The 72,089-nt window shown below is 38.7% G+C and overlaps 1 protein-coding gene and 1 non-coding gene across 2 annotated transcripts; one reads left to right on the plus strand and one right to left on the minus strand.

Annotated features, from left to right (window-relative positions):
- Positions 1 to 24,985: 24,985 nt before the first annotated feature.
- Positions 24,986 to 25,093, minus strand: LOC112704448 (small nucleolar RNA R71). The gene has a single exon (XR_003155073.1). It is a non-coding gene; the product is annotated as a small nucleolar RNA R71 (small nucleolar RNA).
- Positions 25,094 to 38,719: 13,626 nt separating this feature from the next.
- Positions 38,720 to 44,568, plus strand: LOC112702830 (cell division control protein 6 homolog B). The gene is made up of 17 exons (XM_025754020.2): positions 38,720 to 39,179; positions 39,262 to 39,340; positions 39,487 to 39,707; positions 40,209 to 40,283; positions 40,358 to 40,458; positions 40,613 to 40,719; positions 40,822 to 40,881; positions 41,057 to 41,130; positions 41,345 to 41,395; positions 41,915 to 41,964; positions 42,405 to 42,540; positions 42,811 to 42,900; positions 43,451 to 43,513; positions 43,606 to 43,701; positions 43,830 to 43,919; positions 44,011 to 44,127; positions 44,236 to 44,568. The coding sequence occupies exons 1-16, from the start codon at positions 39,027 to 39,029 to the stop codon at positions 44,041 to 44,043; spliced, it is 1,479 nt and encodes a 492-aa protein (XP_025609805.1). The 5' UTR covers positions 38,720 to 39,026; the 3' UTR covers positions 44,044 to 44,127; positions 44,236 to 44,568.
- The last annotated feature ends 27,521 nt before the right edge of the window (positions 44,569 to 72,089 follow it).

Raw genomic sequence — 72,089 nt, forward strand, 5'->3', positions numbered from 1 at the left:
TGGCATAGGCAATAGAACTTTCTCAATATGATTTGCAATACGAGCCCAGGCAGGCAATCAAAGCCCAAGCCATGGCAGATTTCCTCGTGGAAGTCACAAGAGAGACACCCGACACACCGAACACATGGTGGAAACTCTACGTTGATGGAGCATCCAACCATGCGTCCGGAGGGGCCGGGATCATCCTCGAAAACTCGGCAGGAGTAGCCTATGAACAATTCATAATGTTTGACTTCCCGGTCTCCAACAACCAAGCCGAATATAAGGCCCTGATAGGGGGACTGGTACTAGCCAAAGAAGTCGGGGCATCAAGGGTGGAGGTCAGTAGTGACTCCCAGATCGTCACCTCCCAGGTAAACGGCAGCTACCAAGCCAGGGACGCGATACTACAAAAATACATGGAAAAAGTTAAAGAGCTATGCAAAAGCTTCGAAGAAATCACAATCCAGCACGTCCCCAGAGAAAGAAACGCCTGAGCCGACCTCCTTTCTAAGCTAGCAAGCACCAAATCCGGGACAGAGAACAGATCCCTAATCCAAGGGCTAGCAACTGAACCTGCAATCGTCATGTGAACAACCCAAACGCCGAACCTCCCCTCATGGATAGACCCTATTTTCTGATATCTAGAGCATGCAGAAACACCCCAGATGAGAAGGAGGCACAAGCTATTAAGAGAAGCTCCCAAATACACAATCATACAGGGGCAGTTATACAAGCAAGGTCTCAACCAGCTCCTACTCAAATGCCTGCACCCCGACCAGACGGACTACATCCCCAAAGAAGTCCACGAAGGAAGTTGTGGTCACCACATTGGGGGAAGATCCCTAGCAAGAAAGATCATCTGGGAAGGGTATTACTGGCCTACAATGATCTCTGACGCCCAGGAGTTCGTGAAAAAATGCAAAAAAATGCCAAAAAAATGCCAACTTCCACAAAGCACCGCCTGAAGAGCTCAGCTTAATGATGGCCCCCCGACCTTTCGCCCAATGGGGAGTCGATCTCTTAGGACCATTCCCACCTGGACCTGGACAAGTGAAATACTTGATAGTGGCCATAGATTATTATACCAAATGGGTGAAAGCAGAACCACTAGCTAGCATATCCTCAGCAAATTGCCAAAAGTTCATATGGAGGCAAGTGGTCACTAGGTTTAGAATCCTGAAAACCGTCATATCGGACAACAGGACACAGTTCACCGACAAAAGGTTGAAAGGGTTCCTAGAAGGACTAAAGATCAAACCGAGGTTCTCCTCAGTCGAGCACCCCCAAACCAACGGCCAAGTAGTGGCAGCCAACAAAGTTATCCTAAAAGGATTGAAGAAACGACTTGAAGGAAAGAAGGACTCATGGGCAGACGAGCTAGCCTCGGTCTTATGGTCCTACAAGACCACCCCCCAGTCATCCACCGGCGAAACCCCCTTTCGACTCACATACAGGGTCGACGCAGTCATCCTAGTCAAGGTCGGGGAACCAAGCCCAAGGTTACTCCTTGGAGGAAGAAGTGAAGTAGTCGAAAAGGACCTGGTCAACGAAACAAGGCAAATGGCACACCTAGACGAAGCGGCAATAAAACAAAGGATAACCCTAAGGTACATTGGCAAAGTGCTAAAAATAAGTCTAGGAGAAGGCGACTTGGTCCTACGACGCAACGACATAGGGCTGCCAACCCCAGGGGAAGGCAAGCTAGCCGTAAACTGGAAAAGTCCTTACAGGGTAAGACAAGTCCTCGGCAAAGGAGGCTACAAGCTAGAAAAATTGGATGGAAGCGAGGTGCTGAGAACATGGAACATGACAAACCTAAAGAGGTTCTACTCATAAGAAGAAGCAACCACACGACTTGACGGCCCCAGTTTCCCCTTATGTTCCCATTTTTACATCCCTCTTATATCCCTCTTTTACTATATTTATTTAAATACACATTGCATTATTTCCTTGTTTCGGTTCTAACAAATATGATAAGTCTACCTTTTGCAAGATTCACATCGAAATAACAAAGCAACAAAAATAGCGAACGGTCGACCTACGGAAACCCGGGACTGATCACCCCGGGAACCATAGGGACCAAAAAACGACCGAGACAAGCAATAAAACCGATAAATACCACAAAAACGGTAAACCAAAAGGCCGCGACGGCCCAAGCAAAAAATAGTAAAAAGCAAAGCCACGACGGCCCGAGTAAACAAGCAATAAACAAGATAACAGCAGTTGAAATAAAAACAAAAAGTGTTCGATACAACCAAAGGGCGCCTTATAATAGGCCCCGAAATAAAAGCAAGATTACAAAAAAAGCCAAGGGACATAAAAGCCAAGAAGTATCCATTTAACGCTTGAGGATGTCAACAATCTTCCCGCCTTCCACCGTCTTCATAGCACCAACTTGGGAGAGGTCAAGGTCGGGAGCAAGCACGGCCACTTGGAGCTTAATTCCTTCTTCGGTCAGCTTAACGGCCTCCCGAGCCCCCTTTGCAAGCTTTTTGTTCTTCTTCTTCAAAACGGCCATCTTCTGAGAAGCGGCCTCTGCCGAGCTCTCAGCTAACTTTAATTTTTCCTCCAACTCCTTAACCCTCTTCTTGGCAGCAGCAGCCTCACCACGGGAAGCGTTCAAGTCTTTCAACAAGGCCAGGTCCTGATCCACCAGCCTATTAATCTCCTTGGCATCCTCCTCAGCCTTCTTCTTCTGCTCGAACAATTTGGTCTTCAGGGACTCCTCCCGAAATTGTGAATCCGTCAGATCTTTCTGGGAGTCCCGAAGCTTTACCTCTAGAGCATGATAATTGCCCAAGTCAGGCTCCACCTTATTGGCAATAGCAGTAGCACAGAGAAGACTGCGGTAGATCCACCTAGCCTGACTGGAAAGGTCGGCCTTGTGAAAAACCCCTCGGTACCAGGGAGCAATTGGGACTCAATGAAACCCCCAGCATCGAAGTTTTTTTCCATGACCAAGAGCGCCTTTCGGTATCCCGTTTCCTCTTCTTTGGATTTCCCGCAGCTTTCAACTCCTCGCCACCAAAACCAAAATCCTCTAAAATCTCTGGCTCCACACCCTAGGACCCCGCAGAATTCTCGGGAGGAACAACCTTCTCTGGCTGAACCTGGTCAGCCCCGCCCACCTGACCACTGGCCTCCCCAACTTCCCCCTACTCCAGACTCACCAAAGGAGTCACCGAGGAGTCGTCCTCACCCTCATCATCCTCCTTGATGAGGCTCATCAAATCAGCCAAAGTCTTCTTCCCGCCAACCATGGAAACTACGAGCAAAGAAAAAGAAAGCAAATGTGTGAATAATAGAGGAATAAAGCTTAAAAAAGTACGAAGAAAAGAAACTCACCAACATACGACTGACCGGCCTCCCGATCCCCCATGACCATACGAAGATTAAGGTTCCTTTCACCAAAAATGGCCAGCAGAATATCAGCAATATTGCGATCTTTTGGACTAAGCCAATCGTAAGAGACCTTTATCAGATAGTCGGATCCTGCCCCAAAGCACCAGTAGGTCGGGATCCGCCTAGCTCCTTCGGTCGTAAGCCAGAAAGGTTGGTGACCTTCAACTAGCCTAACTTTAAAAAAGGTATACTTAAAGCCATGATAAGAGTCCTAAAAAAAGCCAAAGATTCTGCGGCCTTGTTGGGTCCTAAAAGATATATATCCCTTCTTAGCTTTCCCCTGGCTAGAAGGGTTCGTGAGCAGGAAGAGGTAGAGAAAGACATTCACTGAAGACGGCAGCTCTAGATACTCGCAAACCATCTCGAAGCATCGGATGGAAGCCCAACTGTTCGGGTGAAGCTGCGACGGAGCAACATCACAACGATTTATCAAAGCCATAACGAAGGGGGAGAAAGGCAGACGAAGCCCCAAGGTCGTGAACATGGGCTCGTAAACCCATAACCAATCAACAACTCGTAGGGAAGCCAAGTTTTTTTGGCATATGCGCTCCCAACCAGCAGGAACATAAACTTGATAAAGCGCCTCCTCGAGACCCCCTCTACACAAGAGCCCTGACTGGCGTAGTTGCTGGAGTCCCTCCTTTGTCATTCTAGAAGGGGTATCCTTCACATCGGAGGAAACCCATGCATAGTGGTCGACAAAATCGGCTAAAGGGTACTGAGCCTGACTCGAAGAAGCAAGGCACTCGGCCATACCTACAGCGGGGGCACCACTTAAGTCAAGACGGAAAGTCGAAAACCCTTAAAACAGAAAGTAAAAAGGAAAACTACGAATCACCCTCTAGGCCCCCTATACTAACCCAGAATGCAAGAAAAAAACCCATGTGAAACCCAATGGCACCCCCTTTAAGAAGAAAAAGCAACAAGGAAAACATAAAAACCCAGGTATACACAAACAAGAATGCACGAAAACTAAAAGGAAGAAGCAACTAAAAAAGAAAGCCATGAAAAACTTACTAGGGAATCAGAGTCCGCAAGAAGCGGATAAGAACGAGGAACCCAGAAAGGAAGATGGGCACTAGAAGCAAGAATATTTGAGCACAGCAAGAAGACGAACCAGGAGTGGTAGCAATAAGAAAGAACAAAGAGGATGAGGAAAAAGAAAAGTAGGAAGAGGGTGTTACGAAATAAAAATAAGGGGAGAAAAGCGTAACCGCCGAGGAAGAGCGCCAAAAGGCAGGGGCACATTCGCCAATTCACCCAAAATTTTAAATCATTGAAATGATGGACATTTAATGCACAGCATAAAAGCCAAGAAAGCAGCACAAGGATCGAAGCGACCACGCGTGAGGGACACGAAGTGCCATCAACGAGTTCCCGAAAAAGAAGAAAGTTTGCCGCCTTGGCGAATAGGACAAACGTGCCCAACCACGAGTGCCAAACCTCAAGGCTGGCGTGTTGGGAGCACTGTTACGGGCTGACAACTCCAACCTAAGTAGTCGCCGAGTCGGGGCACCGCACCACCTAGGCCCAAACCTCCCGCAAAGGGGTTCAGCGGGTCGGTCCCTAACACCCGACCCAAAACCCGACCAACCTACCACCCAAAGCGTACTATCTCTCGGGTCGATGTCCTCGGGGCAGTGCCTGGCTTCTCGTCCCAAAGTCCGGGACAACCTGCCCACGTGGAATATGATAGCTCACCTCCTCTACCAATAGGCTGGACCATCACTAGGCCCACCCACAACATAGTATATAAGGGGGAGGACAGCTCTTCCCCCAAGTTACGTCACATCCTTACCTAATTCGGCCATCCTTTGGTATGGATTCTGACTTGATCGTCGGAGTGTCGTTGCAGGTGGCCACTTCCCCCTCCCGCGCGTTCCGTCCAACCTCCGGCGTCGCTAGTACACTTCAGCCTTCGCTCCATGACCGTCCGGGATCTTCCCTTCTTCCCTACTCATTTCCATCCGACCTGACAAGAACACAATTCAAAAAGTTATGTGAAAGAGTTTTCAAACATAATTCGAAGATCAGTTCTGTCGAAGTAATAAACAAATTCAAAATAGGATTAGTATACCTTTCGATACTACTAATCCTTTAGGTAGCATTTATTTTGAGGTACTGAGACGGAGACTGAGAGACTGAGACTCAGTATCATGTTTGTTGGCCCAGAAACTAATACTAAAATTTCAGTCTTTGTCTCCTAAATTTCAGTATTTCAATACTTCCAAAAAGGGAGAACACAAGAGACTGAAATTTTTGGAGACGGAGACTGAAACTTTAATAATATTTTATAACTAAAATACTCTCATTTCAATTAATTAATTTCAACTTTACCGTTTGAGCAAATTAAGTTAGAACTTCATCCTTATTTTAGTCTCTGTCTCCCACTTTACACCAAACACAATACTGAGACTTATTTTAATCTCTGTCTTTCAGCCTCTGTCTCTCGGTCTTAGTATCTGTCTCTTTTCCAAACGCTATCTTAAGGATGAAGAATGAATAACTTAATCATTAAACAAAACAATACAACACTTTAAAATAAAAGAATTTAGATTAATAATCCATAGAAACATAAACAGAGCTCCCAATCTTTTAATAGAAAGATTAGTTACTCATGGAGAATTCAAAAACAAAACCATAGAAAGTGTGTGGAGGAAACTGAATAGCCTCTTTGTGAATATCATTCACTTATTTAAACCTAGGATTTTTTCTCATTCAATTTCCAAAAACTAAATTTTATCTAAATCAAAATAAGATAACTTCTAATAATTCAAATCCTAGAATTAAAATAGAATTAAATCAAATTCAAATCTAATTAAAATAGAATCTTCTTTAATCATCAAATAAGAATCATATCTCTGAGGCTGAGCATGTTGAAATCATTATTGGCATTGCACGTGGACTCACTGACGTGTAATTGGGCTTAGCTTTTTGGGCTTAGGCATGTAACGCCAAGCAGTAGCGTTATACGCCTCTACTTGGGCTGCTCCCAAGGCTTGGTTGCCCTCCAAGACGTGGCATACCTTCTTTATAATATGGCATTCCAGCTCCTTGCTTTCTTCAATACGATATTCTCACCCCTTACAGACTTCTCTTTTCAGGATAGACGAGAAAGTTGATGAAGTTTTTGCTAAGTCCTTAGCTGTGTTGTTTCTATTTGTATATATTAGTCATAGTTTTTTCCTCTCTTTTGTCATTATAATTATGTAAGAGGGATAGGAGTTATATATTTTTTATGCATATATTTATAAGTTACTTATATAAGAATTTTTGTATATATGTATATGCATGTTTATTTTCAAGTAAAAAGAACTTTTGGTTTCTCAAAGAAATAGTGATCCGGTATTTGAGTTAAAGGCTCTTGTTTTATTATTAAGTATAGAAGAAGTCGTAACAACCTAACTATCAGAGTGGCATAGACAAAAGCGTGATATTCTGGTGTATCAGAGTTGTCTTTCCTATAGAGCCTGAGAAATGGACTGACTATGCTTCAGTTGCATACTCTGAGTGTTTGTCATGTAGTAGTTCTTGTTCGCGTTACAAGAGTTAGAGCATTATGCACATGACTATCTACGGATTAATGCTGTTAGTTTATTATTGCATACTTCATGGTATCAAGTTTGGCCAGCTTAAGATTAATGGTTTATGTATATGAGAGCACTATCGGGTTATCATAGGCAAAATAGAACTAATAGGTAACGCATATCGTGGGGTTTGGGGAACGTTAGATGTTGCTTCTCGAGGTTACTCGATTACGTTAGTTCCCTAGGACACGATAGGTGGACACAAAAGGTGAAGTTTGTAAGTGTATAATGTCACGGGAAGTTGTTATCACGCGAACGGGATTTTGTTAAAGTTTGGGAAGTTGAAACTTTGAAGTTAGTATGAGATCAGTATGCAGACGTTAAGCACGTCGTTTTAACCTCAACCTATTTTATAACCTTTTGCCGCCTTGTTTTATCATTGCATATTTAAATCATGTCATCTTTTGTGTCAAGCTTGCCTTGTAACTTTTGCTTTGCAATCGCACTTCTTCCCTTATATCTTTATGTCATATAAAAATCCAAGTATTTAAAACTGTATATGTATACACATGAGCTGACTTTTTGCTTTTTCCATAAGATGTCTAAAAGTAAAGTGTTGAGACTATGTAATGTTTTGTGTATTACATTAATTTTCGAGGACGAAAACTTTTATAAGTGGGGAAGGATGTACGACCCTAAATTTTTGAAAATTAGATAATAAATTTTCAAAGTTTTTTATATTAATTGACTACTTTCTTATTATTGATTTAAAAGCTTTAATAATAAAAAAATAATGAGGATTTTATATACTTTAATTTGAATAATTACACTTTGAAATTTATTTTATGATTTTAAGAAAATTAATTTGATTATCTCTAATTACTGAATTAGAGTATTTAGTTGAAAATAATTTGCAAGTTGACAATCAAATATTATTTTTATAAATATTAGTATTGGATAAAAATTGGTTTTCAATTACTACTTTACCCCTATTTTTTTTTATTAAAAATACCTAATTTTATCCTAACCCTAGAAACTAAACACTCACCTCACCATCACTCACCCTCAGCCATCAACCCCACCCTTTCACCCACGTAAACATGAGAATAAGAAAAACAAAGAATAGAAAGGAAAGAAGAGAAGGGAGCTGCGAACCAGAACGAAGAGAAGGAACGAGAGAGTCGCATCGCCACCGCGCCATCATCACGCGTCAGGAGAGAGAGAAAGCGCCGTCGTGTCCTGCGTGAGAGGGAGACCATCGCTATCGAGGTCTTCATCGTCGCCGTCAATGAAGGTTCACGAATAGAGGGAAGACGCATGAGAGGGAGCCATCGCGGAGCTACTGTTGCCACTGCCAAAGGCTCTGTCATTGCTGCTGCCGGAGAAGAATTCACCCGTCACTGCCAGATCTGTCACTGCTGTTGGATCTATCACTGTCACCATGCACACCATCGTCGGGGGAGGACCAGAACTCGATGGAGGGGGAGGAAGCTGTACTGTCATCGTTGCTGGGTTCACCGTCATTACCATAGTGTTCTATCACTGGTGCCGCCATTTTGGCTGCCAAAAACCGCCGCTGGAGCCCCTGTCTTCTTGGGTCTCATTATGGGTCTTGCGTGTTGAGTTTAGTGGTTGTTGCATGTGACATCAAGCTGTTGCGTTGTCCCCAGAGCTGCCGCTACTCCATTTTCTCGGTTATTCATGAGTCCTGATAGACTCTCGGTTATTACATGTTAGTGAATTAAAGTTGCTGCTATGGCTACGGATATAGTGGAGCTGTGGCTGCAGCTGCCACTGGTTGTGGGCTGAGAGAAATTGTTACTAGTCAAGGTAGGGGCACTTTTTCTTAAACTTATTTTACTTTCAAGAATTGTTACTAGTCGATATTAATGCGAAAAATATATTTTTTTGATTTTGTAAGTCTTATGGATTGAACTAAGTTGCCTTGAATGAATGTAATTGCTTGCTTGATTGGTTTATTAATTGATTAAAGATGTTTAGTTGGGTTTTAGACTTGGTTTAAGATTATTATGATGAGGATTGGATTGTGGCTGTTTCTAATTATTGAGTCGGTATTGTGGTAGTGAATGAAAGACTAATTTGAAAATCTGATTCATATGCTTTATTGAGAAGTGATTTGAGATTTGGAAATGGTTTGATACTAGAATCGGTTTGATTTTGGAAATGGTTTAATATTAGATTTGGTTTATGAAATGATTTGTTATTATAATTGGTCTGATTTTGAAAATGATGTGAAAAGATTCTGAGAAATGATTTGGTTGGGACCCGAGAAAGGTGGCAAAAGTCTGAGTTTTAGAGGAGATGCTACCAGAATTTTATGAGAAATTGGAAGTTTTGTTTCTGTTAAAATTGATTAAAGAACTATTTTATTCAATTTTGGTTTTACTAAGGAAGGAATATGTTTTAGCAAATTTTTAAGAATTATTAAAGTCTGTTAAATGAGTTTTGAATATTTTGAAAGGAATTTAAATTTTAAATGGTTTTAAAGGAAAAAGGATTTAAGAAAAAGGTTTTGAATGGAGTGTTGTAAGAAAAGTGGGAATGTTTTGAAACTAAAAATGAAATGGATAAAAAGACAATGATTGTGATAAATTTGGGAAGGACGGTGGTCGATCCTGCTTGTCTATGATTTCTCACTTGTTGCATGTAATAGGGCACATATTCTGCCTAATGGTGACAGGGACCCTCTAATGGCCAGCTGATGTGCTGAGATGTTAGTGCGCAACCTAGAAATAATGTCCAAGTTAGCTACCGGATGTGTCGAGTTCTAGCAGTTTAACCAACATGTGAGCTCACGGCTAGTAGGACAATCATGCATCATACTGCATTTGTTTGCTATTTGTTTGGGTGTGCTTAAGTGTTTTGGTTGCCTATCTGATGAATTCTATCTAACTGTTAATTGTGGTACTTGTTGTAACTGTTCTCTAATTGTGTTTGCCTTGTATTGTTTGTACATGTGATTAATTCTGTCTTGAGAATGAGTATTGGTGAATGAATTGATGCTTTTGATGATAGTGTGGTCATTATATGTTGGGGCGGCGGCCGAGATTTGTTTATATGTTGGGCTAGAGGTTGAGAGTTGTTATATGTTGGGCCAGAGGCTGCACTTGATTATGTCATAGGATATTATTTGAGCTTTGAAACTTCTTATAATTAAAAAAGATAACTTTGAATTTTGGATAAGTAAATGTCACATTTAAAAAAAAGATTCATAAGATGAACGAAGATTTCTGTTTCCAAAATTCCATTCTTCTTTTTTTTTACGTATCCTTTTATAACAATTCTCAAACCCTCTACTGAGAACCTATAAGAACGATGTTCTCACCCTTACAGACTTTTCTTTTCAGGACGGACGAGGAAGCTGATGAAGTTATTGCTAAGTCCTTAGTTGTGCTATTTCTGTTTATATATATATATATATATTAGTCATAGTTTTTTCCTCGCCTTTGTCATTATAATTGTGTAAGAGGGATAGGAGTTGTATGTTTTGTATGTATATAATATTTATAAGTTACTTATATAATAATTTTTGTATATATGTATATGCATGTTTGTTTTCAAGTAAAAAAAAGGATCAAGTACGATTTTGGTCTCTAAGGTATAGGCCGAGAATCTTTTTCGTCTCCAACCTTTTTTTGTATACAAAATCGTCCCTAAAGTTTAAAATCGAAACTTAAAATCGTCCTTTTTACTTAAATTTTAAAATTTTGTACCAAATTACCTATGACAAAAAAATTATAAAATAAAAAAAAGAAAAATAAGAGAAGGAGAGTATTTTTGCTCCTGCAAAAGGGGAAAGGAAGAAGAAGAACGGGTAAGGGAAGAAGAAGAAAAAGTTGTCCACGATCCACCTTTGCCTTCGCTTCCGTCGACAAAAATTTAAAACCAAATTAAACCTTAGGGATGATTTTAAAACAAGTTAAACCTTATGAACCATTTTAAATTCAAAAAAAAGGTTCGGAATAAAAAAAATACAAGAAAGAAGAAGAAATATACATACAATTTAAATATCATTAGAGATATTGTGGAGTTAGCATCATAATTTCAACAATTCACTTGTAATTAACAGTAATGGTTATGGTTAGAGAGAGCGTGCATGAGGTGGGAAAACACGAGAAAGGATACGGAGTGAGTATTGCATTAACATCAAGGAGATTGATGAGCGGATAATTTATACGCTTTTTGGCATTGTTTTTAGGTAGTTTTTAGTAAGTTCAAGCTACTTTTAGGGATATTTTCATTAGTTTTTATGTTAAATTCACATTTCTCGACTTTACTATGAGTTTGTGTGTTTTTCTGTGATTTCAGGTAATTTCTGGCTGAAATTGAGGGACTTGAGCAAAACTCTGAAAAAGGCTGACAAAAGGACTGCTGATGCTGTTGGAATCTGACCTCCCTGCACTCAAAATGAATTTTCTGGAGCTACAGAACTCCAAATGGCGCGCTCTCAACAGCGTTAGAAAGTAGACATCCAGAGCTTTCCAGCAATATATAATAGTCTATACTTTATTCGGAAATTAACGACGTAAATTGGCGTTGAACGCCAAGTACATGCTGTTGTCTGGAGTTAAACGCCAGAAACACGTCATGATCCGGAGTTGAACGCCCAAAACACGTTATAACTTGGAGTTCAACTCCAAGAAAAGCCTCAGCTCGTGGATAGATCAAGCTCAGCCCAAGCATACACCAAGTGGGCCCCGGAAGTGGATTTATGCATCAATTACTTACTCATGTAAACCCTAGTAGCTAGTTTAGTATAAATAAGACTTTTTACTAGTGTATTAGAATCTTTTGACAGTTTAATCTTTGACTATTTTAGTCTTTGATCATTCGGTCTTTTGATCATTCAGGGGGCTGGCCATTCGGCCATGCCTGAACCTTTCCCTTATGTATTTTCAACGGTGGAGTTTCTGCACACCATAGATTAAGGGTGTGGAGCTCTGCTGTACCTCAAGTTTCAATGCAATTACTATTACTTTCTATTCAATTCTCTTTATTCTTATTCCAAGATATACGTTGCACTTCAACTTGATGAATGTGATGATCCGTGACACTCATCATCATTCTCACCTATGAATGCGCGTGACTGACAACCACTTCCGTTCTACCTTAGGCCGGGCGCATATCTCTTAGATTCCCCAACAGAATCTTCGTGGTATAAGCTAGATAGATGGCGGCATTCATGGGAATCCGGAAAGTCTAACCTTGTCTGTGGTATTCCGAGTAGGATTCCGGGAATCCGGAAAGTCTAACCTTGTCCGTGGTATTCCGAGTAGGATTCCGGTATTGAATGACTACGACGAGCTTCAAACTCCTGAAGGCTAGGCATTAGTGACAGACGCAAAAGGATCAAGGGATTCTATTCCAACCTGATTGAGAACCGACAGATGATTAGCCGTGCTGTGACAGAGCATTTGGACCATTTTCACTGAGAGGATTGAAAGTAGCCATTGATGATGGTGATGCCCTACATACAGCTTGCCATGGAAAGGAGTAAGAAGGATTGGATGAATGTAATAAGAAAGTAGAGATTCGAAAGGATTCTAGCATCTCCACACGCCTATCTGAAATCTCCACTATTGATTTACATAAGTATTTCTATCCCTTTTTATTTTATTTATCTTTTAATTATCTAATCCAATTACATTTGACCCTATGAATCCACTTAACTGAGATTTACAAGGTGACTATAGCTTGCTTCATACCAACAATCTCTGTGGGATCGACCCTTACTCACGTAAGGTATTACTTGGATGACCCAGTACACTTGCTGGTTAAGTTGAACGGAGTTGTGTCCACATATGCCAAAGAGCCCTAATAATGATTCCATACAACAACAAAGAATACTACATTGATGTGATCACAATTTCGTCCACCAAGTTTTTGGCGCCGTTGCCGGGGATTGTTCGAGTTTGGACAACTGACGGTTCATCTTGTTACTCAGATTAGGTAATATTCTTTTCCAAAACTTTTTCAAAATTTTTCTTTTCTTTTTTCCGTTTTTCCAAAAATATTTTCGAAAAAAAATTAATAAAAATCCAAAAAAAATTAGAAAATCATAAAAATCAAAAATATTTTGTGTTTCTTGTTTGAGTCTTGAGTCAATTTTTAAGTTTGGTGTCAATTGCATGCATTACAATTTTTTTCTTGCATTTTTCGAAAATTCCATGCATTCATAGTGTTCTTCATGATCTTCAAGTTGTTCTTGATAAGTCCTCTTGTTTGATCTTGATATTTTCTTGTTTTGTGTTGTTTGTTGTTTTTCATATGCATTTTTTGTTTGTTAGAGTCCATGCATTAAAGATTTCTAAGTTTGGTGTCTTGCATGCTTTCTTTGCATCAAAATTTTTTCAAAATTATGTTCTTGATGTTCATCATGATCTTCAAAGTGTTCTTGGTGTTTTCAACGGTAGAGTTTCTACACACCATAGATTAAGGTGTGGAGCTCTGCTTTACCTCGAGTATTAATGCAATTACTATTGTTCTTCTATTCAATTCAGCTTATTCTTATTCTAAGATATCACTTGTTCCTCAACTTGATGAATATGATGATCCGTGACACTCATCATCATTCTCACCTATGAACGTGTACCTGACAACCACCTCCATTCTACCTTAGATTGAGTGGATGTCTCTTGGATTCCTTAATCAGAATCTTCGTGGTATAAGCTAGAATCCATTGGCGGTCATTCTTGAGAATCCGAAAGGTCTAAACCTTGTCTGTGGTATTCTGAGTAGGATTCATGGATTGAATGACTGTGACAAGCTTCAAACTCGCGATTGTGGGGCGTTAGTGACAGACGCAAAAGAATCACTAGATTCTATTCCGACATGATCGAGAACCGACAGATGAATAGACGTGCTGTGACAGAGCGCGTTGAAGATTTTCACTGAGAGGACGGGACTGTAGCCATTGACAATGGTGATGCCCAACATACAGCTTGCCATGGAAAGGAGTAAGAAGGATTGGATGAAGATAGTAGAAAAGCAGAGAGACGGAAGGGACAAAGCATCTCCATACGCTTATCTGAAATTCTCACCAATGAATTACATAAGTATCTCTATCTTTATTTTATGTTTTATTCATCTTTTAATCATTAATCCTCCATAACCATTTGAATCCACCTGACTAAGATTTACAAGATGACCATAGCTTGCTTCATACCAACAATCTCCGTGGGATCGACCCTTACTCGCGTAAGGTTTATTACTTAGGTGACCCAGTGCACCAGCCACCACGATAAACATAGTAGGTCGCTTAACACTTCTGACTTTAACCCTGAGTGGGATCATTCCAAGTGTTGTTGTCGACTTGCCACTAAACCCAATGACAGCTAAGTTAGTTTAGATTAAATCATCAATTGTCTTCTGAAACAATGGGAACATGCTTTCTAGCAACAAGTTGATTGCAGCTTTGTCATCGATCAGGATCCTATTGATGACTGGGCCTTCTACCTTGGCTTTGATATGCAAGGGTCAAAGATGTTCTTTGGTGATCTCATCTGGTCTCTCAAACAAACCTTCCTTGATGAGCCCATTTTCAACAAACCTGCACTCAGCTCCTGGAATAATATCATTATAATCTCATTCGAAACATCCCCAAGAGCTGTCAGGATATCCTTGGAAATCGAAAGGGAGAATTGACACAGTTACCATGTATCCAAAGCCAATTTCTCAAAACATGATATCTAAGTTATCTTCAAATCCATAATTGAATGCCTCAATTAACCCCTCATCATCCTCATTTGCCTTAGTTGTGGGTGGTGCGCGAAATTGTGAACAATACTTTTCACAACTCTCATAATCCCCGGTCATGAACCCCAAAAACTTGGTGTTCAATACCATGGCATTACACAATTTCGCACAACTAACCAGCAAGTGCACTGGGTCATCCAAGTAATAAACCTTACGCGAGTAAGGGTCGATCCCACGGAGATTGTTAGTATGAAGCAAGCTATGGTCATCTTGTAAATCTTAGTCAGGCAGACTCAAATGGATATGGTGATGAACGCATAAAAACATAAAGATAAAGATAGAGATACTTATGTAATTCATTGGTAGGAACTTCAGATAAGCGCATGAAGATGCCTTCCCTTCCGTCTCTCTGCTTTCCTACTGTCTTCATCCAATCCTTCTTACTCCTTTCCATGGCAAGCTTATGTAGGGTTTCACCGTTGTCAGTGGCTACCTCCCATCCTCTCAGTGAAAATGTTCCTATGCTCTGTCACAGCATGGCTAATCATCTGTCGGTTCTCGGTCAGGCCGGAATAGAATCCAGCGATTCTTTTGCGTCTGTCACTAACGCCCCGCCTGCTAGGAGTTTGAAGCACGTCACAGTCATTCAATCATTGAATCCTACTCAGAATACCACAGACAAGGTTAGACCTTCCGGATTCTCTTGAATGCCGCCATCAGTTCTAGCCTATACCACGAAGACTCTGATCTCACGGAATGGTTGGCTCGTTTGTCAGGCGAGCACTCGGTTGTCAGGCGATCAACCATGCATCGTGCAATCAGGAATCCAAGAGATATTCACCCAATCGAAGGTAGAACGGAGGTGGTTGTCAGTCACACGTTCATGGGTGAGAATGATGATGAGTGTCACGGATCATCACATTCATCAAGTTGAAGAACAAGTGATATCTTAGAACAAGAACAAGCGGAATTGAATGGAAGAACAATAGTAATTGCATTAATACTCGAGGTACAGCAGAGCTCCACACCTTAATCTATGGTGTGTAGAAACTCCACCGTTGAAAATACATAAGAACAAGGTCTAGGCATGGCCAAATGGCCAGCCTCCCAAAGTGATCAAAAGATCTAAAGAAAAAGGTTCCAAAGATCCCCAGATTCTCAAATACAATAGTAAAAGGTCCTACTTATAGAAAACTAGTAGCTTAAGGTTTACAGAAATGAGTAAATGACATAAAAATCCACTTCCGGGCCCACTTGGTGTGTGCTTGGGCTGAGCAATGAAGAATTTTCGTGTAGAGACTCCTCTTGGAGTTAAACGCCAGCTTTTATGCCAGTTTGGGCGTTTAACTCCCATTTGGGTGCCAGTTCCAGCGTTTAACGCTGGGATTTCTGAGGGTGACTTTGAACGCCAGTTTGGGCCATCAAATCTTGGGCAAAGTATGGACTATCATATATTGCTGGAAAGCCCAGGATGTCTACTTTCCAACGCCGTTAAGAGCGCGCCAATTGGGCTTCTGTAGCTCCAGAAAATCCACTTCGAGTGCAGGGAGGTCAGAATCCAACAGCATCTGCAGTCCTTTTTAGTCTCTGAATCAGATTTTTGCTCAGGTCCCTCAATTTCAGCCAGAAATACCTAAAATCACAGAAAAACACACAAACTCATAGTAAAGTCCAGAAAAGTGAATTTTAACTAAAAACTAATAAAAATATACTAAAAACTAACTAGATCATACTAAAAACATACTAAAAACAATGCCAAAAAGCGTACAAATTATCCGCTCATCACAACACCAAACTTAAATTGTTGCTTGTCCCCAAGCAACTGAAAATCAAATAAGATAAAAAGAAGAGAATATGCAATGAATTCCAAAAATATCTATGAAGATCAGTATTAATTAGATGAGCGGGGCTTTTAGCTTTTTGCCTTTGAATAGTTTTGGCATCTCACTCTATCCTTTGAAATTCAGAATGATTGGCTTCTTTAGGAACTTAGAATCCAGATAGTGTTATTGATTCTCTTAGTAGAGTATGATGATTCTTGAACATAGCTACTTATTGAGTCTTGGCTGTGGCCCAAAGCACTCTGTCTTCCAGTATTACCACCGGATACATACATGCCACAAACACATAATTGGGTGAACCTTTTCAGATTGTGACTCAGCTTTGCTAAAGTCCCCAATTAGAGGTGTCCAGGGTTCTTAAGCACACTCTTTTTACCTTGGATCACAACTTTATTATTTTTTTTTTCGTTTTTCTTTTTCTTTTTCTCTTTTTTTCGATTTTTTTTTTTGAATAGAAATGCTTTTTCTTGTTTCAAGAATCATTTTGATGATTTTTCAGATCCTCAGTAACATGTCTCCTTTTTCACCATTCTTTCAAGATCCAACATTCATGAACCACAAATTCAAGATACATATGCACTGTTTAAGCATACATTCAGAAAACAAGAGTATTGCCACCACATCAAAATAATTAAACTGTTATAAAATTCAAAATTCATGCAATTCTTTCCTTTTCAATTAAGCACGTTTTTATTCAAGAAAGGTGATGGATTCATAGGACATTCATAACTTTTAGGCATAGACACTAAGACACTAATGATCACAAGACACAAACATGGATAAACATAAGCATTAAAATTCGAAAAACAGAAGAATAAAGAACAAGGAAATCAAGGAACGGGTCCACCTTAGTGATGGCGGCTTTTTCTTCCTCTTGAAGATCCTATGGAGTGCTTGAGCTCCTCAATGTCTCTTCCTTGTCTTTGTTGCTCCTCCCTCATGATTCTTTGATCTTCTCTAATTTCATGGAGGATGATGGAGTGTTCTTGATGCTCCATCCTTAGTTGTCCCATGTTGGAACTCAATTCTCCTAGGGAGGTGTTTAGTTGCTCCCAATAGTTTTGTGGAGGAAAGTGCATCCCTTGAGGAATTTCAGGGATCTCATGATGAGTGGGGTCTCTTGTGTGCTCCATCCTCTTCTTAGTGATGGGCTTGTCCTCATCAATGGGGATGTCTCCCTCTATGTCAACTCCAACTGAATAACAGAGGTGACAGATGAGATGAGGAAAGGCTAACCTTGCCAAGGTAGAGGACTTGTCCGCCACCTTATAGAGTTCTTGGGCTATAACCTCATGAACTTCTATTTCTTCTCCAATCATGATGCTATGGATCATGATAGCCCGGTCTATGGTAACTTCGGACCGGTTGCTAGTGGGAATGATTGAGCGTTGTATAAACTCCAACCATCCTCTAGCCACGGGTTTGAGGTCATGCCTTCTCAATTGAACTGGCTTTCCTCTTGAATCTCTCTTCCATTGGGCGCCCTCTTCACATATGACTGTGAGGACTTGGTCCAACCTTTGATCAAAGTTGACCCTTCTAGTGTAAGGATGTTCATCTCCTTGCATCATAGGCAAGTTGAATGCCAACCTTACACTTTCCGGACTAAAATCCAAGTATTTCCCCCGAACCATAGTAAGATAATTCTTTGGATTCGGGTTCACACTTTGGTCATGGTTCTTGGTGATCCATGCATTGGCATAGAACTCTTGAACCATCAAGATTCCGACTTGTTGAATGGGGTTGGTAAGAACTTCCCAACCTCTTCTTCGGATCTCATGTCGGATCTCTGGATATTCACCCTTTTTGAGTGAAAAAGGGACCTCGAGGATCACCTTCTTCAAGGCCACAACTTCATAGAAATGGTCTTGATGCACCCTTGAGATGAATCTTTCCATCTCCCATGACTCGGAGGTGGAAGCTTTTGCCTTCCCTTTCCTCTTTCTAGAGGTTTCTCCGGCCTTGGATGCCATAAATGGTTATGGAAAAACAAAAAGCAATGCTTTTACCACACCAAACTTAAAATGTTTGCTCGTCCTCGAGCAAAAGAAGAAAGAAGAGAGTAGAAGAAGAAGAAATGAGGAGGAAGGGAATGGCTTTGTGTTCGGCCATTTGAGGGTGGGTTTGGGTGGGAAAGTGGTTTGAATTTGAATGGTGAGGTAGGTGGGGTTTTATGAAAGATGGATGTGAGTGGTGAAGAAAAAGAAGGGATTTGATAGGTGAGGGGTTTTTGAGGAAGAGGTGTTGAGGTGATTGGTGAATGGGTGAAGATGAGAGAGAGAGTGGTGGGGTAGGCGGGGATCCTGTGGGGTCCACAGATCCTGAGGTGTCAAGGAAAAGTCATCCCTGCACCAAATGGCAAGAAAAAACACGTTTTTAGCCATTTCTGGCGTTAAACGCCGGGCTGGTGCCCATTTCTGGCGTTTAACGCCAGCTTCTTGCCCTTCTCTGGCGTTTAACGCCAGTCTGGTGCCCCTTTCTGGCGTTAAACGCCCAGAATGGTGCCAGACTGGGCGTTAAACGCCCAGCAGCTAACCTCACTGGCGTTTAAACGCCAGTAGGTGCGTCCTCCAGGGTGTGCTATTTTTCTTCCTGTTTTTCATTCTGTTTTTGCTTTTTTCATTGATTTTGTGACTTCTTATGATCATTAACCTACAAAAGACATAAAATAACAAAAGAAAATAGTTAATTATAAAACATTGGGTTGCCTCCCAACAAGCACTTTTTTAATGTCATTAGCTTGACAGAGGACTCTCATGGAGCCTCACAGATACTCAGAGCAATGTTGGAACCTCCCAACACCAAACTTAGAGTTTGACTGTGGGGGCTCTGTTTGGCTCTGTTTTGAGAGGAGCTCTTCATGCTTCCTCTCCATGGTGACAGAGGGATATCCTTGGGCCTTAAACACCAAGGATTCTTCATTCACTTGAATGATCAACTCTCCTCTATCAATATCAATCACAGCCTTTGCTGTGGCTAGGAAGGGTCTGCTAAGGATGATGGATTCATCCATGCACTTCCCAGTCTCTAGGATTATGAAATCAGTAGGGATGTAGTGGTTTTCAACTTTAACCAGAACATCCTCTACAAGTCCATAGGCTTGTTTTCTTGAATTGTCTGCCATCTCTAGTGAGATTTTTGCAGCTTGCACCTCAAAGATCCCTAGCTTCTCCATTACAGAGAGAGGCATGAGGTTTACACTTGACCCTAAGTCACACAAGGCCTTCTTGAAGGTCATGGTGCCTATGGTACAAGGTATTGAAAACTTCCCAGGATCCTGTCTCTTTTGAGGCAGTTTCTGCCTAGACAAGTCATCCAGTTCCTTGGTGAGCAAAGGGGGTTCATCTTTCCAAGTCTCATTTCCAAATAACTTGTCATTTAGCTTCATGATTGCTCCAAGGTATTTAGCAACTTGTTCTTCAGTGACATACTCGTCCTCTTCAGAGGAGGAGTACTCATCAGAGCTCATGAATGGCAGAATTAAGTCCAATGGAATCTCTATGGTCTCATTTTGAGCCTCAGATTCCCATGGTTCCTCATTGGGGAACTCATTGGAGGCCAGTGGATGTCCAGTGAGGCCTTCCTCAGTGGCGTTCACTGCCTCTTCTCCCTCCCAAAATTCGGCCATGTTGATGGCCTTGCACTCTCCTTTTGGATTTTCTTCTGTATTGCTTGGGAGAGTACTAGGAGGGAGTTCAGTAATTTTCTTGCTCAGCTGACCCACTTGTCCTTCCAAATTTCTAATAGAGGACCTTGTTTCAGTCATGAAACTTTGAGTGGTTTTGATTAGATCAGAGACCATGGTTGCTAAGTCAGAGGTATTCTGCTTAGAACTCTCTGTCTGTTGCTGTGAAGATGATGGAAAAGGCTTGCTATTGCTAAACCTGTTTCTTCCACCATTATTGTTATTGAAACCTTGTTGAGGTCTCTGTTGATCCTTCCATGAAATATTTGGATGATTCCTCCATGAAGGATTATAGGTGTTTCCACAGGGTTCTCCCATGTAATTCACCTCTTCTATTGAAGGGTTCTCAGGATCATAAGCTTCTTCCTCAGATGAAGCTTCCTTAGTACTGCTTGGTGCATTTTGCATTCCAGACAGACTTTGAGAAATCATATTGACTTGTTGAGTCAATATTTTGTTCTGAGCCAATATGGCATTCAGAGTGTCAATCTCAAGAACTCCTTTCTTCTGACTAGTCCCATTGTTCACAGAATTCCTTTCAGAAGTGTACATGAATTGGTTATTTGCAACCATTTCAATCAGTTCTTGAGCTTCTGCAGGCGTCTTCTTCAGATGAAGAGATCCTCCAGCAGAGCTATCCAAAGACATCTTGGATAGTTCAGAGAGACCATCATAGAAAATACCTATGATGCTCCATTCAGAAAGCATGTCAGAGGGACACTTTCTGATTAATTGTTTGTATCTTTCCCAAGCTTCATAGAGGGATTCTCCTTCCTTCTGTCTGAAGGTTTGGACTTCCACTCTAAGCTTACTCAATTTTTGAGGTGGAAAGAACTTTGCCAAGAAGGCATTGACTAGCTTTTCCCAAGAGTCCAGGCTTTCTTTAGGTTGAGAATCCAACCATGTTCTAGCTCTGTCTCTTACAGCAAAAGGGAATAGCATGAGTCTGTAGACCTCAGGGTCAACCCCATTAGTCTTAACAGTGTCAAAGATTTGCAAGAACTCAGCTAAAAACTGATGAGGATCTTCCAATGGAAGTCCATGAAACTTGCAATTCTGTTGCATTAGAGAAACTAATTGAGGCTTAAGCTCAAAGTTGTTTGCTCCAATGGCAGGGATAGAGATGCTTCTCCCATAAAAGTCGGGAGTAGGTGCAGTAAAGTCACCCAGCACCTTCCTTGCATTGTTGGCATTGTTGTTTTCGGCTGCCATGTGTTCTTCTTCTTTGAAGAATTCGGTCAGGTCCTCTAAAGAGAGTTGTGCTTTGGCTTCTCTTAGCTTTCTCTTCAAGGTTCTTTCAGGTTCGGGATCAGCCTCAACAAGAATGCTTTTGTCTTTGCTCCTGCTCATAAGAAAGAGAAGGGAACAAGAAAATGTGGAATCCTCTATGTCACAGTATAGAGATTCCTTTAGGTGTCAGAGGAAAAGAAGAGTAGAAGACAGAAGTAGAAAATTCGAACTTATCAAGGAAGATGGAGTTCGAATTTTACATTAAGGGATAGTGTTAGTCCATAAATAGAAGGATGTGAGAAGGAGGGAAGTAATTTTCGAAAATTAAGTAAAAGATTTTGAAAACATTTTTGAAAACATTACTTGATTTTCGAAAATGAAAGTGGAAAAGAAATCAAGTGATTTTTGAAAAAGATTTTGAAATTAGAAATCAAAAAGATTTGATTGAAAACTATTTTGAAAAAGATGTGGTTAAGAAGATATGATTGGTTTTAAAAAAAATGTGATTGAGAAGATATGATTTGAAAAACATTTTAAAAAGATTTGATTTTGAAAATTAAAAACTTGACTAACAAGAAAAGATATGATTCAAACATTAAACCTTTCTCAACAGAAAAGGCAACATACTTGAAATGTTGAATCAAATCATTAGTTGGTAGCAAGTATCTTTGAAAATGGAAAGAAATTGATTTTGAAAAAGATTTGATTGAAAAATTGATTTGAAAAAGATTTGATTTTGAAAAGATTTTGAAAACTAAAAAAAATTTGATATGAAAACAAAATCTTCCCCCTTTAGCCATCCTGGCGTTAAACGCCCAGAATGGTGCACATTCTAGCGTTTAACGCCCAAAATGCACATCCTGGCATTAGTGACAGACGCAAAAGAATCGATGGATTCTATTCCGGCCTGACCGAGAACCGACAGATGATTACCCATGCTGTGACAGAGCATAGGCGACGTTTTCACTGAGAGGATGGGAGGTAGCCATTGACAACGGTGAAACCCTACATGAGCTTGCCATGGAAAGGAATAAGAAGGATTGGATGAAGACAGTAGGAAAGCAGAGAGACGGAAGGGAAGGCATCTTCATGCGCTTATCTGAAGCTCCTACCAATGAATTACATAAGTATCTCTATCTTTACCTTTGTGTTATTTTCGTTCATCACCATATCCATTTGAGTTTGCCTAACTAAGATTTACAAGATGACCATAGCTTGCTTCATACTAACAATCTCCGTGGGATCGACCCTTACTCACGTAAGGTTTATTACTTGGACGACCCAGTGCACTTGCTGGTTAGTTGTGTGAAGTTGTGTAATGCCATGGTATTGAACACCAAGTTTTTGGGGTTCATGACCGGGGATTATGAGAGTTGTGAAAAGTATTGTTCACAATTTCGCGCACCAAGTTTTTGGCGCTGTTGCCGGGGATTGTTAAGTTTGGACAACTGACGGTTCATCTTGTTGCTTAGATTAGGGATTTATTTTTTTCGAAATTCTTGAAGATGAATTCTAGAGTTTCATGATGATTTGTTGAAGTCTGGCTGGCTGAGAAGCCATGTCTAATCTCATTGAACCGAGGTTTCAACTTATCATCACAAGAGCTTGTTGATCTTTATCAATCTTGCTTTTGGAGCAGTGATCTGCTAAGGCTTGGCTGGCCATTGGCCATGTCTAGTGTTTTGGACCGAAGCTTTCTTTGAGAGCTTGGCTGGCTGTGAAGCCATGTCTAATTCCTGGACCGGAGTCTTAGACTAGCATTGCACTGATTCCTGGAATTCTCATCAAGAATTTTGATATCTTTTTCCACTTAATTTTCGAAAAACACAAAAAAAAATTTACAAAATCATAAAATCAAAAAAATTTCTTGTTTGAGTCTAGTGTCTCATCTTAAGTTTGGTGTCAATTGCATGCATTCATTCATGTGTCTTAAGGATTTTCAAGTAATTCTTGATAATTTTCGTGCTCTGATCTTTGAATTCAATTGACTTGAGTGTTTTGTGTGTCTCATATGCATTTTCATTTTGTTAGTGTCAGTAGTATACAAACTGCTAAGTTTGGTGTCTTGCATGCATTGTTATTTGATTCTTGTTGCATTTTGATTTATCCTTATTATTAAAAATCCAAAAATATTTTTAATTTGTGTCTTCTCAAGTCAATAATACAGAGAATTGAAGATTCAGAACATACAGCAAAGGAATTATGCAGAAAAAGCTGGGCGTTCAAAACGCCCAGTGAAGAAGGACAGACTGGCGTTTAAACGCCAGCCAGGGTACCTGGTTGGGCGTTTAACGCCCAAAAAGGTATAGTTTTGGGCGTTAAACGCCAGAATGTGCACCATTCTGGGCGTTTAACGCCAGGATGGCACAAGGGGGAAGATTCTGTTTTTCAATGCAATTTTTTTTTTCAGTTTTCAAAGTTTTTCAAAATCAAATCTTTTTCAAATTATATCTTTTCAATCAAATCTCTTTCAAATTCAATTTCTTTCTATTTTCAAAGATGCTTGCTACCAATTAATGATTTGATTCAACATTTCAAGTATGTTGCCTTTTCTGTTGAGAAAGGTTTAATGTTTGAATCATATCTTTTCTTGTTAGACAAGTTTTTAATTTTCAAAATCAAATCTTTTTAAAATGTTTTTCAAATCATATCTTCTCAATCACATTTTTTTAAAAAAAAAAGAAAAAAAAACAAATCATATCTTCTTAACCACATCTTTTTCAAAATAAGTTTTCAATCATATCTTTTTAATTTCTAATTTCAAAATCTTTTTCAAAAATCACTTGATCTCTTTCCCACTCTTGGTTTTCGAAAATTAATTAGTGTTTTTCAAAATGTTTTCAAAATTTCTTACTTAATTTTCGAAAATTGCTTCCCTTCTTCTCACATCCTTCTATTTATGGACTAACACTATTCCTTAATGCAAAATTTGAACTCCATCTTCTTTGATAAGTTCGAATTTTCTACTTCTGTCTTCTACTTTTCTTTTTCCTCTGACACTTCAAGGAATCTCTATATTGTGACATAGAGGATTCCACATTTCTTGTTCTCTTCTCTCTCATATGAGCAGGAGCAAAGACAAGGGCATTCTTGTTGAGGCTGATCCTGAACCTGAAAGGACCTTGAAGAGAAAGCTAAGAGAAGCCAAAGCACAACTCTCTTTAGAGGACCTGACCGAATTCTTCAAAGAAAAAGAACACATGGCAGCCGAAAACAACAATGCCAACAATGCAAGGAAGGTGCTGGGTGACTTTACTGCACCTACTCCCGACTTCTATGGGAGAAGCATCTCTATCCCTGCCATTGGAGCAAACAACTTTGAGCTCAAGCCTCAATTAGTTTCTCTAATGCAACAGAATTGCAAGTTCCATGGACTTCCACTGGAAGATCCTCATCAGTTTTTGGCTGAGTTCTTGCAAATCTGTGACACTGTCAAGACTAATGGGGTTGACCCTGAGGTCTACAGACTTATGCTATTCCCTTTTGCTGTAAGAGACAGAGCTAGGACATGGTTGGACTCTCAACCTAAAGAAAGCCTGGACTCTTGGGAAAAGCTAGTCAATGCCTTCTTGGCAAAGTTCTTTCCACCTCAAAAATTGAGTAAGCTTAGAGTGGAAGTCCAAACCTTCAGACAGAAGGAAGGAGAATCCCTCTATGAAGCTTGGGAAAGATACAAACAATTAATCAGAAAGTGTCCTTCTGATATGCTTTCTGAATGGAGCATCATAGGTATTTTCTATGATGGTCTCTCTGAACTATCCAAGATGTCTTTGGATAGCTCTGCAAGAGGATCTCTTCATCTGAAGAAGACGCCTACTGAGGCTCAAGAACTGATTGAAATGGTTGCAAATAACCAATTCATGTACACTTCTGAAAGGAATCCTGTGAACAATGGGACTGGTCAGAAGAAAGGAGTTCTTGAGATTGACACTCTGAACGCCATATTGGCACAGAATAAAATATTGACCCAACAAGTCAATATGATTTCTCAAAGTCTGTCTGGAATGCAAAATGCACCAAGCAGTACTAAGGAAGCTTCATCTGAGGAAGAAGCTTATGATCCTGAGAACCCTTCAATGGAAGAGGTGAATTACATGGGAGAACCCTATGGAAACACCTATAATCCTTCATGGAGAAATCATCCAAATTTCTCATGGAAGGATCAACAGAGACCTCAACAAGGTTTCAATAACAATAATGGTGGAAGAAACAGGTTTAGCAATAGCAAGCCTTTTCCATCATCTTCTCAGCAACAGACAGAGAGTTCTAAGCAGAATACCTCTGACTTAGCAACCATGGTCTCTGATCTAATCAAAACCACACAAAGTTTCATGACTGAAACAAGGTCCTCCATTAGAAATTTGGAAGGACAAGTGGGTCAGCTGAGCAAGAAAATTACTGAACTCCCTCCTAGTACTCTTCCAAGCAATACAAAAGAAAATCCAAAGGGAGAGTGCAAGGCCATCAACATGGCCGAATTTTGGGAGGAAGAAGAGGCAGTGAACGCCACTGAGGAAGGCCTCACTGGGCGTCCACTGACCTCCAATGAGTTCCCCAATGAGGAACCATGGGAATCTGAGGCTCAAAATGAGACCATAGAGATTCCACTGGACTTACTTCTGCCATTCATGAGCTCTGAGGAGTATTCTTCCTCTGAAGAGGATGAGTATGTCACTGAAGAGCAAGTTGCTAAATACCTTGGAGCAATCATGAAGTTAAATGACAAGTTATTTGGAAATGAGACTTGGGAGGATGAAGCTCCTTTGCTCACCAAAGAACTGGATAACTTGTCTAAGCAGAAACTGCCTCAAAAGAGACAGGATCCTGGGAAGTTTTCAATACCTTGTACCATAGGCACCATGACCTTCAAGAAGGCCTTGTGTGACTTAGGGTCAAGTGTAAACCTCATGCCTCTCTCTGTAATGGAGAAGTTAGGGATCTCTGAGGTACAAGCTGCAAAAATCTCACTAGAGATGGCAGACAACTCAAGAAAACAAGCCCATGGACTTGTAGAGGATGTTCTGGTTAAAGTTGAAGACCATTACATCCCTACTGATTTCATAGTCCTAGAGACTGGGAAGTGCATGGATGAATCCATCATCCTTGGCAGACCCTTCCTAGCCACAGCAAAGGCTGTGATTGATGTTGATAGAGGAGAGTTGATCATTCAAGTGAATGAAGAATCTTTGGTGTTTAAGGCTCAAGGATATCCCTCTGTCATCATGGAGAGGAAGCATGAAGAGCTTCTCTCAAAACAGAGCCAAACAGAGCCCCCACAGTCAAACTCTAAGTTTGGTGTTGGGAGGCCACAACCAACTTCTAAGTTTGGTGTTGAACCCCCACATTCAAACTCTAAGTTTGGTGTTGGGAGGTTCCAACATAGCTCTGAGCATTTCTGAGGCTCCATGAGAGTCCTCTGTCAAGCTAATGACATTAAAGAAGCGCTTGTTGGGAGGCAACCCAATGTTTTATAATTAACTATTTTCTTTTGTTATTTTATGTCTTTTGTAGGTTGATGATCATAAGAAGTCACAAAATCAATGAAAAAAGCAAAAACAGAATGAAAAACAGGAAGAAAAATAGCACACCCTGGAGGACGCACCCACTGGCGTTTAAACGCCAGTGAGGTTAGCTGTTGGGCGTTTAACGCCCAGTCTGGCACCATTCTGGGCGTTTAACGCCAGAAAGGGGCACCAGACTGGCATTAAACGCCAGAAATGGGCAAGAAGCTGGCGTTAAACGCCAGAAATGGGCACCAACCCGGCGTTTAACGCCAGAAATGGCACAAAACGAGATTTTGCTTGCCATTTGGTGCAGGGATGACTTTTCCTTGACACCTCAGGATCTGTGGACCCCACAGGATCCCCACCTACCCTACCATTCTCTCTCTTCTTCACCCATTCACCAATCACCTCAACACCTCTTCCCCAAAAACCCCTCACCTATCAAATCCCATATTTCTCTTCACCACTCACATCCATCCTTCATAAAACCCCACCTACCTCACCATTCAAATTCAAACCACTTTACCACCCAAACCCACCCTCACATGGCCGAACATCCCTCTCCCCCTCTCCTATATAAACCCTCCTTCACTCCTTCATTTTCACACACCTTAAACACCATTTCTCTCCCCTTTGGCCGAATACAAAGCCATTCCCTTTCTCCTCATTTCTTCTTCTTCTACTCTCTTCTTTCTTCTTTTGCTCGAGGACGAGCAAACATTTTATGTTTGGTGTGGTAAAAGCATTGCTTTTTGTTTTTCCATAACCATTTATGGCATCCAAGGCCGGAGAAACCTCTAGAAAGAGGAAAGGGAAGGCAAAAGCTTCCACCTCCGAGTCATGGGAGATGGAAAGATTCATCTCAAGGGTGCATCAAGACCATTTCTATGAAGTTGTGGCCTTGAAGAAGGTGATCCCCGAGGTCCCTTTTTCACTCAAAAAGGGTGAATATCCGGAGATCCGACATGAGATCCGAAGAAGAGGTTGGGAAGTCCTTACCAACCCCATTCAACAAGTCGGAATCTTGATGGTTCAAGAGTTCTATGCCAATACATGGATCACCAAGAACCATGACCAAAGTGTGAACTCGAATCCAAAGAATTATCTTACTATGGTTCGGGGGAAATACTTGGATTTTAGTCCGGAAAGTGTAAGGTTGGCATTCAATTTGCCCATGATGCAAGGAGATGAACATCCTTACACTAGAAGGGTCAACTTTGATCAAAGGTTGGACCAAGTCCTCACAATCATATGTGAAGAGGGCGCCCAATGGAAGAGAGATTCAAGAGGGAAGCCGGTTCAATTGAGAAGGCATGACCTCAAACCCGTGGCTAGAGGATGGTTGGAGTTTATCCAACGCTCAATCATTCCCACTAGCAACCGGTCCGAAGTTACCATAGACCGGGCTATCATGATTCTTTGATCTTCTCTAATTTCATGGAGGATGATGGAGTGTTCTTGATGCTCCACCCTTAGTTGTCCCATGTTGGAACTCAATTCTCCTAGGGAGGTGTTTAGTTGCTCCCAATAGTTTTGTGGAGGAAAGTGCATCCCTTGAGGAATCTCAGGGATCTCATGATGAGTGGGGTCTCTTGTGTGCTCCATCCTCTTCTTAGTGATGGGCTTGTCCTCATCAATGGGGGTGTCTCCCTCTATGTCAACTCCAACTGAATAACAGAGGTGACAAATGAGATGAGGAAAGGCTAACCTTGCCAAGGTAGAGGACTTGTCCGCCACCTTATAGAGTTCTTGGGTTATAACCTCATGAACTTCTATTTCTTCTCCAATCATGATTCAACAAGCAAACCTCTAAGTTTGGTGTGCTTTTCCGTGATCACTAAGCCAAGATTCATCAAGATCATGGCTCCTAAGGGAAAACAAACCAATTTAAGAGGAAAGAAAGAGAATAATCCAAAGAATCTTTGGAATCAAGAGAAGTTCTTAACCAAAGAACATGAAGACCATTATCACAAAATAATGGGTCTGAGGTCAGTGATCCCGGAAGTTAAATTTGATCTGAAAGAAGATGAATATCCGGGGATCCAAGAGCAAATTCGAAACAGAGGATGGGAAGTTCTAACCAATCCTGAGATAAAGGTTGGAAGAAATATGGTTCAGGAATTTTACTCAAATCTGTGGCTGACAGATAAGCAGAGAATGACTGAAACTGCTTTCCATACTTACAGAACCATGGTCAGAGGGAAAGTTATCTACTTCCATCTGGACAAAATAAGAGAAATCTTCAAATTGCCTCAACTGCAAGATGATCCTGAATCCTTTAATAGGAGAATGGTGAGAGCAGATAAAGGGTTGGATCAAGTTCTAAAGGACATTTGCCTCCCTGGAACTAAGTGGATAACCAATTCAAAGGGTGTCCCAAACCAACTCAAGAGGGGAGACCTCAAACCAATTGCAAGAGGTTGGCTAGATTTTATTGGGCGTTCCATATTGCCCACTAGCAACCGTTCTGAGGTCACTATCAAGAGAGCAGTGATGATTCATTGCATTATGCTTGGAAAAGAAGTGGAGGTTCATCATCTGATTGGTTGTGAGATCTACACAATTGCAAATAAGAATTCCACTGAAGCCAAACTGGCTTACCCAAGCTTGATCTCCTTGCTCTGTAAAGAGGCTGGGGTAAAGATGGGAGTAGATGAATTCATACCCATTGAACATCCAATCACCAAGAAGTCAATGGAAGGACAAATGCAAGACAACTCTATCAAAAGGAGGGCGCAGGAATTCCTCCCTGAATTTCCTGAAATTGGCTACTGGGCCAGCCTAGAAGCATCTATCACCAAGTTGCAAGAAACTATGGAGCAACTTAAGGAAGAACAGCAGAATCAGAACTGCATGCTCTGCAAATTGCTGAAGGAACAAGAGAAGCAGGGGCGTGAGCTTCAAGAACTGAAACGCCAAAAATTCCCCCCTCAATTTGAGGGAGCATCCACTTCTCAAAATCAAGGTTGTTGAGTCCTAACTCTGTGAAAACCTCTATCATTAGGAGCCTATTTAAATTTTTGTTTCTATTTTTTTGTCTCATCTTATATCTATTTTTGAGTCTTGTTCTTAATTCATAATTAATAAAATTTAAAATTCATGTCTTAAAGCTATGAATATCCTATGAATCCATCACCTCTCTTAAATGAGAAATGCTTTAATCACAAAAGAACAAGAAGTACAGGATTTCGAATTTATCTTTGAAACTAGTTGAATTAGTTTGCTGTGGTGACAATACTTTTTGTTTTCCGAATGAATGCTTAAACAATGCATATGTCTTTTGAATTTGTTGTTTTGAGAATGTTAAAATTGTTGGCTCTTGAAAGAATGAGGAAAAAGAGAATTGTTATTGAGGATCTGAAAAATCATCAAATTGATTCTTGAAGCAAGAAAAAGCAGTGAAATAAAAAAAACGAAAAAAAAGAGAAAGAAAAGAAAGAGAAAAAGAAAAAGAGAGAAATAAAGTTGTGATCCAAGGCAAAAAGAGTGTGCTTAAGAACCTTGGACACCTCTAATTGGGGACTCTAGCAAAGCTGAGTCACAATCTGAAAAGGTTCACCCAATTATGTGTCTGTGGCATGAATGTATCCGGTGGTAATACTAGAAGACAGAGTGCTTTGGGCCACAGCCAAGACTCATACAATAGCTATGTTCAAGAATCATCATACTTAACTAGGAGAATCAATAACACTATCTGAGTTCTGAGTTCCTATAGATGCCAATCATTCTGAACTTCAAAGGATAAAGTGAGATGCCAAAACTGTTCGGAAGCAAAAAGCTACTAGTCCCGCTCATCTAATTGGAGCTAAGTTTCTTTGATATTTTGGAGTCTATAGTATATTCTCTTCTTTTTATCCTATTTTGATTTTCAGTTGCTTGGGGACAAGCAACAATTTAAGTTTGGTGTTGTGATGAGCGGATAATTTTTACGCTTTTTGGCATTGTTTTTAGTATGCTTTTAGTATATTTTAGTTAGTTTTTAGTATATTTTTATTAGTTTTTAGTTAAAATTTACTTTTCTGGACTTTACTATGAGTTTGTGTGTTTTTCTATGATTTCAGATATTTTCTGGCTGAAATTGAGGGTCCTGAGCAAAAATCTGATTCAGAGGCTGAAAAGGACTGCAGATGCTGTTGGATTCTGACCTCCCTGCACTCGAAGTGGATTTTCTGGAGCTACAAAAGCCCAATTGGCGTGCTCTTAACTGCGTTGGAAAGTAGACATCCTGGGCTTTCCAGCAATGTATAATAGTCCATACTTTGCCCGAGATTTGATGGCCCAAACTGGCGTTGCAAATCGGCTTCAGAATTTTCAGCGTTTAACGCCGGAACTGGCATAAGAATTGGAGTTAAACGCCCAAACTGGCATAAAAGCTGGCGTTTAACTCCAGAAAAAGTCTCTACACGAAAATGCTTCAATGCTCAACCCAAGCACACACTAAGTGGACCCAGAAGTGGATTTTTACGTCATTTACTCATTTCTGTATACCCTAGGTTACTAGTTCACTATTAATAGAATCTTTTGACATTGTATCTGTACCTTATGACACTTTACACGTTTCTTTGTGTACTTCCTACGGCATGAGTCTCTAAACCCCATGGTTGGGGGTGAGGAGCTCTGCTGTGTCTTGATGGATTAATGCAATTACTACTGTTTCTTATTCAATCATGCTTGCTTCCGTTCTAAGATATCACTTGTTCTTAACCCGGATGAAAGTGATGATCCATGACACTCATCATATTCTCAACTATGAACGCGTGCCTGACAATCACCTCTGTTCTACCTTAGATTAAGTAGATATCTCTTGGATTCCTTAATCAGAATCTTCGTGGTATAAGCTAGAATTGATGGCGGCATTCAAGAGAATCCGGAAGGTCTAAACCTTGTCTGTGGTATTCTGAGTAGGATTCAATGATTGAATGACTGTGACGAGCTTCAAACTCGCGATTGTGGGGCGTTAGTGACAGATGCAAAAGAATCACTGGATTCTATTCCGACATGATCGAGAACCGACAGCTGGATAGCCGTGCCGTGACAGGGTGCGTTGAACATTTCCACTGAGAGGATGGGAGGTAGCCATTGACAACGGTGAAACCCTACATACAGCTTACCATGGAAGGAGCCTAGTGTGTTTGAAGAAGAAGACAGTAGGAAAGCAGAGGTTTAGAAGATAGAGCATCTCCAAAACCTCAACCTATTCTCCATTACTGCAAAACAAGTACTTATTTCATGTTCTTTACTTTTCACAGTCAAACTTGATAATTATTGATATCCTGACTAAGAGTTACAAGATAACCATAGCTTGCTTCAAGCCGACAATCTCCGTGGGATCGACCCTTACTCACGTAAGGTATTACTTGGACGACCCAGTGCACTTGCTGGTTAGTTGTGCGGGATTGCAAAAGTGTGATTGCAATTTTGTGCACCATCTGTCCTCTGTGTTACTCGAATACATTGTTCCAAGATTTAGGGACAGGTAGTGTGCAGGTGTGCTGGAGGATACACCTCCACCTACCGGTTCGACAGGTGTTGGAGGAACATCGTCGCCATGCAGAAGTTGCGTTTCCGGAACAGCTTCTGCCTCATTACCACTAAATTCTTCAATGTCATCCTCGTCAGAAGTTTCAGCAATGCCAACATCGGGATGCCTATCGAACCCAAGTAACGTTGAAGGGGAGGGGCGCGCTTCCTGAAGATCTGCATTCTGTTCCCGCACAACAAACGCATTGAAGCTTGGACTACGGGCCCTACTTGTATCCGGCCCCGGTACAAAATTAGCCGCTCCTAGATTTCTCACACCATCCACATTATTGGAACTGGACGAGCTTCCACCAATATCCTGAATATTCAGATAAAGCTCCAACGAATATATGGTACCTATGCTGCGATGATAAGAGAACATCATCGACACCTGCTGATCAGATTTTATCTGCATTTTTTGATACGCAAACGAGTTGGCCACTACAACCGGCATCCTATAAGTCAGCTTCGTGATTTCTTTTTTTCCAACCATTCCGGTATGAACCAGAATCAGATTTTTCAGATCTGGCAACGATGTCTGTGGTGGAATCATTATCCATAATGGATCATCACAAACAAATGTAATACCTTCTGCTATATACGAAATTTCTCCATTGGGATATAAAATTAAATATACGTTCTCCGAAGCCATATACAAAACAACCCAATCTGAATACCCAAAAAAATTTAAAGAGAGTAAGAAGCTTGTGAACTTGAGAGAATATTGGAGAGTGGGAGGAGAGTGGATACAGAATGGCTTCTTCCGTGGTTGATCCAGCAGCATTTATATAGGCACACCACGATCGCATTTCGTGGCCAGTACACCAGAAGTGTTCCAACTCGTGGCCGCTACAGTTGAATTGGTACCAACTCATGGCTGCCGTCCCAGATGTTCTCCATTTCACGGGTGACAGCCACATAATGGCTCCTACACCATTTCGTGCCCGCCGCAATTGACTTGGAACCTACTGCTTCTTGTTCCATTCTGCGAGCGCTACACTTGATACGAAGAGGAATTCCATTTCGCGGGCGGCGGCCGAGACTTGGGCCTGCGTATTTCAGTAACATTTTCCATCCGTGCGTATATAGGGAATTAAAGTTTTTAGCATATTTAATTATATAAAAAAGCCATAGTCGACCCGTTTGGCTGGGCTGACCCTATGTCCTGTGTCGGAAGACACTTGGCATTGTCATGGGTACTCATCAAATAGATATAAGAATTGTAATTAAATCCACTAAGATTATAGCCTTCTTGCATACCCATTTGAGGATATCTTGGAGGAGGCAAGGGATTGTATAAAAGCTTATCTCTTATTGTTGTAACTCCTCGTAAACATTCAACATTTTGGTTTTCATAAGATAGGGAATAATTAGGAGGCAGCTCATAAGGAGGCCATGTTGCTGGTGTGGTGGAAGGAATTCCCTCTGTAACAACTATATGAGTTATTCTTCGACCAACACTAACCACTGTGGGAGTTGATTCAGTTTTTGGTCTTCTCGTGCTACTTTTTCTAGTCTGTCCATCGTTATTGTTTGACGTATCAGTCGAAGTGGAAGTAATATCTGACATATTTATTAGCTTTTCACTACGTAATTGCATGCAAAATTGGACACTAAATCATACTATGGTTCCACCGGACATGTCAATTTATTTTGCTTGATTTCAACAAGAGTTTCAATCAAGCTTTGTATCAATAATCTCAAATTTACATTAATAACACTAGTGTATTAATAAAATTATTGACCCACTAGGATTTTTAGTGCTCTACTAAGGCTTTAGTGCGACTGCATGACATACCTTTCCTAAACACACCTTAATCAAAACATCATTAAGCATTCTTTGATTCAAAGTGGACCTCCATGGAGAGGAGAAAAGATCTTGATCGTGACAATCAAGAAAATAGTGATGGAGAGGCAGAAACGGTGATAATATTGAATGAGGAGGATGTATGGAGAGGGATTAACACTTGTACAAATAGTCTAATTGGTAAATTGTTTGTAGAGAAAGCTTTCTCTGTTAGTATGATGGAAATTGCTTTAAGGGCTATTTGGGGCAAGACAGAGGGATTGAGAATTGTAGAATGGGAAAAAACCACTTTCAATTCTTCTTTGACAAATAGTTGGATGTGATAAGAATTGAAAAGGTCTCTCCTTGACTTTTCAAAGACTATGTGTTACATGTGCGGATGTGGACGGAAGAGGATCAATTAAGGGAAAGAAAAATTTAAGGTCTCCCAATCTGAGTTCAATTCTGGGGCCTCCCAGAAAGCTTTAAGACTCTAGAAGCAGCTGAAAAAATGGGATGAGAATCAAAGACAATCTAAAATTGAGTTAATACTCAAATTCGTTCCTAAAAGATCACGCGTTTTTCATTTTTGTCTCTGAATGATTTTTTTTAATCAAATTAGTCCCTGAATGATTTTTTTAAATCACGTTTGTCCTTCCATTAATCTCTTCACGCTGCTGTTAACGATTTACTGACCTAGAACGTAAAGTGGCAGCACACCCTACCAAACGACGTCGTTTTGCCTTTTAAGAGTGTGTAAGTTGTCAAACGCCACCGTTTTAAATGTAGAGAGTGTAACTCCTTGTCTCTTGAAGAAGTTCTCATTTGTTCTTCTTCACTCTCACCGTGACTCTCTGTTTCTCTGACCCATGAACTACCATCACGAAGATGAAGAAGACCTTGCCGTTGTCCGCAACCATTAAATAGAGCATTGTTCGTGCGTTAGTTCTAGAGCTTGGTGAAAATCTTGAAGACAATGACACAACGTTGTTTAGGCGTTCGATGTGAGAGGTAAAATTTTTGTTTTTTTGCACAAAAAAAAAATTGGTAACACTATGTGAACCCTTAGTTTCCCCATTATGTGAATGAGTCACGGTAAAGAATCTGTTAGTGAATATAATAGGGTTTAGGATTTCAACTGTGTTCTTCTTACGAGGTCTTAGAACTGAAAAAAATATTAGTTAGCATGATATATTTAAAACAAATGCACCAAAATTAAAGAAAAGATTTCTGTTGAGTTACTTTATCCTTCACCTCACTTTCTATTCTTTTAACTAGCTTCTCCCTAGTCCAATGTTACACCCACAGTGGTCCAGGAATTCTATCCACCGGACTATTTTTGTTTGTGGATTAATGAAAATATACGATGTCTTTGATGAGGAAGCTGAGCACACAAGCAGCCTAATTCCATTTTTGTATTGCGTCCACACGAAAAATGGGCGGCATGTGAACTGAAAACATTTTTTTTATTGTTGTCGACAACAAGAAGTACTTCTAGATGAAGAGGATGAAGTCCTCTTGAATTTCAGCTGATTTTCTGGCCCATCAACACTCATATCAATCAAAGACTTTGTTAATTATGACAAATAGTCTTTGAAGTTTTCAATAACTTTCTTCTGCTCCTCATTAATTTCTTTATTTTTAATTTTATTTGGATAACGCTCCCTTAAAACAGCAGCAAAAATATTTCAATAGCACAGAAATAATATAAAAATATTGAAATTTGATTTACAGAATATATTACAAATGAAATTTTACCGGATGCATTCAAGCCAAGGGCATCTCCTATTTTGTCAAGGATGATCTCGATTACACCATACTGTGTGTGCAGTGTGCTATATATCATAAATGGATCTTGTAGAGCATCTCAAATCACAAATTTTCTATAAATAAATAAAAATTATGTTACATAACTATATTTGTACAAAAAAAAAAGTTGTTCTAACATATATAGGCTTACATTATATTTTGATCCTTCTTTTCTTGTGGTGCTCCTCTCAACAACTTTCTTGATTATTATTTTTTCTGTAATGAATAAAAAATTAGGTTAATAGGTAACAACACATCAATTGTACCTCAATTCACATAAAATATACTGAAAGAGAAATTAAATACATCACTATTATTTTTTGATTGTATCACACTATGTCAATTCAAAAAGACATGCCACTCAATCAAACATGGACAAAATGATACCAGAAATACTACAACAAAATTCTATGGGCTAGTTACAACAAATTCATAACAAAATAACTCAAAAATGGACAAAAACACATGCAAATCATTCAAATATGTACAAAATAACATTAGAAGCACTATAATTATATTCTATTTCCTAGTTATAACAAAAAAATAACACCAAATGCACCTCAATTCACATGAAATACACTGAAAGAGAAACCAAATATACCGCTATTATTTCTTGATTACATCACACAATATCAATTCAAAAAGACATGCAACTCAATCAAACATGTACAAAATGACACCAGAAGCACTACAACAAAATTCTATGGGCTAGTTACAATAAATTCATAAATAAATTCCTAAAAATGGACAAAAACATATGCAAATTATTCAAACATGTAGAAGCACTACAGTAGCATTCTGTTGCTTAGTTACAACAACAAAAGGACAACAACACTAAGTACACCTCAATTCACATGAAATATATTGAAAGACAAACCAAATACACCGCTATTATTTTTTTATTACATCACATAATGTCAGTACAAAAAGATATGCAACTCAATCAAACATGCACAAAATGACACCAGAAGCACTACAATAAAATTCTATGGGTTAGTTACAACAAATCCATGAACAAATCTCTCAAAATAGACAAAAACTCATGCAAATCACTCAAACATGCACAAAATAATATCGAAAGTACTACAATAACATTCAGTTGCCTAATTACAACAAAAAAGGATAACAACACCAAGTGTACGTCAATTTAGACAAAATACACTGAAAGTTGTTACTGATTACTAGACATAAACTCAGTTCAAAATATGCAGACACTCAAACATTCACAAAAACACATCCAAATACCTTAAACACATGCAAATATAGGTTAAACTATACGAAAAACACTACGTAATATTTTTACACCAACCTAACAAAGTTATCACCAAATGAACAGTATAATAAGAATAGTAATATGTACTTTAATGCAAGAACACAAAATGAATCTACTAAATAAACATATATATAACTATCTAGTGTTTTGCGATAAAAAAATGCGAAAGAGAAAAATAAAAAAACTGGACGATTAGTGAACAATACCTTCAATAATCTTTTGTCTTTTATTTTTGTATTTATTGGTGAAGATTTTGAACGTAACTTTGAAATTTTCTTAAGTTTTCACGAAGATTTTGAGAGATTTTGAGTGTCATTTGAAGTTTGATTGTTTCAGTTTTGATCGAGGGAGAATAAGCGTTTTTCATATTAACGTTCGTGCTATACTCTCTCTAATCTGGAGTTAGTTTTTGTTGGATTTGGGTCAACTTAGTTAAACTTAATTGTCAAAAAAACTTGTATGTGTAGAATAATTGAAAAGATATTAGGTGACCAAATATAGCATTCTTCCTCTTATGCACCCAATCTTTTTCTTCTATGTTGTATTTTTTTAGTGTGTATTGTCATTTTTATTACCAAATATGTTTATCGAACTATTTTTATTGTACTTGATTAACAAATTTACTTGTTCTTGTAGCTTCTTAGAATAGTTTAGAAATATAATTTTTATGTATTTTTGAATTTTTTAAATAATAAAAATATTTAAAAAATAAAAAAACTAAAAATTCATGTTTGGTCCTATTTTTTTATATCTTTTAAATAATTATTTAAATATTTCACATTTTTTTTATTAAATACACAAATACTTTATTAATTACAAAAGTTATTTGTTATTTATAAAAATATATATTTATTTTTATTATTTTTGTTGTATTTTAAAATATTTTTAAAATATTTTGTCATTAATAAATTCTAAAAGTACTTTTATTAAAAGATTAGACAATTCAAAATATTGTTTTTTGCTTTTTTAAATTAATTTTAATACATTGATAATATAAAATTTTTTACATAATTATTTAATTATATTTATATATTAAAATAACTTTTAATAATATATTTAAAAATTAGTTATTTGGGTAAAATTTATTTTACACTCACAATTCATAAAAATTAATTAATTCAAAATTTAGGTATAATTTTTTTTTATATCAAAGATAGAAGACTCGAACCCGCAACCTCTTAATTGAGTTTGGGAAGACTATGTTATTTGAACTATAACTCATTGACAATTTTAGATATAATTAACTTCTATATAAAATTAATAACTACATATTATTAAATAATTTAATAAATTTAATTAAATTGTATCAACTTTACTATTAAATTCAATCACCAAAAAAACTTTACTATTAAATAATTTAATAAATTTAATTAAATTGTATCAACTTTACAAGAAGTTACACGAGTTTTTACTTTATTTAAGTTAAAACGAAAACAAAACAAAAGGGATCGAAAATGCGGCGTTGCAAGCGCGATTTGGGGCTGGAGCGGGAAAACGAAAATGACAGCGCGAAGGTTTTCCCGCTCAACGAAAAACACTGCCCACTCTCAACTCAATCTCAGTGCCCCTTGTATCTATAATAACAATAGCTGAATCCCACAACTACCTCCATTTCCCATACCCTCTCTTTTCAATCCCCAATCTCACTTCTCCCGCCAAAGTCCACTGTTACTTTCTCAGGCTTCAGATTTGTGCTTCTACAAGAACCTTCCAACAGATATCATTCTCTCAGTTTCATAGTTCATATCGCCATGCCTGCAATTGCTGATCCTTCCACTCCTAACACCCACAAGCGCAAGTTAAGATCTCACGCGCCGCCACGCGCCGAATCTCCTTCCCCTTCCCCACCGAAATGGAAGTCGCCCCGCCCATCTGCTATTGCCAGCCCCCATTCTGCTGCAAATGTAAGTCTCTTGTTCTGCGAATTTGGTGCTGTCATATTCTTTCAAGCTCAGATTGGTTAATCTTTAGTTGATTGTTTGGCAGGGTAATGAAATTGTTGCTGATGAAAATCAAGGTGTATTGCGGAAACCTGACCTTGTGAAATCCCTTTGGAATCTGAAAGGTGAGGTTTATTTCAATTTTGATTTGTCTTTGTAGCGGATTGTTTACTTTATACTTAGCTTAAAGGTAGATTTGTGATAGGACACAATTTTGTGGAAAATATGCTTGGTGTGTGTTGATCATTCGCGTTGTGTTGTTGAGAAATAGATGGTGAGCAATTGAGAGTGGTGAAGGAGGCATTGCACCTTGCAACTGCACCTTCCGCGGTTGTGTGTCGAGAAGAGGAGCAGGATATGGTTTTGGGGTTCTGCAAATCCTGCATTGAGCATGAGAAGGCTGGGAGCTTGTACATATGCGGGTGCCCTGGAACTGGAAAATCGTTGTCTATGGAGAAAGTGAAAGAGGCTTTACACAATTGGGCAAAAGAGGTAAGCTACACTTATACTGTGTTTGCTGAAATATTATTGGTTTTAGGATTGTGAATATTTCCTTCTGATGTATGTATTATGTATCTCTTAAACTGATTTTTGGTTGAGATATGTATTCTTCTTGCATAGTTTGCGATAATTCCTTCTTGTATTATATTTTGGTGGAAATTCATGGCAGAATTACTATGATTGATGCAGTTAAGAAGTGGTATCCATTGATGCATTGTTAATACGTTTGTTGTGGACTAGAAGAATACCATATGCACTAGTTTCTCATTGTAATTGTATGCATTTGATGCCCAATTTTGGGTTAATATGTTCCTCATGGACTAGAAGAATACCATATGCACTAGTATCCCATTGTAATTGTATGCGTTTGATGCTCAATTTTGGGTTATCTGAGCAAACACACTATACCTACTCTCTAACTTGAAATGCTCTATCTAGATTATAATGTGTTTTTTTGTTCCTTTCACTAACCATTTCTTGTCTGGTCTGCAGGAAGGTTTTCCACTGCCAGATGTTTTATCAGTAAATTGTACATCCCTTGCCAATACATCAGATATTTTCACCAAGGTAGGACGATCCAAAGCATATATTATTGAAGTCTTGTTTGCTTGTTTGACTGACTGAATGACTGGTTCTAATAGATACTTGGGTTAAGCCAATCACGGGGAAGAAGGGTTTTGGCAACACCCTTGCAACAACTTCAGAACATGTATTCACAGAAATCTTCTACCAGGAATATGATGTAAGACATATGCTTGTTTATTAAATTTATACACCCAGGTGGTTTTTTTTTGGGTAGCGATAAACAGCACACATATATCATTTGTAGTGCTGCTTGTTTTTGAATATTTTGGATGTTACCAAAGTTTGACATATGTATGGATTTGTGTTAATAGGTTGATAGTTGCTGATGAGTTAGATTACCTAATAACCAGAGACCGGGCTGTGCTCCATGACCTTTTCATGCTTACCACCTTCCCATTTGCCAGATGTATATTAATAGGTAAATTGCTTACAAGATGTAAAATTGTTTGACTCTATTTTTGGTCATATTTTGTAATTCAAAGGCATCAGCTTATTCTGAATCATGCTTTTGTTTGTTAAGGGGTAGCAAATGCTATTGACCTAGCTGATCGATTTCTTCCAAGGCTTACATCTCTAAATTGTGAGTAAATCAAGTCAATAAGTTTCTATGATGAGCTTTTGTTTCATTTTAAACTATTTAGTGATTGTATCTCAATGGCATTAACAATGGAGTTTAACCTCATGTGTAACATTGTTTGACTGTAATTTTCTTTTGGCTTTTAGTTTTTTAATTTCTTCCTTTCTTCATGTTCCAGGCAAGCCTACTGTTGTAACTTTTCGTGCCTACTCTAAAGATCAAATCCTTAGGATTCTTGAAGAAAGGCTAAATGTAAGTTCATTGCTATTAAATTTAAGGTTGTTCTCATGTCCACCTCAAATCATTTATAATAGAAAAATACAACATTTTTGCTTTATCATAGATATATGTCTAGACTATGATTTGAATATGCATCTTTATGGCGACTGAAGAAAAAATAAACCAAAAGTTAAATTTCTGCCTGTTGATTTTTCCCCTTTTACTAATAGCTATTTGTCACCATCAGGAACTTCCTTACACTGTCTTTCAACGTCAAGCACTGGAACTATGTGCTAGGGTAAGTCCATTTGTCAATGTCTCTGGAAGTTTACATTTGCTGTTGTCCTGTAATGCCTTTATTTAGGATACTAAATCACATAAAAACTGTATAAATCTCTTAAACTTTTAAAGCAAATACCATCTTGTTAATTGATTTTAGAAATTTTGCCAGATTTTACATTTGCCACTTCATCTGTAGAGGATAGAGATAATCATATCATTTAGTTCAACTATTATCTTACTACATTTAAAAATGTAAAATGTATTCAATGTATCACCTGAGAAATGTGTTCAATATACCAGGATAGTACACAAGTATGAACCACATTACTTGTGTGAAAGTAGTACTCAAATGTATTGTTATAATTGCAAAGTTAATGCAAGGCTTACTGCCTTGTTATTCTTTTCTCATTCATGGACTAAAATATAATTTTGGAGGTTATAGTTGATTTCAATTCTGAATTAGTTCACAGATTTAGTTCTGATGATTACATGAATGATATAGTGATGTACCGTTCTTGTTCACTGCCTTTTGCAGAAAGTTGCTGCAGCTTCTGGGGATATGCGGAAAGCTCTTTGCATTTGTAGGTTAGTCACTTTAGCACAATACTAAATATGATATTAGTTGTTTCAACTTTCAAATCTGCCTTTTTTTTGTATAGATGAAACTATTATCAAACTTGAACAACTTTGCATCTTTTGTTGCATATCCCTGTTAGCCAAGCAGCCTTAACATAATTCCCTTTTCTCAATTTCTGAAGTGAAAATATCTGATTGAGTTTTGGCATTCTTATCTGCTTAGTCATTTAGATTGTTCATTTTATTAAAAATTTAAAGCTTGAAATGGAGCTTTTCAGGCATTTTTTTTAAATGTTTTCATTGTTCTTAACTTTACAATTTAGAACTTGCCATTGGAACATGAGGCATCTTTGATGATGCGGAGGTGATTTCTTACGTAAAGGGTTACCTTGACAATTTAGGTTCTGAAAATTCAAGCAAAATCATTTTTACTGTGTATTTTCTTTCAGGAGTGCGATAGAGATGCTAGAAGCTGAAGTTAGAGAATCTGTATGCAATTTGAATACTCCATTGGAAGAGAAATCATCCTCTGAACAAAATATGGCTACAGTTTCTGATCCCATGAAGAAACAAGAATTTGATATTGTAAGTGATAGAAAAAATTAGTTCTGATTTACAGTTATGACAATTGAGGATTATAAAATAGGTTTATACTAAAGACAATATGAAAGCACTTTAGGGAAGTAATAGATGGAATGAGTGCAAGTTTCTTATATCATCAATTTTTATAGTAGTGTATGATGTGCAAAATTGCTATACATTAGATTTACTTATAAGGAATTTTATGTAATATAATTTTATTCAATGTTACTAAAATAGTTAATACAAAGGCCTAAGATCCTAATTAAAATGCAGGTAAGGATTGATCATATGGCTCGTGCTTTGTCAAAGACATATAGATCACCAGTGGTGGATACTATACAATCGTTGCCACATCATCAACAGGTAGCCTTGAATATGCTTGTGAATTGTTGAGTTAACTGTTAACACAATTACTGAAATGGAAAACCTTTTATTAAGTATATAAGCTAGGCTAAGTGATCTCTACTTTCAATGTAACTATTATTTAAGAGTCCTATCAAGTGAGCAAGGAAAATGAAAGAAATGTTTATCTGGACACTTAATTATGATGGATTCACAAAATTCTGTAATACAGTCTCTAGTATAAAGTTAATTGCGTTGTAAACTAGAATTGGACAGGGATTTACAGCAAATTTGCATTGAATACATTTGAGCTGTCATAGAAAGTTGAAAGTCATTTGAAGGGTGGGCACCTGTAGCAATTTCATATATTAAAGAGGGTAGGTGGTTGATGAAGATTTATTTAACACCACACAAATTCACACCTAAAGGATCATTAGCTATTGAACATGTAATCAAGTTTTTTGTTCTTTTTTTACAGAGTACTAACCAATCCTAATTGCAGAAACATTCTTTTAATGCTAAGTAAGCTACTGTTCATAACCTTTTACTCCTGAATTTGTACCTTTTGCAGATTATACTTTGCTCGTCCATGAAACATTTCCGTGGATCTAAGAAGGATACAATCCTTGGAGAGGTGCTCTTTACAGCTTTTGAATTTACAAAAATTAAATGATTCCTCTTATTTTAAAATATATATTGATTCTTAAGGTTCTAATAATCATGCAGCTGTATAAATCTTACTCTGAGTTATGCAAATCATCATTGATTCCCCCAACAGGAATCTTGGAATTCTCAAACATGTGCAGAGTGCTTAATGACCAGGTATCTGAAACAAAGCAGTACAGAAGTTGATTATGGATTTCTAGATGTAGCTTTCTGCCATTGATTATGAATATTCCGATGAAGCAAAGTGGCAATAAGTAAAATGATGAAACATAATATAACTGCAGGGGCTCATTAAACTAGGACCATCACGAGAGGATAAATTGAAAAGGGTAACACCAAAAGTTGACGAGGCTGATATTACATTTGCATTGCAGGTAACATTTAGGGCCTTGTATAATTTTATTTTTACATTTTCTTTCTGAATTTGCAGTAACATTTCTATGTTATTTAAATTTCATGACACAGGGAATCCGATTTTTTAGAAATTGTCTTCAATGATCCACTCATGATTGGTGATTTTGGTTTAGCATGATGTGAGACAGTAGATAATTAGTTTTATGTTCTCCACTCCATAGATAACAGGTTGGAAGCCCTTGCTTTTACATGCCTTTAATTTTCCTTAAATGCAACTCATGCTTTCGCCACTAAACTTCACAAATCTAAGTATTTTGGTCCTATGTTCTATTGCAGATTATTTCATTATATATGAAATTGCTTGGGAGTTGGGAAGAATTTTCAGCTGACAAGCAACAGTTGTGATAAGATATTCAGATTATTTGTTTTCCTAGAGAGCAATGCAAGCAGAGAAAGAAAACATGATTTTATCTCTGGTTTTATTCAAAATTTACCTTAGTTACAACATTAAACTTATTCTTTTCTCATCAACAATAAAAGCTAAATAGCCTTGCTGGTAAGGGGGGTGTAGTTACATAGGTCAGAATTTATCACCCCATTAAATGATTCTTTTCTCAACTTGAAATTTCAAAATTGTCAATGAAGGTTTAGTAATATCTGATTTTGTTATCCTGAGATATTCGAAAGGTGATTACCATCGTCTATGTTTTGCGTTCTCTTGTAAGCCTTCACAATTTAAATCCCAAGTACCTAATACAATTAATTTGACAAAAAATTACGCTCATTTTTTATTACCAAATCACGAGTTCATTCAGTTAACTCAATAGGATGTTCGTGTTGTGTCATCACAACACCCATTTCCAATAACAAGTAAAAATATACTGGGTAAAGTGAATATGGTAAAGTGAATATCTGTGGATATTTGATCCAACTCTGGTCGAGTAGGGTTGTTAATTCGATCTACAGCGAATATGGTAAAGTGTGGGTAGGGTTTTTGTATGGGTTGGGTAGGGTGCGAGTCAACCTTACCCGACCAATATGCACTTTATATATGTATATGGTCTTTGAGATTATAGGTTGTCAAATGGTAGAGTACGAGTAGGATAGAGTTGAGTTTAGATAAAAATTTCAACTTGTAGGTAGGGTTAGGGTTGGATCCAAACTCTATTCTACCATACCCATTGCCACCCCTACTGAGATTCATTGATTACACTGATTTGGTCTCCGACTTACCAATTGTATTGTTTATATCCCTGAGTTTGTAAAAAATGCACCAAGTTGATCCCTCACCCTATGTTCGACTAATTTAACCTGCTTGTGGCAGTGACATGCCACACGGGCATATATAACGGCTAGCTGAACTAGCAATTGAAATCATTTGACTCAATGTGGTCCCTCGACCTATTTTTAACCCTAATTTCAGTAGCACATCTCCATTGTTCTTTTTTTCTTTGTTGACGAACGTTCTTCTCCTACTTCTTTATTGTTACTGTTTAAAATTGAAAGCAAAATAATGATTGGATGTGCGAGTCAGGGTCAAGGAAGTTCTACAAGATCAACGACGAGAACTCCAAGTTGAGCAGATGTTTGCAGGTGCCAGAGCATTGTCGGTGCGGTTGTTGTCCTGTGCTCTGGTGGTCCGGAACAAATACCAATCCTTTGGTTGTCCTAATTACAAAATGAGGTTTTGTTAAAAAAATGTTAAGTGGTTTTATGTTCGTAACTCGTAACCCTATTTCATACAGACTAGGGACAAAACATGGTGTGAATAATTTGTCTGGACTGATGATGTAGAAGAAAACGAATATAAAGGAAGATTGTATGCTACTACAAATTACAATAAACAAGTGAGGGTCAATCTAACTTGACAGATTGAAAAGCTGGAAGCTAAAGTGAGAATCCAAAAATGTATAATCCAATTGTTAGGCATATTGATTTTTTTCACTTTAGTTGTTGTGTTAGTTGTGACTTTAAAATTCTGACAATGTTGTATGTAATATGTTAATAGATGAATTAAAGTAAGTTATAGTTGCTTTTCTTTAGTAATGTGCCTTATTTTGATAGAGTAGTTACCATAAAGAAAAAAAAGCTAAAAATAATCTATATTCATAATAGCATAATGTGTAATCACTGAAATTGACAAACATGATAGAGTAGCAAACATTAAAGGAACAAAACAAGTGCAATGCAAAAAAAATTACGTCTGGCAACATTAGTCAAAGTTTGGGCAAGCAAGAAACTAGGAAGTCTAGAACATAATAACTGTCATTCACAAAACAAAGACCTATTGTCCTAAACACCCTGATGGATTAACTAGCATTGCATTGAATATCAAGTGTTATTCTTCTTTGATGCTTTGAAACTGGGAGTTAGAACAAACCTTAGAAGACTGACTACTAGCTCCTTACATTGGATCTATACCAACGGATTGAGGTGGTCGTGACCTCCTTATTTTAGTTGGCAACTTCTATGGCCTTGTTGTTGCTGGAGTAGCTATTTCTGTTGGTGCCTACAAAAAAAAATCAATCCTAGATGAGTCTAGTGTGACCAATTTTTGATGGGGTTATGTTGTAACAAAAAGAAGTGCATTACCTGTTGTTCATCTTGTGATCCTTCATAATTTGGTTGAGATAACTGAATCTCTGTAGTAAGAGGTGTATCTATTAGTGGTGGAGGATCTTGATTAGCCCCAACATTAGTAGCATTGTCAACATGAACAGGAGGATTACCACCAGGTGTAACAGTAGTAGTAAGTTGAGGGACAACCCCAAAAGTAGAAGCAATGGCCTTGGATTTGGCTTTAGCTACAATAGTTTTTGCAGCTGCAACAGCAGCAACTACTTTTACTCTCTTCTTTGAACATCCTTTCTTAGTATGTCGTTTTACTCCAGAATACCTACATATGAATGTCTTTAGATGCCTTTTTAAACTTCCACTTGGTTTCTTGTTACCACCATTGTCTTCATCAGCATCCTTTTTTCTTTTATTTGTTAGAGCTCTTGACCTTTTCCTAATGTTAGGGGTTTGTGACTGATTGTACATAGATTTCTCCTACAATGGTTGGCCAGGAAGATGGTTACTGTGATAGGCATAAGTCTTATGGTATGAATCCATAATTATCAGGTTATGACGAAACTCTTCTGGCCTCTTTTTCACCCTTTTAAGGGCAGCACAAGCATGAACACAGGAAATGCCTACATTTAGTTAAACAAATGCTAAGTGAGATAATCATCAAAATAATTAATATAAAAATTTTAGTAACTAAGTAACAATAAGCTTTAAAGGTCAACAGTTAACATCCAGAATTGGCAAGTGTATAGTCTTTTTCCAAGATCCACCGCCATGTTTGTTGAATGGCCATGTACCTCAAATTTTTCATAGGCCTCATCACCAGTCCAGATAGAGATCTAATTATTTGATTCTTTTCTGACTTTCTCTAAATGACTTTGAATTACAGGGGGAAGTTTACCAACATGATTGGCCAGCTTTACCTTATTCTTTGCAATGGATCTCATGACAAACATCCTCACCTTTTCAAGTAATATGATGATGTGTTTGCTTCTTGCCTCTTTGATTCTTGCGTTGAAAATCTCACACGTTATTGCAAATGTTGTCCAGCTTTGGCTTATGCCTGAATTGTGACTTTGTCCATGACTTTTTAGGCCATTTGTCAAAATAAGCCCAAGCCTCTTCATTCACCCTCTTAATCTTGTTCAGATTTTCATGAAATCTTGGATGTTGTTAATCTGGCACATTTCCAAAGAAGTCTCCTCAGCTCAAGATCCTTTCATTGTTTGTTGAAGTTTTTCCATAGGTGTCACACAAAAAAATGGTGATGAATGATGCGTGAGCATCTTTTCTATCTTTTCCTAGTGAATTTACAATCAATTTGTTAAGTTTAATCTAGAATTAATCATCTTTTAGCCACTATGGATGCTACTTTGAGACTTGTTCAATTCTATTTATTTTAGGTAGCATTCGGCTGGAATTGATGGAGTTTCTGCAGCACAAAAATTTAAATAAGATGACGGAGAGGAGCGACGTGCACGCATACCTGACGCGTGCGCGTGATTTGGAGCTTTCCATGGTGACGCGGGCGCGTGGATGACGCGTACGTGTGACATGCGAAGAAGGCCATCGATGCATACGCATGACTAACGCGTACGCGTGACATGCATCACGTGCAGAAAACGTAGAAAAACGCTGGGGGACGATTTCTGGGCTGTTTTTGACCCAGTTTTCAGCCCAGGAAACACAGATTAGAGGTTGTAGAATGGAGGACTCAAGGGAACACTTCCTATTACTTCCCAAGTTAGGCGTGGGTCCTACGAAGCAGGTGGTCCCCATCCATCACTTGAAGACTTGCTGATTGCCATAATTAATTCTGATTTAAATTTAAATATTATAGGAAAAGATATTAGTTTAGATATTAGATTTTAAATTAATTAGGATTAGATATAAAATATATTAGGATTCTATACTAATTAACATTCCGTACTTCAGAGTTTACATGAATCTTAGTTTTCTTCTCTGAGTCATGAGCAACTAAACCTCCATTGTTAAGGTTAGGAGCTCTGTCTATTATATGGATTGACATTATTACTTTTCTATTTTAATTCAAGTTTTGATTTATATTTCAAGAATCGTTTTCGTTCTTTATTCTATGAATTTGGGTGGAACAGAAGTATGACCCATGTTCTAATTGAGTTCTTGTATAACTTGGAAAAGCTCTTTACTTGAACAACAGCTTGAAAACATATTCTCCTGAATTTCTAATTGTTTGTATTTAACGGGATACGTGACATATAATCCCCTTATATTTGGATAATTAGGATTCTTGTGGCATATAAACTGGAATTTGATCATCACCCTTTAATTGGAATTAATTGACCAAGGAATTGGCAGTTAATGAATTTTAGAAGAGACTAGGAAGGTCTAAGGAATTAGGGTCTAGTCACATATAGTTTGCCATGAATTAAATCTTGCATGATTAAAATAGTTAGTAAGAAGTCAATCCAAAAAATAGATAACTCTGAAGCCTTAACTATTTTATCCCATATTTTATTCCCAACTTATTCACCTGCTGTCTTCAAACTCTTAATTTCCTGTTTAATACTCTTTGAACATCCAACACTCTTTTTTGTTTGCCTAACTAAGTGGTTTAACCAACCATTGTTGCTTGATCCATCAATTCTCGTGGGATCGACCCTCACTCACCTGAGGTATTACTTGGTACGACCGGTGCACTTGCCGGTTAGTTTGTGGGTTATAAATCTCGCACCAAGTTTTTGGTACCGTTGCTGGGATTTATAGTGATTAACAACTATTAGTTGTTTGATTGCTTAGATTAGGCATTTTATTTTTAATTTTATTAAAATCTATTTTTAATATCTTTGAAAAAAAAAGAAAAAATATTTTAATAGCACTAATATTTTTAGTAATTTCTGAATTTAAGTTTGGTGTTTCCTAGTTCAGGTTACCGCACTGGAAATTCTCTGCACTCTAACGTAGAGAGTTCCATTTTTTTCTTATCTTCTGTTTGTTTATGCGCAGGAACAGAGAGAAAGAACATCTCTTAGACTTTGATCCTAAACCTGAAAAGACTTTCAGGCGGCGTTTACAACAAGCTAGACTTTGCAAGGTTATAGAATCCACTATAGATCCTAACAATGCTGATAATGCGAATGTGGCAAATCCGAATGGGAATGAACAACAAAGGAGAGTACTTGGCTCTTACTCTACTCCTACTGCAGATCTTTATGAAAAAAGTATTGTGGTGCCTCCTATAGCTGCAAACAACTTTGAGTTAAAGCCACAACTGGTCACCCTGGTGTAACAAAACTGTCAGTATCATGGTCTTCCCTACGAAGACCTAAATCAGTTTATTTCTAGTTTTATGCAGATTTGTGATACTGTGAAGACAAACGGAGTGAACCCAGAGGTATACAAATTCATGCTCTTCCCGTTTGCTCCGACGGATGGAGCAAAGTTTTGGCTAGATTCCTAATCCAAGGAGAGTCTGGATACATGGAACAAGGTTGTTACTGAGTTTCTCACTAAATTTTTCCCACCAAAGAAGCTGAGTAAGCTTAGGGTGGAGGTTCAGACCTTCAGGCAGAAGGATGGTGAAACTCTGTATGAAGCTTGGGAGAGATACAAGCTACTAACTAGGTAATGTCCTCCGGACATGCTCTCTAAGTGGACCCAACTAGATATCTTTTATGAAGGTTTAGGTGAAATATCCAAGATGTGCTTAGATAATTCTGCAGGAGGTTCATTGCACAAGAAGAAGACACTAGAGGAGACTATTGAGCTTATTGAATTGGTTGCTAGCAACCAATATTTATACTCATCTAACAGGAATCCTGTGAACTCTGAGGCTCCTCAAAAGAAGGGTGTCATGGAAGTAGAAGCTCTTAGTGCTATTCTTGCTCAGAACAAGCTTATGTCTCAGCAAATAAGTCTACTTACTCAACACATGGGTGACATGCAAGTCTCAGCTATCAACATCCAAAATCCACCTCAAGAGGTCTCCTATGACATGGCATGAAATTTGGTGCAAAATGATAATTATGATTATGCTCAATCCTTTTCTAAACAGGTCAATTACATGGGGAGTGGTTCTAGAAATCCCAATAATGACCCCTATTCTCAGACATACAATCAAGGATGGAGAAATCACCCAAATTTTGGATGGAGAGACCAACCTCAGAGACCTCAGAATTTCAACAATAATTCACATGGCAGCTTCCAACAGAACAATTACAATAACTGCCAATTTTAGTCTCAGCAACAACAACCACCTCAGTAGCTAAATCTAAATCCCAAGAAGATTCTAATTGGGAGATGATGAGGAGTTTTATGCAGGAAACCAGAGCCTCCATTAGAAACTTAGAAGTGCAAATGGGCCAGCTGAGCAAGCAAATACCTGAGAGGTCTGCAAGTACATTACCAGGTGATACAGTGGTGAACCCAAGAGAAGATTGCAAGGTTATTCGGTTGAGAAGTGGTAAAGTAGCTGGCTCTGAGACCAAGGCCAATGAAGAATTAGTTAAAAAAGAAGCTCCAGATGAGAAGAAGGAAGAAGTAGAGGGCGCCCCTCCTAAGCGTGCAGATAGCCCATTCCTTGATTCTCTTGACACTTATCATACCTTGCCAAAGGCTCCTGAATACAAGCCAAAAATGCCATATCCTCAGAGGTTTCAGAAGGCTTCCAAAGAAAAGTAATTTTCCAAATTTTTAGATGTCTTCAAGAAGCTACAGATCAACATTCCTTTTGCAGAGGCTCTTGAGCAAATGCCTCTTTATGATAAATTTATGAAAGAGTTGTTGACCCATAGGAGGAATTGGAAGGAACAAGAAACAGTGGTGTTAACCAAGGAATGTAGTGCAATTATTCAACACAATCTCCCTGAGAAAATGCCAGACCCAGGGAGCTTTGTCATTCCTTGCACCATTGAAGATGTCACCATTCAGAGAGCTTTATGTGACCTTGGAGCTAGCATCAATCTAATGCCACTTTCAGTGATGAAAAAGCTTCAAATTGAGGAGGTAAAACCCACTCGTATTTCTCTTCAACTTGCTGATCTTTCTGTTAAATTACCTGTGGGTGTTGTTGAGGATTTACTTGTTAAAGTAGGACCATTTATTTTTCCTGTTGATTTTGTTATATTAGACATGGAAGAGGAGGTAAAATGCTCTATTATACTTAGTAGACTCTTTTTAGCTACAGGTAGAGCTCTGATTGATGTGCAAAAGGGTGAATTAACCTTGAGGGTCAATGAAGAACAGGTGGTCCTAAATGTTTTTGAGGCTCTCAAACACCCTAATGATTCTGAAGGGTGCATGAAAATAGATGTTATTGAAACACTTGTTCAAGAGGTACTGAAAGCTGAGGTGCTTGATGACATTCTGGATCCTGTTTTTGATTATGAATTAGTTGAAGTTGATGATTCACCACACTAGAAGGCTATGGTTTACACGGATAAAGCAGAGGAGGAAGCCCCCAAGCTTGAGCTCAAACCTTTACCTCCTTCTCTAAAATATGTGTTCTTGGTGAAAATGATTCATATCCGATGATTATTAGCTTTTCTCTGAAGCCTGAAGAGGAAGAGGCGCTTGTTTCAATGCTCAAGATCCATAAAATAGCTCTTGGGTGGACCATTAGTGACTTGAAAGGGATTAGTCCAACCAAGTGTATGCACAAGATCCTTCTTGAAGATGATGCTAAACCAATTGTGCAACCGCAAAAGAGACTCAATCCAACCTTGAAAGAGGTAGTCCAAAAAGAGGTAATGAAATTATGGGAAGCAGGTACTATTTACCTTATTTCTGACAGTCCTTGGGTAAGTCCTGTGTAGGTAGTTCCCAAGAAAAGAGGGATGACAGTGATCTAGAATGAAAAGAATGAGCTTATTCCTACAAGAACAATCACAGGATGGAGAGTGTGTATAGACTACAGGAGGCTCAACACTGCTACAAGGAAGGATCATTTCCCCTGCCTTTCATTGATCAAATACTTGAGAGGTTAGCTGGTCATGCTTTTTATCGTTTTCTAGATGGATATTCTGGATATAATCAAATTGCAGTGGACCCTCAAGATCAAGAGAAGACATCATTCACATGCCCCTTTGGAGTACTTGCCTACAGGAGAATGCCATTTGGACTTTGTAATGCTCTATTAACTTTTCACAGGTGTATGCTTTCAATTTTTTCTGACATGGTTGAAAAGTTCATTAAGGTATTTATGGATGACTTTTTTGTTTTTGGTAATTCTTTTGAATCCTGCCTTAAGCATTTATCTCTTGTCTTGAAACGGTGTCAAGAATCAAACCTTGTTTTGGATTGGGAAAAATTCCATTTTATGGTCACAGAAGGTATTATTCTTGGACACCGAATTTCAAGTAGGGATTGAGGTTGACAAAGCAAAGGTGGAGGTAATTGAAAAATTACCACCACTAGCAAATATTAAGGCCGTCAGGAGTTTCTTGGGTCATGCATGATTTTATAAGAGATTTATAAAGGACTTTCTAAAATTGCTAAACTATTGAGCAACCTGTTGGTTGTTGATGTTCCTTTTGTCTTTGATTCTGATTGTCTGCATGCTTTCGAAACTATGAAAGCAAACCTTACCTCTGCTCCCATTATAGCTCTCCATGACTGGTATTTACCATTTGAATTGATGTGTGATGCCAGTGATTTTGCTATAGGATCTATTTTAGGACAAAGGCATGGTAAGCTTGTACATGTCATTTACTATACCAGTCATGTGTTAAATGATGCACAAAAAAATTACACAACTACAGAAAATGAATTATTAGCTGTTGTGTATGCTGTTGATAAGTTTAGGTCCTATTTACTTGGTTCTAAGGTTATTATTTATACTGATCATGCAGCTTTGAAGTACCTTCTAACCAAACAAGATTCTAAACCAAGATTAATCAGATGGGTGTTGTTCTTCCAGGGGTTTGATATTGAGATAAAAGACAAGAAAGGGTCAAAAAATTAAGTAGCTGACCATCTCTCCAGAATTGAGCCTGAAGCAGGAGTACAACCACCCACAACTGTGATTGAGACATTTCTAGATGAGCAGTTATTTCTCATTCAGCAGGCTCCATGGTTTGCAGACATTGCAAATTATAAAGCCATGAATTTCATTCCAAAGGAGTACATCCGGCAACAAGTAAAGAAGCTATTGATGGATGCAAAGTACTATATTTGGGAGGAACCATATCTTTTTAAGAGGTGTTCAGATGGTATCATCTAGAGATGTGTCCCATATAAAGAAACACAGCAGATTCTCTGGCACTGTCATGGTTCAGATTATGAAGGCCACTTTGGTGGTGAAAGGACAGCTACAAAGGTCCTTTAGAGCAAATTCTACTGGCCGACTCTCTTCAGGGACGCAAGAGCATTTGTAAAGCACTATGACAATTGTGAAAAAGCCACGAATCTCCCTGCCAACCATGAAATGCCACAGTAGGGGATTCTTAAGGTTGAGTTGTTTGATGTGTGGGGTATTGACTTCATGGGACCCTTTCCACCCTCACATTCAAACAACTATATTCTAGTGGCAGTTGATTATGTGTCCAAGTGGGTGGAAGCTGTAGCTCTACCCACCATAGATGCCAAGGTGGTCATGAGCTTTCTTCAGATATATATATCTTTAGCCGGTTTGGTGTCCCAAGGACACTCATTAGTGATGGAGGAAGCCATTTCTGCAACAGACAGCTGGACTCTCTTCTACAGAGATATGGAGTCCGTCATAAAGTGGCAACCCCCTATCACCCTCAGACAAGTGGACAGGTTGAAGTTTCCAACAGGGAATTTAAGAGGATTCTAGAGAAGACCATCAGCGTTTCAAGAAATGATTGGTCTAGGAAGCTTGATGATGCTCTCTGGGCATACCGGACAGCGTACAAGACTCCCATTGGCATGTCTCCTTATCAGTTGGTCTATGGCAAAGCCTGTCACTTGCTAGTTGAGCTGGAGCATAAAGCTTACTGGGCAATCAGGTATCTGAACCTTGATTTAGAAGCTGCAGGAATTAAGCGAATGCTCCAGTTAAATGAGCTTGAAGAATTCAGATATTCGGCCTATGAGAATGCCAAGCTCTATAAGGAGAGAACCAAGTTATTACATGACAAGAAGATTGCCATCAGAGTCTTTGAGCCAGGACAGCGAGTGCTTCTGTATAATTCAAGGCTCAAATTCTTTCCAAGAAAGCTGAAATCCCGGTAGTTAGGACCGTTTGTGGTTACCAGAGCTTCACCATATGGTTATGTGGAAATACAGGAAGATAATTCTGACAAGAAATTTACAGTGAATGGCCAGAGGTTGAAGCACTATCTTGGAGGCGAGATTGATTGCCAGAGGTCTGCTCATCTGCTGAATTAGCAGAACTGACCGTCAAGCTAGTGACGTTAAAGAAGCGCTTGTCAGGAAGCAACCTGATAATTTTGTATCCTTAGTTATTTTCGTAGTAGTAGTTTTCTTATTTATCTGATTCTTATTGAGTTTTATCTGATCATGCAGCTATTTTATAAGCAGAAACTGAAGATTCAAAAGAGAGAGAGAGAGAGAGAGAGAGAGAGAGAGAGAAAGAAGAGACGAAAAAGGCAGAAAGCTGCGCTAGAGTAGCGCAGGAACTGTGCTTCACGCACAAACAAGATCACGCATACGCGTACCTCACGCGTGCACGTCGTTTGCGCCTTTAGCCATCCACGCGTGCACATCCCAGACGCGTATGCGTGACCTTGAAAATCGGCGTAAACGGGTGTTTGGGCAGAAAGTTGCACGAGAGGGGAGCAGGAAATGTGCTTTGCGCACAAATTGGCTCACGCATACGCGTCCATGACGCGTGCGCGTCAATAGCAATTTTGGCACTCCACGAGTACGCGTTAAGCACGCGCACGCGTGGATGAGAAAAATCGGCGTAAAAGGTGTTTAGCCAGAAAGTTATGCTGGTGTGGGGCTGGAACTATGCTGGGCACACAAGCCCCACCAGGCGTTATTTTCCCATCCTGGCCGTCCATGCCTCCGCATCCTTGACGCGTACGCGTTGCTTGAAATTCGTGTGATCCATGCCTACGCATGCCTCACGCGTACGCGTCGCATGCGATGCCCAATTAAACCACCTCAGCGCCTGATTTCAAATCCTAATTCTCTCTTGCTCTTTTATCTTTTTATCCTTCTTTCATCATATTAATTGCTTTTATATCCCTCTCTGTTTGTTGTTCTTCTTTGCTTGAGGACAAGCAAACCTTTAAGTTTGGTGTTGACGCTTTGCTTATGGCCTTTCTGTCTAGCACCAAAGGGAGATGAGTGTTCTTCATGATGAGATTACCACCAACATAACTGAGGTGGTTGAATTCCTTTCATTCTATTTCTCTTCCATTCTTATGTTGTTGTCTTGTGTTTTCTGTTGCTTTGATTGCTTGCATGATCGTTAGTACTTTTAGTAAAAAATTTTTTTAGAATACATAATAAATAATAATGAAAGAGATTAATTAAAAGTAGAAATAGTCTTGTATTAATAAACTATAAAAAATAATCCAATGTCAACTCTGGACAAATTAAGAATATGGAAGAGTAAATGAAAAGTAAATAACAAACTATGATGACCAGTACCGGAGGTAGACTCTTCTCAAAAGCTAAAGCCAAAATTCTTCAAAATCCTAATTTATGAATGTTCAAGTGAGAAACCTAGGGAAGGAGTAAATTTAGATCTAAAAACTTGAAATTGTGTGGAATGAATTGTTCCTCTATCTCTGCATGTTTCCTGGCTCTAATCTGTGTTTCTGGGCCAAAAACTGGGTTGAAATGCGGCCCAGAATCTCTGCCAGCAACTTTTGTAATTCTGCAGATCGCGCACGTCACGTGGCCGCGTCGTCCACGCGATCGCGTCACTCAGCGTTTTTTCGTACCACGCGTGCGCGTCGTCCACGCATTCACGTCGTTCGTGCAGCTTCCAATCCGCGCGGTCGCGTCAGGCACGCGAACGCGTCAATCTGATTTCTTTCATTTCGCGCGGTCGCGTGAGCCATGCGACCGCGTGACTTCTCGCTGGTCATCTCCTCAATTCCTTGTGTTCCTTCCATTTTTGCACGCTTCCTCTTCATTCCTTACGCCATCCTTGCCCTATGAAGCCTGAAACACTTAACACATAGATCACGGCATCGAATGGTACGAAGGAAAAAAAAATATACAACTAAAAGGTCTTTAGGAAGCAAGTTTTCAATCATAGAATATTTTTAGGAAGGAATTATAAATACATGCAAATCATATGGATAAGTGGGCGAAGACCTGATAAAACCACACAATTAAACACAATATAAATCACAAAATAGTGGTTTATCAACCTCCCCACACTTAAACATTAGCATGTCCTCATGCTAAGTTGAAGGAGATAAATATGAATGAATAGGAACATGTAAGACTCATGCAATGCAACTTATATACATATGAATGCAACTATATGAATTTGTCTACATGATTAAAAATAGATAAGTTCTCTAAGACAAAAATGGGGCATATTTCACTAATTCAATTCATATTGTAAAAGCAGATAAATTTGTAAAAAGATAGCTCGTAAAAGCAGGGAATACAGAACTGAGCATTGAACCCTTACTGTTGGTGCGTGTGCACTCTAATCATCTCTAGTATATGGGGTAATCACTCTATCCTTCTCTAATAATGCTTTCAAAAATTTTATTTTTCACCTAACCAATCAACAATTTTAAAATGCCCATGCAAACATCATGAGGTCTTTTCGTGGTTGTAATGGGGCTAAGGTAAGGGTGAGGATACACATATGGCTAAGTGAGCTTATACATTGAATTTTTAATTAACCTAAGCTCTCACCTAACATACATATATTCTATATAATTTTAACATTCATCTTAGCTACCCAAAATCTCCTTTTCACATTCCATATTCATGCATCAACCTTTATTTTAATTTTATCACATGTGCATTGATTATTAAACTCTGACTTATCATTGGGGTGATTTTGTCCCCTTATTTACTAGCATAAAGGAAATTTTTTTTGTATAGCTTATCAATGCACATATATTTGTAATGTTCTTTTATGGTTTCACATGAATAGGTACCCAATTTCCCTTTATTTCATCATGACATATTCTCCTATTACCCTTTATTCCCACAATTTTCCCATACTTAGTTAACACACATTCTATCTTAAGCTAACCAAAGATTTAATTGGAATTTTTCATTGTTTTTCTGCTTAAGGCTAGTAATGTGGTAAAATATAGAATAAATGGAATTAACAACGGCTCAAAGTGGTTAACAAAGGTAATTAAAAGGGTTGGCTTATTTGGGATATGTGAGTGATGAGCGGATAATTTATACGCTTTTTGGCATTGTTTTTAGGTAGTTTTTAGTATGATCTAGTTACTTTTAGGGATGTTTTCATTAGTTTTTATGCTAAATTTACATTTCTGGACTTTACTATGAGTTTGTGTATTTTTCTGTGATTTCAGATATTTTCTGGCTGAAATTGAGGGACCTGAGCAAAACTCTGATAGGAGGCTGACAAAAGACTGCTGATGCTGTTGGAATCAGACCTCCCTGCACTCAAAATATATTTTTTAGAGCTACAAAACTCCAAATGGCACGCTCTTAATGGCTTTAGAAAGTAGACATCCAGAGCTTTCTAGCAATATATAATAGTTCATACTTTATTCGTAATTAGATGATGTAAACTGGCGCTCAATGCCAGTTCCATGCTGCATTCTGGAGTCAAACGCCAGAAACACGTCACGAACCAGAGTTGAACGCCCAAAACACGTTATAACTTGGCGTTCAACTCCAAGAGAAGCCTCAGCTCGTGAATAGATCATGCTCAGCCCAAGCACACACCAAGTGGGCCCCGAAAGTGGATTTATGCATCAATTACTTACTTCTGTAAACCCTAGTAGCTAGTTTAGTATAAATAGAACTTTTTACTAGTGTATTAGATATCTTTGGTCTCAGTTTTATTTAATTATTCATCTTAGGAGACTATTGATCATGTTTTGGGGGGCTGGCCATTTGGCCATGCCTGGACCTTTTACTTATGTATTTTCAACGGTGGAGTTTCTACACACCATAGATTAAGGGTGTGGAGCTCTGCTGTACCTCAAGTTTTAATGCAATTACTACTATTTTCCATCCAATTCGATTTATTCCTATTCTAAGGTATTCGTTGCACTTCAACTTGATGAATGTGATGAGCCGTGACACTCATCATCATTCTCACCTATGAACGCGCGTGATTGACAACCACTTCCGTTCTACCTTAGACCGGACGCATATCTCTTGGATTCCTTAATCAGAATCTTTGTGGTATATGCTAGAATTGATGGCGGCATTCATGGGAATTTGGAAAGTCTAACCTTGTCTGTGGTATTCCGAGTAGGATTCCGGGATTGAATGACTGTGATGAGCTTCAAACTCCTGAAGGCTGGGCGTTAGTGACAGACGCAAAAGAATCACTGGATTCTATTCCAACCTGATTGAGAACCGACAGATGATTAGCCATGCTGTGACAGAGCATTTGGACCTTTTTCACTGAGAGGATGGGATGTAGCCATTGACAATGGTGATGCCCTACATACAGCTTGCCATAGAAAGGAATGATGAAAAACTAGAAGGAAGAAGTAGGGAAGCAGAGATTCAGAAGGAACACAGCACCTCCATGCACCTATCTGAAATTCCCACCAATGAATTACATGAGTATTTCTATCCTATTTTATTTATCTTTTAATTATCTAATCCAATCACATTTGAATCAGCCTGACTGAGATTTACAAGCTGACCATAGCTTGCTTCATACCAACAATCTCTGTGGGATCGATCCTTACTCACGTAAGGTTTATTACTTGGACGACCCAGTACACTTGCTGGTTAGTTGAGCGAAGTTGTGGAAAGAAAGTGCTGAGTTAACAGATGCACATACCAAAGAGCCATTATTGATGATCACAATTTCGTCCACCAAGTTTTTGGCGCCGTTGCCGGGGATTGTTCGAGTATGGACAACTAACGGTTCGTCTTGTTGCTCAGATTAGGTAATTTTCTTTTCAAAAAGTTTTCAAAAAAAAATTTCAAAATTTTTTTTCTTTATTTTCGTTTTTCTAAAGAATATTTTCAAAAAAAATAATAAAAATACAAAAAAAAATCATAAAATCATAAAAATAAAAAATATTTTGTGTTTCTTGTTTGAGTCTTGAGTCAACTTTTGAGTTTGGTGTCAATTGCATGCTTTAAAAATTTTTCTTGCATTTTTCAAAAATTCATGCATTCATAGTGTTCTTCATGATCTTCAAGTTGTTCTTGGTAAGTCTTCTTGTTTGATCTTGATTTTTCTTGTTTTGTATCTTTTGTTGTTTTTCATATGCATTTTTTGTTTGTTAGAGTCCAAGCATTAAAGAATTCTAAGTTTGGTGTCTTGCATGTTTTCTTTGCATCAAAAATTTTTCAAAAATATGTTCTTGATGCTCATCATGATCTTCAAAGTGTTCTTGGTGTTCATCTTGACATTCATAGTATTCTTGCATGCATCTTGTGTTTTGATCCAAAATTTTTATGTTTTGGGTCATATTTGTGTTTTTCTCTCTCATAATTAAACATTCAAAAATAAAAAATATCTTTTCCTTAATTTTCTCATAATTGTCGAAAATTTGAGTTGACTTAGTCAAAAATTTTTAAAATTAGTTGTTTCTTACAAGTCAAGTCAAATTTTCTTATTAATTTTCAAAAATTCTTTAAAATATTTTTCAAAAATATTTTTCTTAATTTTATCTTTAATTTTGAAAATTATGCTAACAATTAATATGATTGATTCAAAAATTTGAAGTTTGTTACTTTCTTGTTAAGAAAGGTTCAATCTTTAAATTTTAGAATCTTATCTTTTAGTTTCTTGTTAGTTAAGTAATTAATTTTAATTTTAAAAAAAATTAAATCTTTTTCAACCATATCTTTTTATCATATCTTTTCATCTTATCTTTTTTATCATATCTTTTTCAAAATTTTATCTTTTTCAAAAATTTGATTTCAAAATATCTTATCTAACTTCTTATCTTCTTATCTTTTCAAATTTGACTTTAATATCTTTTTCAACTAACTATTTGACTTTTTGTTTGTTTCTTATCTTTTTCAAAACCACCTAACTACTTTTCCCTCTCTAATTTTTGAAAATATCTCATCCCTTTTTCAAAATTCTTTTTAAATTAACTAATTGTTTTAAATTTTAATTTTAATTATATCTTATCTTTAATTTTCGAAAATCATTAACTACTTTTTCAAAATTATTTTTGAATTCTCCCTCTCTTCTCTTCTTCTATTTATTTATTTATTTACTAACACTTCTCTTCAACTCTCTTCATCTCCAATCACTGCCTCTATCCTCACCCTTGTGATTGGATTCTCCACTTTTATTCCTTTATTCTTCTACTAATAATAAGGATCCTCTTTGTCCAGATATAGAGGATTCTTCTTCCTTTTCTTTTTCTCTTCTCTTTCATATGAGCAGGAACAAGAAAAAAGACACTCTTGTTGAAGCTAATCCTGAACCTGAAAGGACTCTGAAGAGGAAACTAAGAGAAGCTAAATTACAACAATCCAGAGAAAACCTTTCTAAAATTTTCGAACAAGAGAAGGAGATGGCAGCCGAACCCAACAACAATAATGCAAGGAGAATGCTAGGTGATTTTACTAAACCAACGTCCAAATTTGATGGAAGAAGCATCTCCATTCCTGCCATTGGAGCAAACAATTTTGAGCTGAAACCTCAATTAGTTGTTCTAATGCAACAGAACTACAAGTTTCATAGACTTCCATCTGAAGATCCTTACCAGTTTTAACTGAGTTCTTGCAGATTTGTGAGACTGTAAAGACGAATGGAGTAGATCCTGAAGTCTACAGGCTCATGCTTTTCCCTTTTTGCTGTAAGAGACAGAGTTAGAACATGGTTGGACTCACAACCTAAAAATAGCCTGGACTCCTGGGATAAGCTGGTCACGGCCTTCTTGGATAAATTCCTTCTTCCTCAAAAGCTGAGCAAGCTTAGAGTGGATGTTTAGACCTTCAAGCAAAAAGATGGTGAATCCCTCAATGAAGCTTGGGAAAGATACAAGCAGATAACCGAAAAGTGTCCTTCTGACATGTTTTCAGAATGGACCATATTAGATATATTCTATTATGGTCTATCTGAGTTTTTCAAAATGTCATTGGACCATTCTGCAAGTGGATCCATTCACCTAAAGAAAACGCCTGCAGAAGCTCAAGAACTTATTGACATAGTTGCAAATAACCAATTCATGTACACTTCTGAGAGGAATTCCGTGAATAGTGGGACGCCTCAGAGGAAGGGAGTTCTTGAAATTGATGCTCTGAATGCCATATTGGCTCAGAACAAGGTGTTAACTCAGCAAGTCAACATGATCTCTCAAAGTCTGAATGGATGGCAAAATGTATCCAACAGTACTAAAGAGGCAGCTTCTGAAGAAGCTTATGATCTTGAGAACCCTGCAATGGCAGAGGTTAATTACATGGGTGAACCTTATGGAAACACCTATAATTCATCATGGAGAAATCATCCAAATTTCTCATGGAAGGATCAACAAAAGCCTCAACAAGGCTTTAATAATGGTGGAAGAAACAGGCTAAGCAATAACAAGCCTTTTCCATCATCTTCTCAGCAACAGACAAAGAATTCTGAACAGAGCCCCTCTAACTTATCAAACATAGTCTCTAATCTGTCTAAGGCCACTTTAAGTTTCATGAGTGAAACAAGATCCTCCATTAGAAACTTGGAGGCACAAGTGGGCCAGCTGAGTAAGAAAATCATTGAAACTTCTCCCAGTATTCTCCCAAGCAATACATAAGAGAATCCCAAAGGAGAGTGCAAGGCCATTGATGTAATCAATATGGCCGAACGCACAAGGGAGGAGAAGGATGAAAATCCTAGTGAGGAAGACCTCCTGGGACGTCTCTCAAACAAGAAGGAGTTTCTTATTGAGGACCTAAAGGAATCTGAGGCTCATATAGAGACTATAGAGATTCCATTAAATCTCCTTCTGCCATTCATGAGCTCTGAAGATTATTCTTCCTCTGAAGAGGATGAAGATGTAATTGGAGAGCAAGTTGCTCAATATCTAGGAGCCATCATGAAGCTGAATGCCAAGTTATTTGGTAATGAGACTTGGGAAGGTGAACCTCCCTTGCTCATTAGTGAACTTGATACATGGGTTCAGCAAACTCTACCTCAAAAGAAACAAGATCCTGGGAAATTCTTAATACCCTGTACCATAGGCACCATGATCTTTGAAAAAGCTCTGTGTGATCTAGGGTCAGGCATAAATCTTATGCCACTCTATGTAATGGAGAAGCTGGGGATCATTGAGGTACAGCCTGCCTTATTCTCATTACAATTGGCAGACAAGTCAGTAAGACAAGCTTATGGATCAGTAGAGGACGTGTTGGTAAAGGTTAAAGGCCTTTACATTCCTGCCGATTTTATAATCTTAGACACTAGGAAGGAGCAGGATGAATGCATCATCCTATGAAGACCTTTTCTAGCCACAGCAGAAGCTGTGATAGATGTTAACAGAGGAGAATTAGTCCTTCAATTGAATGGGGACTACCTTGTGTTTAAGGTACACGACTATCCTTCTATAACAAGGGAGAGTAAGCATGTAGAGCTTCTCTTAATACAGAGTCAAACAGAGCCCCCATAATCAAACTCTAAGTTTGGTGTTGAGAGGCCACAACCAAACTCTAAGTTTGGTGTTGAACCCCATATCCAAACTCTAAGTTTGGTGTTGGGAGTCCACAACATTGACCTGATCACCTTTGTGGCTCTATAAGAGCCCACTGTCAAGCTATTGACATTAAAGAAGTGCTTGTTGGGAGGCAACCCAATTTTTATTTATCTAATTTTATTTTTATTTAATTGTTATTTTGTGTTTTAGTTGGTTCATGATCATGTGGAGTCACGAAAAAAATTATTAAAATTAAAAACAGAATCAAAAACAGAAGAAGAAAAATCACACCCTGGAGGAAGGACTTACTGGCGTTTAAACGCCAGTAAGGTGTATCTGGCTGGCGTTCAACGCCAAAACAGAGCATGGATCTGGCGCTAAACGCTAGAAACAAGCAACATCCTGGCGTTTGGACGCCAGGAATATGCCCTGAGGAGAGCTGGCGCTGAACGCCAGTAATAAGCATGGAACTGGCGTTCAACGCCAGAAACATGCTGCACATGGGCGTTGAACGCCCATAACGTGCATCACTTCAGCGTTTAAACGCCAGAATGGTATGCTAAGGCATTTTACATGCCTAATTAGTGCAGGGATGTAAATTCTTGACACCTCAGGATCTGTGGACCCCACAGGATCATCTCAAGATCTATGGACCCCACAGGATCCCCACCTAACATATTCTTACCTTCCCTCCTAATAATCCTATAACACACTTTCCCAAAAACCCTTCACCAATCACCTCAACTTCTCTTTCCAATTACCCCCTTCACCATTCACATCCATCCACTCTTCCCCATAAACCCCACCTACCTTCAAAATTCAAAAATCTTTCCCACCCAAACCCACCCTAAATGGCCGAACCTACCCTCCCCCTTCCCTATATATACCCCTCCATTCTACTTCATTTTCACACAACACAACCACCTCTTCTATACCTTGGCCGAACCTACACCTCCCCTTCTCCTCTATATTTTCTTCTTCTTCTTCTTCTTCTTCTTCTTCTCTTCTTTCTTTTCTTGCTCGAGGGCGAGCAATATTCTAAGTTTAGTGTGGTAAAAGCATAAGCTTTTTGTTTTTTCATTACCATAGATGGCACCTAAGGCCAGAGAATTCTCTAGAAAAGGGAAAGGGAAGACAAAAGCTTCCACCTCCGAGTCATGGGAGATGGAAAGATTCATCTCCAAAGCCCATCAAGACCACTTCTATGATGTTGTGGCCAAGAAGAAGGTGATCCCTGAGGTCCCTTTCAAGCTCAAGAAAAATGAGTATCCGGAGATCCGACATGAGATCCAAAGAAGAGGTTGGGAAGTTCTAACCAACCCCATTCAACAAGTCAGAATCTTAATGGTTTAAGAGTTCTATGCCAATGCATGGATCACTAGGAACCATGATCAAAGTGTGATCCTGAATCCAAAGAATTATCTTACAATGGTTCGGGGAAAATACTTAGATTTTAGTCCGAAAAATGTGAGGTTGGCATTCAACTTACCCATGATGCAAGGAGATGCACGTCCCTAAACTAGAATGGTCAACTTTAATCAAAGGTTGGACCAAGTCCTTATGGACATATGTGTGGAAGGATCTCAATGGAAAAGAGACTCCAAAGGCAAGCTGGTTCAACTAAGAAGACTGGACCTCAAGCCTGTGGCAAGAGGATGGTTGGAGTTCATCCAACGCTCCATCATCCCCACTAGCAACCGATCTGAAGTTACTGTGGATCAGGCCATCATGATTCATAGCATCATGATTGGGGAGGAAGTAGAAGTTCATGAAGTCATCTCCCATGAATTCTACAAAATAGCCGATAAGTTCTCTACTTTGGCAAGGCTAGCTTTTCCACATCTTATTTGCCATCTATGTTACTCAGCTGGAGTTATCATAGAAGGAGACATCCTCATTGAGGAGGACAAGCCCATCACTAAGAAAAGGATGGAGCAAACAAGAGAGCCCACTCATGGAACCCAAGAGACGCATGAGGAAGCTCATCACCAAGAAATCCCGGAGATGCCTCAAGGGATGCACTTTCCTCCCAACAACTATTGGGAACAACTCAACACTTCCTTAGAATATTTGAGTTACAATGTGGAACAATTAAGGGTGGAACATCAAGAGCACTCCATCATTATTCATGAAATTAGAGAAGATCAAAGGGCAATGAGGGAGGAGCAACAAAGGCAAGGAAGGGACATAGAAGAGCTTAAGGACATCATTGGTCCTTCAAGAAGAAGATGCCACTAAGGTGGACTCATTCCTTGTTCTTTTTTTTTTTGTTTTTCGGTTTTTATGCTTATTATGTCATCTATATTTGTGTCTCTACTTCATGATCATTAGTGTTTAGTAACTATGCCTTAAAGTTATAAATAAATTCCATGAATCCTTCACCTCTCTTAAAAGAAAAATGTTTCTAATTCAAAAGAACAAGAAGTACATGATTTTCGAATTTATCCTTGAATTTAGTTTAATTATATTGATGTGGTGACAATACTTTTTGTTTTCTGAATGAATGCTTGAACAGTGCATATTTTTGATTTTGTTGTTTATGAATGTTAAAATTGTTGACTCTTGAAAGAATGATGAACCAAGAGAAATGTTATTGATGATCTGAAAAATCATGAAAATTGATTCTTGAAGCAAGAAAAAGCAGTGAAAAAGCAAAAGCTTGTGAAAAAAAAGTGGAAAAAAATAGAAAGAAAAAGAAAAAGCAAGCAGAAAAAGCCAATAGCCCTTAAAACCAAAAGGCAAGGGTAAAAAGGATCCAAGGCTTTGAGCATCAGTGGATAGGAGGGCCCAAGGAAATAAAATCCAGGCCTAAGCGGCTAAATCAAAGCTGTCCCTAACCATGTGCTTGTGGCATGCAGGTCCAAGTGAAAAGCTTGAGACTGAGTGGTTAAAGTCGTGATCCAAAGTAAAAAGAGTATGCTTAAGAGCTCTGGACACCTCTAACTGGGGACTTTAGCAAAGCTGAGTCACAATCTGAAAAGGTTCACCCAGTTATGTGTCTGTGGCATTTATGTATCTGGTGGTAATACTGGAAAACAAAATGCTTAGGGCCATGGCCAAGACTCATAAAAGTAGCTGTGTTCAAGAATCAACAAACTTAACTAGGAGAATCAATAACACTATCTGAAATTCTAAGTTCCTATAGAAGCCAATCATTCTAAACTTCAAAGGAAAAAGTGAGATTCCAAAACTGTTCAGAAGCAAAAAGCTACAAGTCCCGCTCATCTAATTAAAATTAATATTCATTGATATTTTGGAATTTATAGTATATTCTCTTCTTTTTATCCTAATTTATTTTCAGTTGCTTGAGGACAAGCAACAATTTAAGTTTGGTGTTGTGATGAGCGGATAATTTATACGCTTTTTGGCATTGTTTTTAGGTAGTTTTTAGTATGATCTAGTTACTTTTAGGGATGTTTTAATTAGTTTTTATGCTAAATTCACATTTCTGGACTTCCCACCAATGAATTACATGAGTATTTCTATCCTATTTTATTTATCTTTTAATTATCTAATCCAATCACATTTGAATCAGCCTGACTGAGATTTACAAGGTGACCATAGCTTGCTTCATACCAACAATCTCTGTGGGATCGACCCTTACTCACGTAAGGTTTATTACTTGGACGACCCAGTACACTTGCTGGTTAGTTGAGCAAAGTTGTGGAAAGAAAGTGCTGAGTTAACAGATGCACATACCAAAGAGCCATTATTGATGATCACAATTTCGTCCACCAGTGAGCTAAACAAACAATGGCCTCAATCATATGCATGCACATAACACATTAACATTGGACATATAGGATAAAACAAAATTCAGATTACAAACATAGAGAAAAAAATGCATGAGAAAAAAATGTTTATGGTTAAATAGTGTAGCCATGTATTTAGGCTCAAAGTCTCACGGGTTGTGTGTTCTTTTAGCTCAAAAATCCTGTTCAAATTTCAACTTCAAAAAAATTTAACATAAATGTTCTGATTTAAATTAATGAAATTTTCAAAAAAAAATATATGGTCTTAAAAGAAACTAATTATCTTTTCAATCAGGTAGAACATGCACGCAATTAACCTACTAATATGCAATCTATCCTATTCTAAAGAAAAAGAAGTTGGTGTTAGGGGGAAGAATTACCTCTGTAAGTCAGGTACTAACCGACCTCCCCACACTTAAGGCTTTGCACCGTCCTCGGTGCCATCTGTCAGGAACAAGGGTGGGCTGGTGACAGTATCTCCACAGTCGGAACCGTCATGGCTCCCTGTGCTGGTAAAGGAAGTGGAGTTCGGAGTGCCTAAGTCCTCGTCAGGTCTGTGGTTGCCTGTGATTAGCTCCTTGAGGTATTTGAATCAGCGGTGGTTACGGCGCTCTCGTAGCTTTACTTTCTGGTCTTGTTGGTCCAACCTCTTCAGTATTTGATGCAGCAGCTGACTAGTATATGGTGGAATGTCTGCATCATCTTCTGTGGACTGGCTGGTAGTGGCAAGTGGTGGCTTGAGATATCTCCCATTAGGGACGTACTGATCATCCTGTGGAAGTATGGCTTTGGTGTCCCCAGCTCTGTAGGAGACTCCGGCTGCTGAGACAAGATCTGAGACCAAGGTGGGGAAAGGAAGGTTGCCCGCGATTTGCACGTGTCCCATAGCATTCCGGATGTGTCTTGGTAGATTTAGAGGCTGGTATGTGAGGATGCACCATAGTAGAACGGCCATGTCTGTGGTGAAAGAGGACTCATGAGTGCTCGAAAAGACGTAATGGGACATAATCTGTGCCCATACGTGAGCTTCTAAGGTGAGTGCAGAAGCTGAGATCCCCTTAGGAGGAGAACGATGGTATCCGAAGATTCATTTACTGCCAGGTTGTGCGATAACTCTGAAAACAGTGTCTCAGTCAAATTTGTACGCCTGGCGCTTGAGTGCGGCTTCTTGAAATGCGTCCAATCCTTCTGGAGCAGGGGGAAGATCTAGGGCTCGCTGAATGTCCTCTTCTGTAATGGGGACTTGCTTCTGACGGACATAAACAGACTGCAGGGTCGGTAGGTGGAAATTGGAGTAGAACTCAACTACCCAAGAAAGGTTAACCTGTCGTGGCTGTCTTTGTAGGAATCCCCAATGTCTTTGTGCAATTTGTGGCTTAACAAAGTTGGCAATACGAGGTGGAAGGATAAGAAGGTGTTTGTTGTTGTAATTCTGAGCTGCCAGAATGGGGAACATCTGCTCACAGTAACAATTGGGAAATCGTGCAGTGTGCTTTGCTGGGAAGGCTTTCTCCCTTTCATCGACCTTGATAATCCTTTTAATTCTTTTTGTTGAGGGCTTAACTGCAGTTGAAGAAGGCTCTGCCACTAATGCTCTTTTTGTTCCTTTTCTTACTGTGGATTTGGGAGTAGTTTTCTCCTTGCCTTTCTTGGTGGCCATCTTGAAAGGAAACGAGTAAAGACATGAATATTTCAAGGGTTATAGCAAGGAAAAGAATGGGAAAGATGGTAATCAATGCACAGGAAAGGATAATGATATGAACACATGGTCATGACTACATGTGGCAAATCAACAATAGAAATAAAGCAAGTGCATGTGATGACAGTCAAATGCCAGGTGTTTATTAGCATGCCGGCAAGGGCATGAGTAGCATAGATCAAGCATTCAATGTCCAAGTTAGATTACCAAGTCTTTCCAACTAACAATATGCTTGTAATAAAAATTATATTTAATTAATAAAATATAAAATGGGTGTTGTGAAAAGCAAGCATTTATAGTAGTAGATTGAAAGAAATCTAAAAATAGTGTAAAATGCCATATGGGCATTTTCACAAACACATAGCATGCATGTTAAATAAGGTATGGAAAAATTAATTTTGAACATGCAAGTAACCCTATAAAAATAATATATAATTGTTAAAAAAAGTCCTAAACAATTTACAAGCAACATATAAGAATAATGACCCAAATAAATTTCCAACACCAATAGAAGGAAGAAGAAAAGAACCATAGATAGGGAAAGTAGAAGAGAAAGAAAAAAGAAAACATGAAAATAAAATGAAGAATGAAAAAGTAGGAAGGGGAGAAGAGAAGAAAAACCTTGATAATGGTGGTAGGAAAGAGGGGGTAGAAGAGAGAAAAAAGGGAGGAAGAAGGAAGGGGGGAAATAAAATAGGAATGGGATGAGAAAAGAAAAGATAATCTGGCAGATTTGAATGAGTTGGGCGGCGCAAGCGACGCAGACGCGTGGGGCACGCGGTCGCGTGGAAAGCATGTAGATGAAATGACGCGGATGCGTCAGTCACGCGGACGCGTGACATGATTTGAGCTAGTGGCACGAGGGCAACTTCGTGCTCACACAACTCTCTGTTTAAATAATGTTTTGCCAAATTTTAGGGTGACGCAATCGCGTGGTGGACGCGATCGCGTGGATGGCCAGATTGATAAAATGGCGTGGACGCGTGGGGCACACGTTTGCGTGGCAGGGCTTGTACTTTTAGCACGAGTCCAGCCCAAGTCCAACTCAACTCTCGGCCATACACCCTTTTTACGTCGATTTATAGGCCAGATTGATAAAATGGGCGCGGTCGCGTGGGACAACTTGTGCCACAGGCACGCCTCCAGCCACACTTTTGCGTGACTCTTTGTTTCTTTTCTTCTCGTGTCTAAGGCATCTATGACGCGGACGCGTCATCGACGCTGTCGCGTAGTGTGCTCTTTTTTTTTTTTAAAGTAGAAATATGTAATATGTAGTATGTGGATGAGATGCAAAAGATAGGCATTAGTACTGAGAAGAGTTATTGACAAGGGAGGATAAGGAGAGGGGAAGGAACGGTCATACCATGGTGGGTTGTCTCCCACCCAGCACTTTGCTTTAACGTCCTTAAGTTGGACGCTCCACTAGCTCAGTCTTCTGCTGTGGGCGGATCTTCCAAGAGGAAGATCTCTAGTTCCTGGTTTTTCGCTATCTTTTCACCATGGAATAACTTCAAGCGATGTCCATTGACCTTGATAAGTTTAGATCTTGAAGGATGGCTCAAGTGAAAGACTCTGTATGGTTCCACCCGCTCTACTCGATACGGACCATCCCATCTGGATCTCAGCTTGCCTGGCATGAGTCGCATTATGGAGTTGTAAAGTAGGACTAAGTCCCCTGGTTGGAATTCTCTTCTCTTAATGCTCTTGTCATGTACAACCTTCACCTTCTCTTTATACAGCCTGGAGTTTTCATAAGCTTCAAGGCGAAGGCTCTCTAATTCTTGTAGTTGCAACTTCTGTTCAGCTCCGGATCTCTCATAGTCCATGTTGCATTCCTTTACCGCCTAGAAGGCTTTTTGCTCTAACTCAACTGGGAGATGACAGGCCTTTCCATAAACCAAGCAGAAAAGACTCATCCCAATTGGTGTCTTGTATGCTGTCCGATATGCCTAAAGCGCGTCTTGGAGCCTGGTACTCCAGTCCTTTCTATGAGGCTTGACTACCTTTTGTAGTATGCGCTTTATCTCTCTGTTAGACACCTCTGCTTGTCCATTAGTCTGTGGATGATAGGCTGTTGATACTTTATGAATGATCCCATGCCTCTTTAGTAAACCTGTTAGTCTCCTATTACAAAAGTGAGTGCCTTGATCGCTCACGATTGCTCGTGGTGATCCAAAGCGACAAATAGTATGGTTTCTAACAAAGGAAACAACGGTGTTAGCATCATCAGTACGGGTAAGAATTGCTTCCACCCATTTAGAAACATAATCTACAACTAACAGTATATAAAGGTGGCCATTAGAATTTGGAAATGGACCCATGAAGTCAATGCCCCAAACATAAAAAATTTCACAGAAGAGCATACTTTGCTGAGGCATTTCATCCCTCTGGGATATATTACCAAACCTTTGGCATGGAGGACAAGATTTACAAAGATCAGCAGCATCTTTAAAAAGAGTAGGCCTCCAGAATCCACAGTCTAAAACTTTTCTAGCAGTTCGTTGAGGGCCAAAATGTCCTCCACTCTCAGATGAGTGGCAGGCCTCTAAAATGGACTAAAATTCTGATTGAGGTACACACCGTCTAATTACCTGGTCAGCACCACACCTCTATAGATATGGGTCATCCCATACATAGTATTTGGACTCGCTTTTCAGTTTGTCTCTCTGATGCTTAGTAAAATTGGGAGGAAAAGTATGGCTAACTAGATAATTAGCTACAGGTGCATACCAAGGGGCTACATCAGATATTGCTTGTAAGCTATCAAATGGGAAATTATCATTGATAGGAATGGAGTCATCTTTAATGTGCTCAAGGCGACTCAAGTGGTCAGCCACTAAATTTTGTTTACCACTCCTATCTTTAATTTCCAGATCAAATTCTTGCAGTAGTAGCATCCAACGTATTAGCCTTGGTTTAGACTCTTTTTTAGCTAATAAATATTTTAAAGCTACATGATCTGAGTACACTACTACCTTAGTACCAAGTAAATAGAATTGGAATTTATCCAGAGCAAAAACAATAGCTTGAAGCTCTTTTTCAGTAGTAGAGTAATTAGATTGAGCATCATCTAAAGTCTTAGATGCATAAGAAATTACAAAAGGGTCGTTACCTTCATGTTGAGCCAGTGATGCTCCTACTGCATGATTGGAGGCGACACACATGATTTTAAATGGTTGACTCCAGTTTGGTCCCCTCACAATCAGAGCTTGAGTCAAGGCGGTTTTTAGCTTATCAAACGCTTGTTTGCAATCCTCACTGAACTCGAACTCAATATCTTTCTGCAGTAGTCTGAACAAGGGTAGTGCTACCTTATTGAAGTCCTTAATGAATCTCCTGTAAAAACCTGCATGGCCAAGGAATGAACAGACTTCCCTCATAGACCTTTGCTGGATCTACAGAGATACCAGTATCAGAAACTACATGTCCTAGAACAATACCTTGTTTTACCATAAAATGACACTTTTCAAAATTTAAAAC

This window comes from Arachis hypogaea, chromosome 7, assembly GCF_003086295.3.
Source record: "Arachis hypogaea cultivar Tifrunner chromosome 7, arahy.Tifrunner.gnm2.J5K5, whole genome shotgun sequence".
NCBI classification, from domain to species: Eukaryota; Viridiplantae; Streptophyta; class Magnoliopsida; order Fabales; family Fabaceae; genus Arachis; species Arachis hypogaea.

Coding starts and splice junctions, on each gene's coding strand:
- LOC112702830 (XM_025754020.2), top strand. CDS start 39,027: ATGCCTGCAATTGCTGATCCTTCCACTCCTAACACCCACAAGCGCAAG. Junction 39,708..40,208: donor TACACAATTGGGCAAAAGAG/GTAAGCTACACT, acceptor TCTGGTCTGCAG/GAAGGTTTTCCACTGCCAGA. Junction 43,920..44,010: donor ATATTACATTTGCATTGCAG/GTAACATTTAGG, acceptor TTCATGACACAG/GGAATCCGATTTTTTAGAAA.